At 46.3% G+C, this 72,089-nt stretch overlaps 1 protein-coding gene across 1 annotated transcript; it reads right to left on the bottom strand.

Moving 5' to 3' along the window:
- Positions 1-1,982: 1,982 nt before the first annotated feature.
- On the bottom strand, positions 1,983-34,343 carry APCDD1 (APC down-regulated 1). The gene is made up of 5 exons (XM_053571819.1): positions 34,144-34,343; positions 21,693-21,876; positions 18,286-18,817; positions 5,926-6,247; positions 1,983-3,900 (listed from the first exon to the last, which is right to left on the bottom strand). The coding sequence occupies exons 1-5, from the start codon at positions 34,199-34,201 to the stop codon at positions 3,452-3,454; spliced, it is 1,545 nt and encodes a 514-aa protein (XP_053427794.1). The 5' UTR covers positions 34,202-34,343; the 3' UTR covers positions 1,983-3,451.
- Between the last annotated feature and the right edge of the window lie 37,746 nt (positions 34,344-72,089).

The raw sequence follows: 72,089 nt of genomic DNA on the forward strand, positions 1-72,089 counted from the left end.
TAGAGACCAAACAGAACCTCTGGAAACCACAGCCTCTTTCTTGGAAGGAGAGGCCACAGTCAGACATTGCAGCCTTATTTCAAGAGCAGTAGTGCATGGAGCCCAGCAGATGTGTGTCTGTGCCCAGTGTCACACCTCTCGTGGAAATCTCCTTGGTTTCAGATAGTTTCACTTGACTGAGTGTGACTGTACTAAATGTGACTTGTCAATCTGATTGTGTCTCAGCCAACGAAGTTGGAGGCCACATTTCAGTGATTGTTTTTCAAAAATAGTGTTATTTCTGCCTACTGAAATGAGGGACATGGGATGGTGATCAGAGATGGATTCCCCTGTAAGCCAGGAACACTCCTGGATCATGATAAAGACTGAAGAATCCAGTTTTTTTTAGGACAGGTCATCATCATTCTCTTACTGGTAAGAAAAGAATGCTTATGCATTCTCTAATAAATCTAGAACACCAGCGGGAAACATTTATCCAGTGTCTTCATTTGTTCTTGACATAGAGGTATCCATGGGAAAGACGTCTGGGGTCACAGAAGCTCTGACGGCCAGCAGGCTGCAGATGTCTGCGCGGGGTTGGGGAGGTCTGTGAGTGGTCACTCTCCCACCTCTCCCACCCCCACCGGCAGTAGCTTCACCCTGGGCTCTTGGGCATCTTCCTGAGGACAGTGTCCTATGACCCCTAATGAGGCGCTACCTGTCAGCTTCTGTACCCCACTGCCACGATCCTAGCATGTCAAAAAGGGACATTGTGATGTTTGTGTGCACTATGTGAACATCACCTTTGTTTTCAGGACATATTTAAAGAGTTGGCCGAGTACAGAATGGCTCTTTTGTTATCATTAAAGCTTTCCCTTCACCCAGAAACCAGAGCCTTCCAGTCCATTGTTGCCACAGGTTCCAGTGAGACCCTGCAGGGCCACCAGCCCCCCTGAAAGGCACTTCTGAGTGGCCCTTGGGCTGCCACTGGACTGGCCTGCTGCCGTGAACCATTAGGACACTGCCACCTGCTGGTCAGAGGCCTGGGCTACAGCTCTCCCACACGCCCATGGACTTGGCATGTCTGAACCAACTGACCTTTTGTTCTGTACCAGGTAGAGTTGAGTGTCCAGGAATTGCCTGCCCCTTGAGCCCAGCATCAACTTGGATTTTATGGAGTGTGAAGTCTGATTACACCCAAAGTTTTTTGTTGTCCAATGAACAATTCTTTGAGCTGAACCTTGTTAGCATGCCACCTATAGGAGAGGGCGCAAGTCCCTGCAGCCCTGTAGTCCAGGGTGTTCCCTTCACCACTCACCACCCTGTCCAGGCCTGATTTTCCATGTAGAACCACTGCCTCTAACTTAGCAGGAGATGCGTCAGCCCCGGACTGCCTATGATGAAGTATTTTAAGCTTGTTATGGAATATTCTAGGGCCAATCATACCTTCCTAAGAGACAGCATCTTGAGCTAAAACTTCTGCTCCCCCAAACCTGCATGACTCTTAGAGATCAGCCACTGTCTCTTCAAGGTGACAGGAAGTCACGTAACATGGAGATCACTGTGGGGCCTGGAGGCATTTCGTTTTAGAGATCTTTGTGTTAACAACCAAGATAAGATGTAATGTATGTTTGCGACATGGAGACGGGCATTCACCGAAGTGTGCCATGACTGGTGAATAAATTACATGGGTCCTTCTCTGTAATGATTTATATTACATCAGAAAGTGATATGACCATGCCACAGCACCTTAAGACGTATGTACATATATATACAATGTGTATGAGTTAGTACCTATATACTTGGGTATATGCCTGCACGTTTGTGTGTAACATACTTTTTAAAAAGTGTGAATAGCTAAGTCTTGGTGAGTGGCTGAGAACCGGTTCATGGTTAAGTATCTGAGGTGTTCCCCAGCAGTGAATATGGTTTTTACATGATTTCATTATGCCCCTTAAAGGGAACACTGGCGTTAAACAGATCCACAGATAAAATGTCTTTTGTGAGAGCATTCTGACATCTTTGTTTATTCAGACATTAAGTTAGCATTTGCGTCTTGAATGCGCCTCCTCAGTAAGCACTTCTTAAAACAGAACCTGAATAGAAAGCGCTCTGAGAGCTCCGTGTCTCCTCATGACCTACCAGCACCAAGGGGGCAGCATTTCAGAAAGTTAATTCTTACATGCGAGGATGACTCCTACCCTCAACCACCGTTTGCATTTTTGCTTTTAGTCCCATCTGGGCTTATAGGCGCTCACCGTTTCCCTCCATTGGTCCCTTTTAGCAATGACACTTGGTGTGAGATGGTACCATTAGCCGTACTCCAAAAGAATGAGCTTCCAACCTCCAAGATGGAAGCAGACCTGCGAAGGGTGACCCTGAAACTCACCGAGGGCACACAGCCAAGTCACCGGAGGAGGGACACTGAGACCAGCCAGCATGTCCAGTGACAAGCTGGACTCACACAGAGCGGCACTGCACAGCACAGACCGACCCACGGCCTCGCCAGCAGCCGTGTCTGTCTGCGTGTGTGCTCCTGCGTGTGGGTGGAAGGCAGCTCTTTCTGCCCACCCCCAGTGACACTCAGGGCTCATGTCCCCTTCTAAAACGAAACTGCAATGAATGGGCACCTGTGCTGTTGGTCATGTGGCATCCCACACCGGGTACCTGCTCCTGTGTGGCTGGCGACAGGGGTGCTTTTGCTGTTCCCCGGGTCCCCTGTGAGGAGAGGGCCGGGAAGCTGCATGCTTTCCCCACTACCACAAACCACACTTCTGCCACGTCCACAACACTTCTTCTTTCACTGAGGTAAGCCACCTGCTGGAAAAACAGCCTAAATTACTTTGAAACCTTAATTACTGACACTGTTCTCACTGGGCCTTTCTGAAATGCCAGCTTTGATTCCCTTCGGTTTTGCATACAGACTGTGAAAGTGGTTTCGCCGTGTGTCTTTGTGTGTACACATCTACACCCATCTTTTCTTTATTAATAAGAGGTGTCTGGGTCACGGTCCCAGATCAACTCTGCATTAAATTCCAGCATCTACAACTCAGAAAGGAAAGCAGTTTCAAAGGAGGACAAGACGCAACCCACAGTGAGAGCTGTGGCTTGATATTTGCCTCTCCTAAATTCAACTCAGAAATACAATAATTAGGAGGCAGAAATAAGAAGCCCTCACTCTCGTCCCTGCTACCAAATAGGCTGGCCCGAGACGCTGCTGTCTTAAAGTGCAATTACTGTTGTGAAGTCGTTCAGGGACTCGGGATCAGGCTGGATGGAGTTCAAAGCAGAAACTTCAAACACTGTGGCTGTTCATGACTGAGGCGGTGGGGAGGGAGGGAGAGGAGAAAAGGAAAGAAGGCTCTCGGGCATTCAAGTGCATCAAAAGAATAAATGTCCTTTTCTTCTGGTAAAGAAGGTCTATAAGTTGTAAGGAATTCTGGCTTGTAAAAATATAACTTTCTAAAAACTCCTATCTGAGGATGTCCCAGTATGGTAGAGTCCAAAAGCAGGTCAGCACAGCCAGTGGCAGGGCCTGGCCATCGTGCACGGGGGCCCGGCCATACAGGCGGCTTCCGCTGTCTTCCGAGAGGTCCTCGGCTCTGGGTGAAGAGGAGGCACACTGGACGAGGGGCATCTGGTAGGACGTGGCCCTCTTCTCTGGCCTGTCGGGGCTGGACCCGTCGCTGGGCCTCTGGCCGTTGAAGAGCAGGTAGCGCCCCCGGGCGTCCTGTTCCATTTTGAAGATCTCATATTCTGTGTGAGGTAGTTTGATCCCCAGGGCCACGCAGCCATTGGTGTGGGTCACATCCTGCTGGACGCCCACCTGCCAGGAGCCCTCGGCCCCACACTCATTCCCATTGAAGACATTGAGCAGTGAGGCTGTGGCCGCATCCATGGGGGTGACCTTCATGTGATTCACTGTGAAAGAGAGAGGACACTCCCTGACTGGGGGACCAAGGAATAGGACACTCCCTGACTGGGAGACCAAAGAATAGGACACTCCCTGACTGGGGGACCAGGAGAGAGGACACTCCCTGACTGAGGGACCAGGAGAGAGGACACTCCCTGACTGAGGGGCCAGGAGAGAGGACACTCCCTGACTGGGAGACCAAGGAATAGGACACTCCCTGACTGAGGGACCAGGAGAGAGGACACTCCCTGACTGAGGGACCAGGAGAGAGGACACTCCCTGATTGAGGGGCCAGGAGAGAGGACACTCCCTGACTGGGGGACCAGGAGAGAGGACACTCCCTGACTGGGGGACCAGGAGAGAGGACACTCCCTGACTGGGGGACCAGGAGAGAGGACACTCCCTGACTGGGGGACCAGGAGAGAGGACACTCCCTGACTGGGGGGCCAGGAGAGAGGACACTCCCTGACTGAGGGGCCAGGAGAGAGGACACTCCCTGACTGAGGGACCAGGAGAGAGGACACTCCCTGACTGGGGGACCAGGAGAGAGGACACTCCCTGACTGGGGGACCAGGAGAGAGGACACTCCCTGACTGGGGGACCAGGAGAGAGGACACTCCCTGACTGAGGGGCCAGGAGAGAGGCCATTCACTGACTGAGGGACCAGGGGAGAGGCCATTCCATGACTGGGTGACCAGGAGAGAGGACACTCCCTGACAGAGAGGCCAGTGTGGGGTACAGAACCCCACCTGGCAAATGCAAGCCTCACTCCATCTCCACAAGGCTTTCTTCTTTTCAAAAAACAATCCCATCAAAAAACTTCCAAAAAACAGACCCACACACCTGGCCACAGTGTCTCTGGAACATTTTCAGTCACCCCAAGCTCTGTAGGCTGATGCGCTGGTGTATAAAGAGCAAGCCCAGCCTGCAGGGCACCATGCTGGTGAGTGTGGGATAAACTACAGCAGGGTGCTCCCAAGGAGCTGCACTGGTGACAGTGACAGTTTGAGATTAAAAAACATTTTCAGCAGAGGCTAGAATTTTGCTTTTATGAAAAGGTTCTGAGGTTTCTAAGTGTTTCAGTGTCACACACCTAATCTCATACACATTGATACAATGTGTATCAGAATGAGATAAAAATGGGCATTTAAAATGAGTTAGGATGAAGAAAAATATGATGAAATTAAATAAAAGTCCAGAGGCTTGTAGAAATTGCTTTTGAAGGTCTTCCCAGGGGACCATATTCCAAGTCTAACATGATTAGCTCTGGGGTGGAAGTGGCTACGATTGTTAAGCTTATCAAAGGCCAGTGTTTCTGAATGAACCTTCCTTCCTAAAAGGAGGGTCACAGTGCTCTAGGACTTAACTGGGTTGACAGAAATACTTCATGGTAAGCAGACCAAATGGTGGAATGCTGTCCCAGAGGAGTCACCAGGATCTAGGTCATCCTTTATTTATTTGGCTTGACAGGGCTGATGCCATATTACAAAGATGCTCACACTTAAAAAACAAAAAACAACAACAACAAAAAAATCTAAAAATGGAGCCACAAGACTCCTCTTGCTGGTAGCCTAGTGCAGCTAATCCCTTCCCTCCTTGTTCAGGAGATAAGCACACAGCCCAAACCTTCTTCCCAAAGAAGCTCCCACGTTTACGTCTGCAATCACCTCTTAAGTGTGGGGCAAGCTCAGGGCTGGACACGACAGTTCCCAACCTCAGAGGTGTCACTAACACCTCTTCTCATTTACTCCCCAAGAAAGCACTGGTTTCCTGGCAGTAACCTGACAACTGCCTGCTGTGTGGAGAGGGGAGCGGCTCCTCCAGCACCTGGCCTGCCACTGAGGCTGTTCACCCTGGCACCAGTAGGGAAGATCTCAGAGGGTGTGTGGACTGCCTCCAGGCAGGAATGACTCTGCTGTTTCTTCCCCAGCATCTCAAGCAGGAAAGGGGGCCTTTCCCTCAGGCTCTGCCTGCACCAGAAGATCATAGAACCACTCACTGGCCCTTACTGGGATTTGAGGTGGGAATCTTACCTTTGAACACAAACTCTGTGCCTCCCATGACCCTGGAGGACAGCACACCACGGCTGTAGCGGCCACGGGCATAGATGGTGAAGGTGGGGTGCTTGCAGACAGGGTCTGAGTAGTGGTAGTAGTGCCCCTCCCAGGTGTTGTTGTTGTCGTGGAAGATGAAATGGCGGGTGAGGAAGAGGACCTCAGGGCGCACTTCGCAGCGCTGGCTCACCCACTCACCATGCAGGCCAATGGTCAGGTCGGCCTTGGGGGGCAGGATGGGCGGGTGTTGCTCATCTGACCGGTAGATGATCCGACAGGCTATGCAGGTGTGGTCGTGGTGCTGCAACAGAGAGACCCGCACACTCAGAGACCCGCGTCCTTCCCCCAGAGCTCTGTGCACGTGCTTCCCTTTACAAGAGGGTCTCACTGAGCTGGGGCTGAGCAAGGCACCAAGGCACCAGGGCCACTGTCACTTATATAACCTCAACACTCCAGAGGCAGCTGGAGCCTTGCCTGGGTGAACAGAGCAGAACATGCATGTGCACCCTCACACCTGCACACTCAGTTCACTCACATGTGCTCACAGTGGACGCCCCCGTGCACACTCACACACGCTCACAGCACACTCATGTGTTCACTCCCAGTGCACACTTGCATGCTCACTTAAAGTGGCTAAAACAGTAAAATTTTATGTTACGTATGTTTTACCACAACTAAATACGTTTTAATTTAAAATATTATGGGACAGAGGTGAAAAAAGACCAGCACTCTAATGGCTGAGGATGAGAGGGAGTTGTCCAGTAAAGGCAGGGGCCTTTCAAAGCAGTGGGTGAAGCTGGAGGCCCAAAGCCCCGCGAGCCAGGGCCGTGAGCAGTGCCCACACCCACATACCTGCCACCTGCTGCGGCTGCTGCCTCCAGCTTTGGAAGTTTTCTGGTCTCTCAATTTGCTTCTTGCTTTTCCAGCCTTAAGCAACGTACTGAATGCAAGCTAGCTACAGCTCTGTCTTGGAGGACTGTTTGTCTTGGTGGGCCTTCTGTAACATGACAGGCAGGGGACGAGGGTAGTCCAGGTTTGTGGCATAGAAAGGTCTCCAGTGATGGAGTGTTAGAGACAGGGGCCTCATCCATGCTTTTTGCTTGGAGGGCTTTGGGCTGTTACAAGAAGCCTACTCTGGAAGTTGGGTGCTGGGTGTTGACCACTTCCCATTGCCTCGCTGTCAGACTGAGGTCACAGCAAGCCAGGGCTGCTGCACTCTGCACTTGGGGCGCCTCTCTGCTACTCTCCTACTGCACGGGGAAGGGGGCTGTGAAGCTCACAGGGCTAGCAGAACACTGGGCACTAGAAGCATACGTCCATCTCATGAGGCTGGAATGGGAAAACAGAGGAGCGCAGTTCAGCATATGGGGCCACCTCACCCCCAGCCCATGCCTCCCTGTGCAGGTGCAGACCCACTCCTGCTCTGTGGCTGTAGGGCGGCCGCTGTCTGGAGAGGCATTTACTTGTCGTCCAACACTTGCTTCCTGAGGTCAGAGACCTCAAGCAGCAGGGTCTTCATGTTTCCAGTCCTCTCTGGATGTGATTTTGTTGTGGCTGGTGTTTGGCTGGACATGAGGCCTTCTTGGGAATGAGGGCAGGGAGGAGGAGCCGTGGGCTTTCCAGCTGCCCTCCCGCCACCCTCCTCCAAGACCTAACTTGTACGGCTGATGTGCTCATCAGGTAAGCTTGAAGTTGTGATGAGAGAGTGCTTCCTCTGATAATATGGTTTGTGGATTGTAGACGATGGGATAAAATGGCCACAGCGGTGAGACGAGGCCAAGTTCTCAGTGTCCTGGCTACTAGGGGTGCATTTTCTGGTCTCTGTTTTCCTATCGAGGGCTCTGGGGCACACAGAGAAAGTGCCCTACAGCTGTGCCCAGCAGCAATCGGCCCCTGTGATCCTTAGGGGACCCGGAGAGGGGACAGTGCCTGCATGAGGTCGGGCCCATGCTTGACCTCGACACGGACAGAGATGGCCCCGGCTAGGTTCTAAGGGCCACGGGCCAGTTCCCAGCCACTTCACAGTTGGTGACCTTGGGCAATTTGTTCATTTTTATTCAACTCCCTCATTTATACAGTGGTGGTCATTATACTTGTCTAACTGCTGCAAGAAATGCAAGGTGGCTCCCCCTCAGGTACAGACAATCTGTGTGCCACAGACATGCCACTGTCTTCTCAGTGCACATTGAGGGTCAGTGACACACAAATGGAGCTAAAAGCTTCCCTGAGTTGAGTAGCTTTGCCATTATGTTTCCTTAGTAAATTACTAGGGGGCAAAGGTTCTAAAATTTCCACCCTAAAGGGTGGTTCTGATATTTGAAATCCAGAATGGAAGGTGAAAATGGTGGAACAGGCCCAACCCCGGGTTCCTACACACGGCGAGCAAAACCCCCAAGTGCCAGGACCGTCATCACAGAAATTGTCATCACAGAAATCCTGCCGATCCACTGCCTGTTCACAAAGGCACAGAGGCCTCACAGGAGCCACCAGCCTTCACCACAGTCAGCAGCACATCTGCAAGAGCCCAACATGGGGGCTGGGGGCAGAAAGGCTGTTAGGAGCTCCGTCGAGGCAGGAGACAGAGCCACGCGGTCTCCAAACTGCTCCATTTGTAACACATTGCTGCGGTGACACGCTGCTCTGGTGACATGCTGCTAATGGTGGTGACACACTGCCACCACCCTCGAAGGCCTGAGATGGGCGGCCCCATTGACTTACACTGATCTCAACCCGCTTCCTGCCACTCCCCACAACTGGGTTTGCTATCTGTAATTTGGGAGTTTAAAAACATCAACTGTGATTCCTTCATGTCTGGCCATTCTGAGGTGACAGTGTCAAACACCAGTACTGATTCAGGAAGCTGCTTAGATGGGGGCCAAGAAGAAGGGAAATGAGTCAAATCTAGCAAGAGATGCTACTGGGATGTCCCCAGGAGCAACCTCTGTACAGCTCAGACAAGGAAGAGACAGGAGGGGAGGTGGGCACAGCGTCACCAGGCGCTCCACAGCAGTGGCATACTGAGGGGACAGTGCTGGGTGCCCGTTCCAACTGTGCTTCCTGAGAACAACTGGGCTGGGGCCTGAGCTCTAGTACGAGGACATGGTGGAACTTGGCCCCTCCAGGTGAGTGACAGCACTGGGCTGAAGTATTTCTGCGTGACAACAGAGAAGAGGTTCTGGGGGAAGAGGCTTGTTTTCCATCGGTTGGGCCTGTTGGCATCGAGGGTGGGTGCAGGCAGCGGGAGGATCCTAGTTTTCAGGTATTGGTCTTGCCAAATTCTGAAACTAGTTACTTTTGTTTTATTGTGGTAAGAAATACAGAACACGGAGTTTGCCATCTCAACCAGTTTTAAGTGGCTTCCCACTGCTGTGGAACCATCACCACCACCACCCGCTGCCCCAGGACCCCTTCATATTCCTCCACTGTAACTCTGTACAGCCCCCAGGCCCAGCCCCTGGCATGCACCATCCTACTGGCTTCCTGGATGACCTCTGAGGAGTGGAAGAGCAGGCAGCGTGTACCGTTAGCCCTTATTTCACTCAGCATAAGCTCCTCAAGCGTCACGCATGTCAACATTTCCATCCTTTCAAAGGCTGAACAACATTGTGTTGTGCGCACACGTCACATTCTGTTTACAGGTTTGCTCTCAATAGACACTTATGTTGCTTCCATCTTTCCACTACTGTGGATAATGCTGCTATCACCAGGGGTATACGCCTGTCTGTTCCAGTCCCTGCTTTTAATTCTTTTGGATATATATCCAGAAATGGAACAGCTGTGTCATATAAGAATCTTACGTTTAATATTTTGAGGGACCACCAGTGTCTGCAGTGGCTGCAGAATTTTACATTCCTACCAGCAATGCACAGGGATTCCGATTTTTCCACATCCTCACCAACACCTGGTATTTTCTGGTTTTTATTGTTTTCTTTTCTTTTTTGTAATAGCCATCCTAACAGGTAACTTGGCATCCCACTGTGGTTTTGATTTTCCAATGATTAATGATGCTGAACAACTTTTCATCTTCCTGCTGATCATTTGAAAATCCAAGCCCTTCGCCTGGGAGCTTTCAAATCATTTTGCTTCTGTTGTTGACTAGCTACTTTTTGAAACAACTCTTCAGCTGTCATTAAAGCTAAAAACAAAGATGTCACATGCGGGGGTAGTATTTTGGCCTTTGTGGATACTGTCAACAAGCTAACAGGTTTAGCCAGGGTTGTATGAGGAGACACCTATTTTGTAGACAGGTTTTTTTAAAAAAATCATTTGTGCTCCTAATTCTCAAACTCTTTGGCTTGAATCAAAATTATAAGTACAAAGAGGGAAGTAGAAATTAAAGGCTCTATGTTGTATTTTTAAGATGCCTTCTCTTTTCTAAGATGCTCTTCTTAACTAGTATCCTTCCAAGATGAATAAGTGGGAAGAGCATAGAATAAGACAGATAGTCTTATTAAAACACAGAGTGATTTGGACTCCACCGTATCACTTGCTTTATAAAATCGCTCTCTCTTCAGATCTGTGCTCTGATACATGATTCTCTCTTGAGACTCGTCCTCCCCCTGGCTCACCAACTTGGCACCCTTTCCCTGAATCTCAGAAAGGGCTATTTAAAGTCAAGAGTTTCTGTACACAGATAGCTTGAAGGTTAAAGCAGAGGGACCAGAGAATGTTTCCTTGTTACTATTCTTTATACTCACTATAAAAAGCTTTAATTCAGAAGTAGGGGGCGAATAAAGATCCCTGTACATTTAGACTCAGAAAAGAAAAAAACAATCAAACTTATCCTATAAACAAACAAACAAAACCCCTTACATAGTATAAGTGAGCAGCGTTTTGGACAAGAAGTGGGGTTTTGCCTGCTCTGCCCTCTGATTCCTGCCCATCTCCCTGGTAGCAAGGTCAATAACTACGGCTGCACTTGCAGGACGCTGGAGTCTGGGGCTGTAGTCCATTGTTTCCTGAAGCTTTACTTTGTCCCCCAAGATACCATGGGGACATTTTACAGATGCAACCAAGATGTGAGGAGAGGAAATCACTCAGCTCAGAGAACTTACAAACAAAGGTAGAATCAGGACCCCGATTTGGCCTCAGGGCTACTGAGTGCTACTTCCTGCCCTGGGCTGCCCCTTGGGGGGTGGAGGGCGGGGGGGGGGGGGGTCCTGTAAAGAACAAACAGTCCCCTATCAAGGACTCCACCCTAGGAAAAGGTCTTCTCCCTTGAGACTGATGGGGATTCTCCAGGCTTTCTCCTGTTCCCCGCCAATATTTATTTCTGGAAAGCTGGTTCATCAACAACATTTGCTGACAGTATCCACTTGTTTTCGCCGTCTTCCCAGAATGGAAGAAAGGACTTGACGGGATCCTCGTTCACAGTAGGCTGGATACAGCACACATCTTCAGAAGCAGCATTAGGGCTAACAGGTTTTGTTCAAGGAGGAGGAGAACTGGGAATAGATGATGGAAACAAAACACCATGAAGGTTTCTGGAAAGAGACTTACTGTGGCTAACGGCCCTGGTCAAAAGCTTTCTTGGAAAGTACAGTTTTCCACGAGTTTGATCGTGTCTCTGCTGTGGATAATCCTGTAGGCACAGCCTTCTCAGGGCCTACCCACGGCTGGCAGGTTCTCTGACGCCAAGACCACAGAGTCCAGGGAGAGCTGAGCATGCGGCAGATGTGACGAGGTCCTCATGGACACGCAGACTACACAAAGCTGTCACTGCACACCAAGGAGCCAGCATCCGTCACACGTGACCAGTGTTCACATGCTGGGGAGGGACCGCACAGTGCTTCTCTGCTCTTGGATTCTAGGAGCTTATGGACTCGGCTCATTTTGGTCCCTTCAAGGGAACTTGGGTGATTCCACTTTCAGAAAGCATGAGGGGGAACTGCTGTGGCCACCCACACTATGTCCCTTTAACTGTAGCTTTAGGTACAGGCTGCCCATGCTGGCTGTCTTTCCTGTGGGAATGGACTGAATGTTTGTGAACATTCACAACCCTTATGGGAGGGAATTAGAAGTCTGGGCCTTTGGGAGGTGACTAGGCATGAAGGTGGAGCCCTCACAAGTGGGATTAGTGCCCTTATCAAAGAGATCTGAGTGCTTGGTGGCTCCCTCCCCACCACAAGGGGACACAATGGAATCAGAGTCTACAGTCTAGAAGAGGCCCTGATAGCAATGCACCACACTGGTGCCCTGAGCTGGGCTTCCAGCCTCTGTGAGCATAAGAAACAAGCACCTGTTGTTTCTGAGTCCCAACGTCTATGGTGCTTCGTGACACCACCCTGCATGGACTGCAACACCAGCTCCCAACAAGTAGCACCGTGCCGAGCTGCAGAATGTGGGTTCGGTGCAGTCAGCCACCCTGTCAGGAGGTGAACAGAGCACAGGGCACTCGGAGGGACTCCGAGAGCCTCAGGGAGACACCGCACAGCAACCCACAGCCAGTTACAGACACCCAGGAAGGGGCCTGCGCCTCGAGAAAGGTTCACTGCTGGTTCCCGCATGTGGAGTTGGCTGCCGAAGCTCAGAGAAGCAAATCACAGCCAGACACTCTTCTGCGTCCTGCCTGTGTCAGAAGGGCCTTTGGTGAGTCCCCTGGAGCAATATTATACCTCTAGAAATGCCTTTCTAAGAAATTTAGAATCTAAGAAATGAGCTGGCAAAGGCCTTTCCTGTTTTAGGAAACATCCGTGATGATACAAAGATCATTGTGCTTCTACCTTGCCCAGATGCACGCATGTTACAGACACAATGGCTGGGTAAAAAAGACCGTAAGAAGCTGGTTCTTTAGGACAAATGACGTTAAGAATGGCTGCCAAAGAGAATTTTTATTTATCTTTACTTGGTGGATTACTTCTTCCACTCCTACGCATTTTGATTGATTTAAATATTTAAAGTACACTACTTCTAATTAAGTCTGCTATAAACCCAGTGCCCCCACCCCCACCCCAGTCTGGTCTGATCCATCCTCCTTCCCTCTCCCTGCAGGGAGCCGACACTCCCCCTCCTGTGATAAGGACTTATAAAGCACACTTTGTAAGAGGCTGATTTCCTGCTTTTGCAGGCTTTGGTTGCATCCTCTCGACTTTCTTGCCTTTTAAGGGATGAAATGTTTACCACTTTGATTGTCCCTGACAACAAATATTTCCTGGTCTACCAGCTCCTTAAATAAAGCAACCTTGCATGCTGTTTATCTGCTAGAATACTCTGGAGTCAAGAAACATCACAAGCTGTTTCTGCAATAAAAGTGTATGCCAGCAGCTGTGTGGGCCCACAATCGCCAAGCCTTGGCCCCAGTAAAATGTCCACCAAAGCAAAGCTTCCAGGCTGAGAGCCTCACCAGCTCCATTTTGTCCACAGGAATCACAACATTTGTTGGCTCTGAGTGAACACCTGGGCTCTGGGGCACGGCCACAGTTGGCTTCCTGCAGCAGGGCTAAAAAGTCCACTGTCCAAGGCCATTCGACTCACTGTCCCTCTGGTGTCACAGCTATGGGGAAGTCCCCTGGTTAACACACACCCAAGGCTCTCAAAACTGAATGCAGCACACAGCTCAGAGCTCCCATGGATCTGAAGAGACAACGTGCACCAGATTCTCTTCTCTCGCCGTGCTCGGCTCCCCTCACAGCCTGCCACTTCTCTTCCCATGTGCAGCTCCCCTGCTGAACATGTGCTAGGACCGAATAGTTAAGATACTCGGCTTGGGGAGAGCTGTCTGGTTTTCAGACAGCCCCTCTGATTTACAACCCTGTGGTTAAATCAATGCAGGATTTTGGAGAAAAACCAATTCCATTTGCTTACAAGTCCAATCCCAAGGCTTTGGCGTTTCTAACAACCCTGGCGATTATTTGCTTTTAATAACCATTTGATTCCATCCCTGAGAGAAGGAACCTGGCTGCCACCCCTCCCATTGCACATTTCTAAGGAATCTAGGCAGAGGGGAAGGGCTGCCTTGATGTTAAACTCCACTCAGGCAAAGCATCTTCTTTCAGGGTTATTTTAAACTGTCTGGATTTTTTTTTTTTTTTAATGAAGAGTAGCCAATAGCATCTTAAAAGAACCCTCGCAGCACACCTGAATCTTTTCAAACATGACTTAATTGCCAGAGGACTCTGAACCTCACAGCAAAGCTGCATAAAGCTTAAAAAATAAGCTGACTTATAGTTTCTATTTTTATATGGTGTCCTGTTTCTAGAGGGGCTGAGGCTCAGGGTTTCAGACTCAATTTAGCATTTAGACTAATTTTCAGGCAGGTCTCTGTGGACCAGCAATTAGGCAAAGCAGTGAGTTCAAAGGAGGTGGTTCCAAGCCTCCCTTTGGCTCCCCCAGCCCGTGTCCCCCTCCTGACCAGGCAGCCACCACCAGCTCAGACAACTGCTGCCACTGAGCCCTTGTGGGCACACAGTGCCCAGCGTCTGGAAAGACATCATGGCCAACTTCCTTTATTCCTTCTTTAGCTGTCCTGGGGAAGGATCTAAAAACTTCCTGAAGACTCCACTGTGCAGTGCAGGCCAAGAGGTACAAGCGAGGGAAGAGAAGAATGGGCCCTTTCAGCTCCTGGAACTGCACGGCCTTCGACTGACCCCCCCAGCCATCCCGAGGGGCAGCGGGGCCCGGCTCTGGAAGCCTGGGTCCTCCTCCCATCTGGACCACCACCTCCATCTGTGGCCACAGCATCCCTCTGAGCCTCAGAGTCCTAGCCAGCAATTTTTTTTTTTAATTAAATTTTGTGTGGTGATTGTGTTAGGTGATACAAGATCACAGCACCAAACGTGAGAGATACAAAAAGTGAACGGTCTATACAGTTCCCTTCCTCATAGGCCATCAGGAAGTACCTTCCAGAAATATCTGCGTCCTTTGTAAGCTCATCGTCTCCTTCTTTATGAGTTTTAGACAAACAGGATCGCATTATTCCTTCTCCCCCGCCCCACTTAACAGTATGTCCTGAATAATATCCAAGGTTCTGAGGTTCTTCACACCCTGAATAGTTCTGCAATCAGGAAATCAAGCCTAGACTTTAAAGAGTCTACTTCTTAAGAATATGGGTAAATGTTCCTACCACTGCCTTTGCAGAGTAGGGAGGAGAAATGGGAGGAAATTTTTATGGCAAGACACCATAAAACACGTCCTGTCGTTGGGTTGTTGGCCTCAATTCCTCTGCTCTGCCAGCCATTGGCCCAGATGGGCAACTTGCTATAGGTTAGAGGAGCCAGGAGCTTTGGCATGGGCCCTTTTCCAGATGCCATACAGCACTCTGAACATGAACCCCACTGATCCTTATATTTTTCCCATTTTATAGAAAAAATAAATAAAACAAAGGCTCCAAAAGATCAGAGACCTACCAACGCTGCACAGCTGATGACAGGAAAGGAACTGGATTCCAGGATTGGTTATTATTTCCAAAGCCCATGTTCTTGCCAATTTATCCAAACGGTATTAAAAAAAAAATTCTGAAAAGGTCAGCTTTACAACTGCCATCCGTAATTCCCACGCCCGTATTTAATGTAACTGTCATTTTCAAGACAGTTTTCCTCCAGGAGCCACAGACAGGGTCTGTTTAAGACAGAGGGACACTGATGGAATGAAAAATCCCTCCTTTCAGCCTCAAGGGTGAGAAAGAGAGAGAGAGCTGCAAACCTTGGGGATGTTGCTCTGCCCTGTTAAACTGCACAGAGGCAGGTAAGGAAAGAAAGGTGGCTGTGGTCAATCCCTCTGCCAGGACCGAAACAGCTTAAGGATCAAAAAGCAGGCGGAGCCAGAACCTGCATGAGTGCCAAGAACCAGCCTGGGGTCAGGCATGGAGCCACCTGCCTCCTTGGGCACAGTGCAGCCCCCAGCCTCCCCTCTGCACACTGCCTGGCCTCCCTCCCAGCCTCCCCTCTGCACACTTCCTGGCCTCCCTCCCAGCCTCCCCTCTGCACACTTCCTGGCCTCCCTCCCAGCCTCCCCTCCGCACACTGCCTGGCCTCCCTCCCAGCCTCCCATTCACACACTGCCTGGCCTCCCTCACCGCCTCCCCTCCCCACACTGCCTGGCCTCCCCTCCGCACACTGCCTGGCCTCCCTCCCGGCCTCCCCTCCCCACACTGCCTGGCCTCCCTCCCGGCCTCCCCTCCGCACACTGCCTGGCCTCCCTCCCGGCCTCCCCTCCCCACACTGCCTGGCCTCCCTCCCGGCCTCCCCTCCGCACACTGCCTGGCCTCCCTCCCGGCCTCCCCTCCCCACACTTCCTGGCCTCCCTCCCAGCCTCCCCTCCGCACACTGTCTGGCCTCCCTCACCGCCTCCCCTCCCCACACTGCCTGGTCTCCCTCCCAGCCTCCCCTCCCCACACTGCCTGGCCTCCCTTCCAGCCTCCCCTCTGGTGCTGTGCTGCTCATAAGTGACTCTGCTGGAGGGTGAGCAGGGGACAGAAAGGCTCTGCCTGCTTAGCAGATCTTCATAAAGGTTTGGGGTGGGACACTTTGGCGAAGGTGAGGTTTCTAGATTATCCTTTTCTTTATTCATGACATCTGAACATATCTCTTGTTTCTGGAGATCTTCAACTTGGCAGGACTGTACTCAAGAGAATGCCAAGTGCAGGTGCGAAAATCCCCTCTCCCCTGCTCAAAACCAGAGATTCCAAGGCAAGTGCTCTGTGGCTCCAGTGCTCGGCGCTGCCTCTGGGTAGAGCTACCAACTAGAAACATCACTGGAAGCCCAGGACTCCCACCTTTTCATTTCCCCAAAGACCCACTGAGCCTGGCCCAGAAACCGCTCCCCCACCCAGGTGTCGCCCCAGGACATGCCTTTGTTGGAGACTCAACAAGGGGCAAAGGTGTGGGCCTCGTTCCGAGTTGCCCTCTGGGACCCCAACAGCTGCCACAGTGTTGGGGCAGTTGCCCCTCCCTCCCTGGCCTGAGTCCTCGTGACCTTCTCCGTGCACCTGAAACTTAGGAGATGGTAAAGCAGGAGCCTGACTCCCACTCTGTGTGGGAACAGAGCCCGGCTGGCATCCTGGGCCCCACCAACAAGCTGTCTGAACACAGCAGCAGAGCAGGGAGTGCAGGACCAAGGACCCCGGTGCCCACGGCTGCCGCTCACACCCGAGACACACCCCTGACGAGGTGCAGCCAGAGGAACAGCCCCCGCCAGGTGGGCTCCCTCAGCAGACAGTTCTGGCAGGGGCTACTTTCACCACATAGACGCTCAGAACAGCACCCACTAAGAAGGGTGACAATGGACAGTGAGCAGCCTTGGGCACAGGAGGGACCCTGTGATATCTCAGAGGAAAGGAACAGAGAAGCAACCCGACAAAGTCAAATGGGACTCTGCAGACAGAGGGCCTCTGCTCCAGAGTTCCATGCAGCCATCAGCACAGCTGGGAGGCCTCCCTGCCTGACCACCCACCGCAGACAGGGCTGCCTGCCTTGTGCCCCGGAAGGACCAGAAGCTCTCACTGTCCCCACTGCCTGCCCAGCTTCACAGGCCTCTGTGGTGGAGAAGACGTGGTGACTGTGTTACATGTGGACACATACTCTGAACTCGGGGGAAGGAAATGCCTTGCAAATTCCACATATAATTACTGGGATATTACTCAAGAAGAAAAATTATAAGGTTTAAAAGTTTACTGCCCTCCTCAGTCCCCGATCACAGTGACTTTACATCTCTCTCAGTAAAGTGGAAAGAATGTGGGTCTGGAGCAGAAAGCTTCTGGCTCGTGGGCAGGCGCTGAAACTCACTCAGTGTGTGATCTGGGTAGAAGAGGTGACCCCTCAGACCCAGCTGCCTCCCTTGCCTAAGACAGCTCAAACCGCATCTGCCTCCCTGGCCTAAGACGGCCCAAACCGCCTCTTCCTCCCTCCACAGGGCGCTGGGAAGACGGAACGTGGCGGCCCAGGTGGACGGTCTCCGTGGCATCTAACACCCCTGCAAACCCCTTCTCCTCTCTGTCCCGCCACACCTCCTCCAGAGCTGGGGTCCCTGCAATTGTTCCTTCTCTTTTCTGAGTGCGGCTATGATGTCTCCACATTTCCTTCATGTTTTCCTCTTAGAATCACAGAGGACATTCTAGGATGTGAAGGCCAGAAGGGGCCTCAGGTATAGGAAAACAGGAGGCGCATGTCACAAAGCTGGTGGGTGGCAGACCCAGCTCTCTTGCGGCTATGTACGTGTCCGCCACCAAGCCTTCCACATCTCCTCCCACCCTGCAGCAGCCCTATCTCCGCCTGGCCATCAGGGACACAGAATGCTTCCTTTCACAGGTCCGCATGGCCCCCTGTGACACACTTTTATGAAGAGCCACCCATTTTACCAAAAAGGAGAAGGCAGGGCTCTGAGGGCAGTCAGCAGAACAGGTACCTTGGCATTCTGCAGCGGGGGCTGGTAGCTGGACGGCCGGTAGAACGTCCTCTGGGAGGCATCGGTGTGGATGTCGCCGAGGAAGAGCTCCTCCACCAGGTGGTCTGGGCTGTGCTGTGGGTGCTGCTTCTCCACCCGGATGAGCTGCAGCTCGTGCATGGCAAAGCTCACGGCTGTGGTGCACTCACAGCCGTTCTCCTCCCGCCACAGGTCATAGGCCACATCCTGCACCCAGGGGCCCCCGGCTCCCAGGAAGCCCGGGCAGGTGCGGTTCACCAGATGGCTGAGCTTCTCGGCTGCTGCCTCTGTGTGGCCGATGACCTGGACATTGTGCAGCTGGTAGTCAGCTTCAGTGCCCCCTCGGATGATCCAGGAGGCCTGGCGGAGGCGGATCTTGCCCCGGATGATGAGCGTGTAGGTGGGGTCTGTGCACCGGTTGCTGCCATAGTAAAACTGGTAGGCCTTGAATGTGTTATTGTGGTAGAATCTGTAAGATCTTGTGATGAACTCTGGGCCTGACCTTACTTCACAGCTGAAGACAAAGGGAAGGAAAGACTTTTTTAAGCCAAACATATGAGGAAGAGATTTATTATAGTGTTACGAAACTATAGAGTAATCTGACTATGGGCCAGGCACTGTTTTGGCTCTTACAGACACCAAGACATGGAATCCACAACTTGGGAGTTAGGTATTAGTATCACCCCCACATTACAGGTGGGGAAACAGAGGCACAAGATTAAAGAATACATAACCAGCAAGAATCAGACCCAGTGCAGGAGTCCAAGCAGTCCAGCTCCACTTCTGCGCATCGCTCACACCAGAAAGTCTTCCATTCATTTCACAAACAGGCCGGGAGAGGAGACACCGGCTGCCCTCAACGCCACCTGTGGGCCTAACTTACACAGACATTTCTTTCTCCCTAGGCGAGGAAGAAGAGTGCAGTGCTGGCCTATATAAGAAGTTCCCTTACAGAAAGCTCAGGAGGAGCAGGACCCTAAACCAGTTTGTGGACCTTGTCTAGAAGAGGCAGCCACACACGTATGTCGTACGTCACCCTGGATTGCCCCATTTCCCTGGGGCAAATGGAACCTGCCCTCTTATCCATTCAGAATTAATTTTCCCTCTAGCAGAAAAAAAAAAAAAGGTAATTAAGTGAAAGCAAAGCTAGTCCAATAACGGAAATAAGGGTTCCTTTTGTTTGTGCTGGTTGGCAGTGTTGTTCTAGATCAGTGGTTCTCAACCTTCCTGATGCCGCGAACCTTTAATACAGTTCCTCATGTTATGGTGACCCCCAACCATAACATTATTTTCGTTGCTACTTCATGAAAAGGAAAAGGGTGGGAAAGAAGAAAGGCCAATAACATCCTATGGATATAAGTACTTGGAGCACCCGTAATTATAGAAAAAGGAGAGGAAGGCTGAGTGCAGTGGCTCACGCCTGTAATCCTAGCACTTTGGGAGGCTGAGGCAGGAGGATTGCTTGAGCTAAGGAGTCTGACACCAGCCTGAGTAAGAATAAGACACCCATCTCTACTAAAAAAATAAATAGAAAAACTAGCTCAGCATTGTGGTGGCACCTGTAGTCCCAGCTGTTCATGAGGCTGAGGCAAGAAGATCACTTGAGCTCAGGAGTTTGAGGTTGCTGTGAGCTATGACACCACAGCACTCCACCCAGGGTGACAGAGTGAGACTCTGTTAAAAAAAAAAAAAAAAGAGAAAACACCTCAGATTTCTCCCCCAAGGCAAGAGAAGTTTAGCATAAGCAGTGATTCATGTCAGCTGAGGTTTACAAAAGAAGATCCCATATTTTTAATTTTTTATCTAAACATCGACAATCTGTTTCTTGGGCCTCCCATCCCCAAATCACTTTTTCTCCCATTCCTTTGCTATAGAGCAGCACGAGTGCCCCTTCATAAAACCGGACCAGGTTTTAAGTGTGGCCCCTGCTGAAATGCCTTCTACGACTTGAAGCAGGACCGGTCTGCAAGCTGCCCTCAGGGCTGTGGCCCTTCCCTGCAGCTCCTCTGGCTGCTCCCCACTGCTTTACTGGACCCCGGCCATAGGGCTTCCAATGCCCACCCTCCAATCCAGCCAGCCTCTTGGCATCTGCTGGTTCTGTAGACACAGAGCTCTTCCTACAGCCTCTGCACAGCTAGTAATGTCTCAGCTCAAGGGTCCACTTCTTTAGTAGACTTTCTGGACCCCACCCTGATCCTAAAATAGGGCCTCCTGACATTCTCCTTTAGCATCTGTCGCCCCACCCACCCTTTCATAGCACTATGTGTATTTACTTCTAAGATCTCTGAAGCTACGGACCATTCCTATTTTGTTAACTGCTATCTATTCACACACACACACACACACACACACACACACACACACACACAATCTTTAGAACAATCTTGGGACAAAGTAGGCACTCAATGAATATTTGTTGAATAAAATGATAAAAATAACTTTACAGCACATAACATTAAGATTGTTTATACAAATTATCATGCAGTTATTTTGAGAGACCCCATTTTTTAGAAAAATTTCCAGTTTTTCTTTTTTTTTTTTTATTGTTGGGGATTCATTGAGGGTACAATAAGCCAGGTTACACTGATTGCAATTGTTAGGTAAAGTCCCTCTTGCAATCATGTCTTGCCCCCATAAAGTGTGACAGTTTTTCATTGCATTATAAAATCACTTCTTTCTCTTCTTCATACTCATTTGATCCCTCCCCAAGGTACCTGGAGGCTGCTATCCATATCCCAGGAATAGTGGACAGGGAGAAGTGATCAGATCCCAGAGTTAGTCTTGTGAATTCTCAACAATTTAATGGATAAGAAAAAAAAAAAAAATCAACAGATCTGCCTCTAGACTATTTTTAAAAGCTCTAATGGAAGATAAGCCCGAGCTCAAACTAGGATAAATCTCAGCTTCACAGCATGGAAAAGAATCCAAGAACTACTCCCTGGCTAGTAGAGGTAGCTTTTAACTTACTCTTAGAACCCTGAAGCCATATATTAAATTACCAGAATATGGCTAGAATATTTAGCCCATAAGAAGCTTGCAAGTCATGTTTCAGCATTGGTGAAACACAGACTCTTAATTTCACTTGCTAATGGTTTCTTTTTATACACAAGTGGTCCCACAGAGCTCAGTAAACAAGGATCTATTCACTCCTGCCGTGTGGTGAGCAGAGGTACAATATCATCTCTGCCCCAGCCTCAGATTTCTACAATACTCAGCTCTGTTTCTTAATTAACCATAATTTCAAAGAGTGGTTTGGTTCTTAGTCAGCCGACACCTAAATCGCTGTAGATGATATGAAGTCTCTATGCATCTGGAACCCAAAGGAAGGGTCTTCCATGCAAGTGCGCTCTCTGGCCCCTCTGGGATCCCACCTGCCTTGCTGCTCTTACCCAGTGGAGACCCAGTGGCCCTCGATTGTAGGCGGCATCTGCACAGTGATCCGTGCACCATTGTGGAGATGTCTGAGCATGTGATAGCACTGCGACTCCTTGAAAGCCCTCCAGGCACTTTTCTCTAAGGATCTAGGATGCGATCGGCTGTCTGGATGAAGGAGGGCAGAACCCTCTCCCAGCCCTAAAAAAGAAAAGCAAGAAGTTAGCCCCAAAGAAGAACCAGCAGCAGATGTGGATCAAGCCACACCATGGCCTCTGCAGCAGGGCGTGGCTGCAGGTGGGAGGCGCTCACTTACTGTCCCAGGTCTTAGCAGTGTGCATGCTCTTACAGGGTACACACTTCAAAGTAGGAACTGTCTTTGGAGACCATTTCCCTGGTGAGAAAACGAAAGTCTTTGAAATAAGGAACATAGCTTGCTTTAGGTCACGTGGCTAGTTCCTGGCTCAAATGGAACAGCGAAGATTATGCATCCAAAAGAGTGCTTGTGTGGCGTAGACAGGTGAACAGAACAGACACTGTAGGAGAAAGAAATGGACACAGACATGTTCCGGAGTCAAAAAAGAGGAGGAGGAGGAGGTGGAGTTGAAGGGAGGAGAAGGGAGCGTTGAGAAAGTGGACACCATGAGGGTGTACACGCACAAGGACACATTTAGGTGAGGAAAGCAAAGATCAAGGAGACCAGCCTTGGGGAAAATATAGCCTGGACAGCAGTTGAAAGAAAAAGGCCCAGGGAACAGCTCAGAAGACTCCCAGCTAGGATTTTCTCCCTGGATTGACTCCCATCTGCTCACACCAAGTCAGGCGTCTTCTAGTTCTCTTAGTCTCCAAACGGGCTCGACAGGGCTGCTCACCAGGCTGTGCACCATATACCCTCCGATATTTCCCTCCTACAGTGGGGAACACTTGGCCCTCCCTGCCAATTATCTCCCAAGTCCAGCTGCTCATCCCTACAAAGCCAGACACATGCGAAATATACAATATGAAGTTGTAATTAAGAATAGTTGTAAGAGGATTGCATATTTTTATTTCCCAGGGGTAAAAGAATACTAGCACTAAGTTTATCTTCAGTTCGAGTAGCTTAGGATGGCCAAAATCTACCAGCCTAAGGTTCAGAATAAAGCAATAAAAACAAATGGAGTTTCCTCTGAAAGCCGACTATCTCCTTTGAGATTCACTCCTGAAATGATAAACAAATCCACAGGCTTGTATGATGGACCATCCACACCTTCAATCAGCACCATTATTAACAAAAAGGACACGAGTTAGACAAATGCACGAAATTTTAAAAAAATGCACCTGTTAGAATATTATTTATGAAAAGGGAATCAATTACACATTTTGTAATGACCCCCCCCCACAAATAACTTCACACAGAAGACACCCTTTATGAGATCATTTGAAAATGAAAAGTTAGATCCAGAATATACAAACTTATCACAACGTGACAGCAATCTACCTGGATGAACTCAGACTTGTAGGTGGATGACATTCGAGTATCTTTAAAATATCTAGATATTTGTCATCATGCGGCCAAAATATTCAGAGAATTGAACTAATTTTTCATGAAAAGTCGTGGCATTGAGAACACAGAAGTTTTCATGTCTGAGCTCTTCAGCATTTTACAATAAAATGCTGGCTTCAGGATAGAACAACACCTTCTGGTTGTTTCTGCAGATTATACGTGCAATGAAGGTCAACGAGGCGGAGATACGGATGTTATTCCACCAACTGCAAACTATGGAAAGAGATTCTAGACCCAGAGGACTGATGCATGTGTGCATTAAATGCAACCTCACCATTAGCCATGTCCACTGATTCTGGCCCAGGCTAGGATGAGGGAAACTCTAAACATGAAAAATCTGCCTGGAGGTGTCATTATTAATGCCCTCTTCCTGCGGCCTCAATTTTCATGAGAAGGGATCTCCTCTGGAGTGGCCCCCTGGGAAATCCTCCCCACCCCCAACCTCCCCACCCCCAACATACCAGTGTAGCAGTGTGAGTTATGAAGGCAGTAGTGAGAATGCTTAACTCTCATTTTTCTCTTTCTCCTTCCAAAATCAGCCTATTTACAAAATACATGCATTCTACTCCGCCCCCCTCATGCAGTCAGGGCCCAGCCCCTCAGCTCTTCCATTGTGGCTCAGGGCCAGGTGGAAAGTCCAACACATTCAGGGTGACCTCGAAGCAAGTCTATCATGGACACACTGTGTCTTCTGGTCAAGAATCACTGTTCTAATGTTTTAATCCCCATTTGCCTGACACGGGTGGTGGTGTCTCAGGTGGTTCTCAGTTAGAGGAGGGAAGAGGGGAGCTCTTCACTGCACCTCCGCCAACCCCAATAGTTGTAATTATCTTGATTACTGTAAGCATTTCCTTAACGACCCTGATAAGCAATCAAGGAATGAAACACAGGGTAACCTGCTACTGTCTGGTGGGTCAATAGGGTGACCAATTATGGCTAACTTAAAATAGACTTTAATTAAAGCTACAGGTATTCAAAGTTGGGAGGAGATTCTGCTTTAAATATGGCCGTAAGCATGTAGTAAGGAAGCCATCGTCCCACCATCCACCAAGCTGTGTTCTAAAACTTGATTTGTAAGCCTTTTTTTTTGAGACAGAGTCTCACTATGTGCCCTCCGTCGAGTGCTACAGTGTCACAGCTCACAGCAACCTCAAACTCTTGGGCTTAAGCGATTCTCTTGCCTCAGCCTCCCAAGTAGCTGGGACTACAGGTGCCTGCCACAGAGCCCAGCTATTTTGTTTGTTTGTTTGTTATTGTTGTCATTGTAAGACTGGGCCGGGATTGAACCCACCAGCCCTGGTGCATGCGCCCAGTGACCTAACCACTGAGCTATGGGTGCCGAGCCTTGATTTGTAAACCTTTTATATCTGCTAATGTTTTCCCATAAAGATAACCAAAGCCAGGAGTGTAGTGGATGTGGGTGAAACCCCAAGAGCTGGCTTGTTTGGGTTTGAAACTGCATCTGTCACCGGAAGGATTTCATCAAATTTGACATCAACGATTCCTTAGATGTGACATGATTTCATCATCAGTGACAAGACAGTTGCATTTAAATGGTGATGAAATGCCTTAGCAACAGTCCTGAGATATCTGGGAATTGTTCACATCAGCCTTAGATGGCTTTGATTTTTTTTTTTTTAATTCTATTCAAGAACAGCTGGTCATTTCTCTTGCCTTCCACGGTGCTGCACCATGTGGGGCAAGTCATCTGTTGCTCTGCACACAGCTCAGGAACAAAGCACAAACACAGCCTCATCTTCCTGCAGTTCTCTTCCTTTCCAAGTAACTGAGTGGTGCCGTGTGAGAAAATACGGCATTGAAGTTGTTCTTCCAATGACAAACCTTTGCTTCATGAACGTCAAGTTAACACTTCACTGCTCTGCTACAGGATCTGTCTAATTTTCACAGTGACTTTCCTTTTCAGTGCTGAGAATAGCTCAGCACTGAGTTAGGGGGAAGAAACCAAGCATGCTGACTCCAAAGTTTTACTCTCTTGACTTTCAAAACCAGATTATTTGCAACTAAACTCAAGATACAAGTACCAAGGATGCATATAAAGGAAATGACGTGAAAACAGGAGCATCTGTGTCCAGGGTCACACCGGCAAAGGCTGTGTTTCCTTTCACGACTCCTGCCTGCAGGTCACTAGGAACCAGAACCCCCGGGAACCAAGCAGGGTACACCACGGAAAAGATCTCAGAAACAGTGGGTAACCTGCAATCGATGAAACACACTATTAGCCTCAACTACGATGAACGACCTACAGGTCGGTCTCAGTTCAGCCAGGGGCCTTTTCACACAAGGTTTGTTGTCATATTTGAATAAGGCTTTTACAGCACCCTGGAACCGTCCCTTCTAACTAACAGAACAGTTAAAGTAACGGAAAACGTCATCCAGAGCAGGCTCACTACGAGCTCCGGGGAGGACACGAGGGCTCCCACAAAACTGAATGAGGATCCTCGATGGAAAGGAGAGAGGTGCCCAAGCACCAGGCTCTATGGTGGTCAGGTTTCACTCAGTTTAACAAAGACCTATTAACTATTACTCTGTACATTTCAGGAGCCAGAAGCATAAAGACAAAGATTTCTTGAGCTTGAGGCTCTCAGGTCTTATCTGCCTGGATATCAGAGAATAGACACACAGATGAGGAACAGAGTCCTGGGAAGGAAGCTGGAGGTCCAGAGGCAGAAGGGGGGTGGCCAGCCTCCGTGTGGGTCACTCACAAGACCACAGTCGCACAGGCCAGGTGTCTGCAGTTATACCTTGTCATCAGTAGGGGAAGAAATAAAATCCAAGAATCACAGATTTGCAAGTCTTTGGAAAGCAGGAAAAAATTAACATTAAATTGGTTAGGCTTTCTAGAGACAAATTTCCGCTTTGCTATTGCTCTGATGTGACAGCAGGCAAAGCTCAGCAACCTGGCAAGGCTAATGCCGGTGCAGCAAGGGCACCACGTGGTCACCGACGCAGAATGCTACAGCTGTCTGAGGACAGGGTGGTTTAGGGCCCACTCTAGAGTGGTATTACTGTGTATTTTAAGGATGGAAAAAAATGGGGTTGACATTTATTCCCTTTTAATCTTTTCCCTTCAAAGTACACATCATGTTGATCACTCCTAGGGCGCAAAATTAAATTAGTTAAGTAAAAAGGAATAGCTGTAAGGCAGGAGAAACCATCTCACAGGCCTTCGGTCAGCCATGGCGAGGAGCCGCCAATGTTTACTTGGCTCTCACTTGGCTCGTCTTGATGTGGTGAATGTGGATGGCCTTCTTGAGAGGCCTACTTCTGTTCAACGGCTGGGAATAAAAAGTCGTTTGCTGCAGGAGAGGCCAAGCATAAAAATTATTCCTTACACTTCAAGGATCACCTCTGGTGTCGGGATCCCCATGTTCACTGCATTACCTGGAGTATGCAAGCTCCAAGTTTGGGACCTGGCTAGCACGTCATTCACTCAAACTATCAGCATGCTTAGAAGAGGAAGGCGCTGCTTTAGGCACACGACACGCTGTGCCTCCAGGACTCTCAGTGGGGTGAGAGCCACATGGGCTTATAGAGGGACTTCACCCAAGGGGAAGGGCCTGCTCTCCTCCCAGGGAAGTGCGCAGAAAGGCGTCTATGTCTTGAGATGGAACAGAAGTAGTGCAGGCAGAGCATGCAGCACAAACACCAGAGGCAAGAGTGAGAGGTGTGTCTAGGAGGAACCGGACACAGTGGGAGAGGACACAGGGTGGCCCAGCATGCGCTCAGAGGGAGGGGCCAAGATCAGGAGCACCCCACACAGGTGTCCTGTTCAGTGGGGACCGCCTGGGAAAGGTGCAGAGACGCCACAGAAACTTTCTGTGCAGTGTTAACGGCGTGACAAGAATTCCATTTCAGAAAGATTGCTTTTCCCTTTTTTGGAGGGATATGGGAGATAAACTGGAAGGAGGATGATCAATTATGAGGTTACTGCAAGGGTTCAGTCAGATTATTTTTTGACTGAATAAAGGAGAAAGAGAAGAGAAGGGAACTGCTTTCAACAGATCGCAGTAAATGTCTTCTGTAGTCTTAGAGAAGGTGACTGAACATCTTTTGCACCTTGGAGAGGGGAAGACCAAGAAGTTATATTTTAATAAAGAAAGAAAGAGAGGAAAGAGGAAGAGGAGGGAGGGAAGGAAGCAAAAAAGCCAACTGTCCTTATTCAGCACTATATCTGAAAAGGAACGTTTATGAAATATTTGCATATCCTACTTTGTCTTAAATTGCATAAATCCTGCAAAACTCAAGGATGACAGCTAACAATAATAATCCCCGTGAGTGTAACCTATTATTTACAGTCATCAATGCACTTATATGTAATGATAATCTTTATAATCTCCCACGTAGTTGGATTATTTGTATAATTACAAGTGTTACTTAATCACAAAATGTGCTTGTTGAAACTTCTATATGTATCAAATGCAGACGACGCTATGATCTTTCTTGGATGATTCAGGCTCATAAAGTGGTTCAAGGCCATCATTAGGAACATTAGTACCTGTAGAACGGTGCTGTAGATAGGGAGGTTTGGGAAAGAACAGGTGACAAAACTGGGCAGGCCAGGAAAAGTTTTTCCCCCTTCCTTTACTTATAAAAGAAGACATACATCCTGTGTGTGAGTGGAGACAAGTGACATCAGCATTTTGATTAACCAGCGATTCCAGATGTTTTTATTCATTGAGGGGTTCCCGTTCACTAAGATTTTGTTGAAAATGAATCCAGGGCAAAGAGCATCTCAAAAGAAAAAACAGCTATCAAGTAAAAAAACGACTATGAGTTTTTCATCTTCGGGGTGGCTCTGGGTAAGTTATCTCCTACGTGCCTCCTGTATTATTCTCCTGTATAAACTAAAAATGATAATAATGATTGCTGATGTTTGTATAGCACATGACAATCGCTTCATGTACACATGTGTACGATGTCGTCGGAGCAAATTCCAGAGACGGGACAGGTAGAGGCACTCTGCCGTGCACACGTGAGCAGGCAGCCCACAACATCAACGAAATTGGAAGCTCTTTATGCACTGCCAGAGGCATTCCAAGTAAGGAGGTTATCAAAATGACTTCACTATAAAAAGGTCTCATACATCACGCATCCTTTGGCCTGGGCCCAGATACAATTATTATGGCAAAGGGGTAGTTTCTTTTGAGTGGATGTCACAGAAAAAAGTAGGCTCTGGAACACAACTGCTCACCTGTTAGAAACAAATCAAGTCTTATGGACTCTAGGGGTACGATTTTATAATTACCATTTCCAGAGCACTAAGGGAGCCCTCGGCTTTGGAGGGCTTATTCATATGTGTGTGCAATGCCCCTATTGATTTACTCTCATAAAGTAAATTATTCCACAACACTAATCCTACATGACTGTACAGTGATCTTAACTGCAATCATAATCATAATAGTTGAGAGAGTGTTGAGAGAGTGAAAATTCCAAATGATATCAAATTTAAAAAAGGAAAGAGCTCCCTCAATGAAAGAAGTACAGGGTCAACCGTTAATACTGAGCTTCACACCCTAAATCAAAGGCCCCCACGTCCAGGTTAACTGTTCACATCTCTTGACCTTACCAGATTACACGGACAGATGCCGCCCTCAGCACAGTTTGATGGGAAAATATAGAGTACTTCTGCCACAGTCACCCACTGGGGTTCTCAGCAAGTCAAGCCACGGACAGAACCTCTGACCCACGTGGGAGAGTGCGGAGGGCAAAGCCTGCTGGCCTTCTGAAAGTCAGCACGCACTCATTCAGCAGACGGTTGCCTGACGTGGGTTCCCTTCCCTCTTAGGTACGGGCCACTGTTGACACATGAAGTAAAAGTAAAACAGGACAGCATAGTCCATGTCCAAGTCTTTGAGTTTTCAATACTGTTTTAAAAATCTGAATCATCTGGAGAGAGAACATGACAGTTTCTCACCTGCCTATCCATACTGGCTGGGAAATCAAAAGTTCCAAAATTCACATAATAAAATGTAAAACCACTGGGAAGGAAACAATAATTTTCAAGCACACTTTGAGCTAAATTAATCTTTGAGCAGGTTGATCTCTATAAGAAAAAATCCTTAATTTGGAAGAGGCTACGTATAACAAAATATTACTAATGGCTGTCTCTGGGTAGAAGGTTTTCAATGATTCTTTTCTTGTTCATTTTGCATGTTTTTGTACTTAATATAATGTGCCCTGTACACTTTGATAATCAGAGTGAGAAAAGTGTTCTCAAGTTAGAACTGGTGTGATACATAAAATGGGACTGATTAGATTAAATGCAGGTAATTACTTAGCCATGAAATTGCCCTGCCCAATTAAATAAGCAGTCATTCCTATAAATGTGTGCTTTGAAGTAGATAAACCCCAACAGAACTTGCCATCTTTCAAAATAGAGCATGTATGTATCACTGACAGTATTGGATTTTACTACCATTTTGGTACCCATGCTTACCAAGTTCTGGTTTTTATTTCCTTTTTTTTTTTTTTTTGCAGTAAACAAAAGCTAAGAGAATGGCTTTTACCATTTTTTTTAAACCTTCATGTCTAAAAGAATTTTCCATTTATGAGAAATATAATGAAGTCGAGATTTCAAATTTCTGGCTCCATTTGACTTTAGTTGAAAACAAGTTACTTTTCTCTGTCATCTCCTTAGGCCATGCTCCCTGGCTGGACACTGAGTCTGAATCAAAGGAGGCCAAGTTTGCCTGCGGGGTCTACAGCTGATTGCTGCCGCAGTTTGTCTGTGTGCGCTTGCGCCTGGCTCGCCCACGTGGGATTCCCAGCAGGGAAAACAGTACCATCCACCTCAGTGTGCCATTCTCTCTTAGCTCCATCCCTAACATTTGGCACATAGTAGGCCCCCGTAAATGAACTTAATGAAAAAATGACTGGCTGAATGAATGAAGCCGGAAAACGCGTACAGAATAGAATATTCTTAATAATTTTAGGGTAACACCATATCCTTTCTCTAACCTAGACATCACACGACTTTCCAGAATAATAATTTTACTCCCAAAGTGGAGAGAACTAAATAATGACACACAAACTCGACACGGCTTGAGAAGTCCTACTTGGAGGATAATAGCAGATGTTTTTTTCCTGCTGTATTCTCTGTGATGGTTTCAACTCCGAGTGAAGAGTCTATTGACGACATGTCTTCAAAATACAATTGCTAACATATCATTTTCTATTTCTAGTCTGAAATGTTTTATGCTTCACTTTGATTGATTATATCAAGTTGTCATCAGTCTGTCCCTAAATAGTACTTTGTAATTACATAGTCATATCACCCACCTATATTTAGTTCTTTTCTCATTTAGGGGGAAAAAGAATAAACATGGCTATTATAAAACTCCTTAGCCACATGTTTGAGGCAAGTCAATTTATTTAACAAGAGAATATTTAACATCTGTCTAAGCCAAGACCCTTGCCCCTGTTGTGTATAGATGAGTCATGTTTCTTTTTAAGATTTAATTTTCTTCCTATGACTAAGTAGGAAAAAAAGTGCAGGAAAGACAATGTTTTCTTGGTTACAAAAACTGTCTTTGGCAAAATGGTATTTCAAAGATTTCTATTTTACCCTAAATGTTTTCTCACATTTTGCCACTTAAACTCTCATTCAATAATCTATACAGTTTTTAGATGCTTAGACTTAGAATAAGCTCGAATGAAAGTGAAGAGCTGAAAGAGACTTTACATCTCAGAAAAGTCAATGAATTCTGCAAAAGTAAACTGCATTTGGAAATACAATGTCTCCCCCAACACCAGTTCTAAAACTTAAAATCAAACGCTTCCATTAGCAAAGAGAATTAGCACTTTGCTGTGCATTAAAGCCCCACTTATTCTGGATACCTCATGCTAATCTGTGTTTTTGGAGCTGAATGATTTTTAGAATTTGACATCTGAAACTCGTGGCTTTTATCTAAGCAAAGAAAACAGTGATAATGGACATCTTCCAGCTGCATACCTCTGTGACATTCAATAGGCTTTATTTGGATTAAGAAATGCAATTGTTTTCAGAATTTGAAGGGGAAAGAGAAGTAAAACGGACATGTGTACTTTTATGCCATCGAATTCTGAACGTGGGTCTCTACATTTACAGTCTTAAAAAAAATAGCAAAAATAAACAACAGCAGTCTTGCCACAGCCTAATTTACTCAGATAGGATTTAGGGGTGATTTATAACTTGCGATGAATTGAAATGGAAGTAGCCAAAAAACTGCACAGAGACTGGATGCCAAACACAATAGTACCCACAGCATCCCCACACAGGCTGCACTGTTTCATCTTACTAACCTGACTGTCTGATCTAACAAAACTCTGCAAGTGCTATCTGAGACTAACCGTATTAAAGTTTACTGAGGGAACGTTCATAACCATAGAACATAAGGTTTTACCTACTAAATTGCTACCGTAAATTGACAAATGATATTACATGGTTAGCAAATAAAATGCCTACTTCGCAGGAGGAAATAAAACAAAAAAAATCAATACATTCTAAGAAGATCTCAGGCAATATCTCTCAAATTTATAACTTTATATTTAAATATATGTATATATAAATTTATATTAAATATATAATCCAGCTCCATCTGGATTATATATTTAATTTAACTCTGTTAATACAGAGTTAAATGCCTGAAAACCCCTGTCACAGAAGACCAACTCACCAAACCATTCTTTTAGGTTTGATTAATTCTGCTTTGCTGTTAAAACTACTTTAATCAAGGAAAAGTCACTGCGGGCAGGGTGGGGAGGAAAGAAAATATCCAATCCTTTCCTAGTGCTTTACATTACCTACTTAATTATGACAAACCTTTCTTCAACATTGAGGATTTATAACTCAAATAACTACTCCCTCTGTTTATTTTCTGCACTAAAGTCCAACACTCCCTACCTAAGCAGATTTTTCAGCAACGTTAGTGGTAATAATTTGCTGATTTATTTTGAAATTAGATTAACTTTTTATATTTTTATCCATGTCATCCAATTAAACTGTGCAAACCTCCTTTTTAGTCTTGCATTCTCTTCATATACGCACATGCACACATACACACAGGCATGTACACACACATGCCAGCACACACATGATCTGGCTCTACCCACTGTGTTCCCATTTATAGCTCTGACTACCTTCCTAGTTATTCCTGGGCTCCCCATATCCCTTCCAGGACCAGAGCTCTGGGTAGCCCCTTACCCAGATCCCAGGGAGTTACCCCAGACTCCAGGCTCAAATTTGGGAGACTTATGGCTACACTAGACCCTCAGTGAGAATGTACTTGGGCTATTCTTACCTGCCAATTATTATTATCCCAGCTTGGACAGGCAGATAGGAGGTATAATTACAACCCCTGCCTCTCAAGTAAGGGAGAAGATGTTCTGAGTTGCGTCAGGTTTATCTTTGTGGAAAGTTTTTATAGTTTAAAAGGTAACGATTTTACACACACACAAATGTGTTTATGCCATTCAGGTAATTTTTTAAAGTCATTTGCCCATATTACCTTTTTCTTCACAGATGCTACAATTTCTTAAAAAGGGACAATTTTCCCTGTTTCATCTCTCTCTTTTTTCTTGTGTGTGTGGCAGCTGCTGTTTGATCTGTTCATTCGCTCTGATTTGTTTCATGTTTCAGCCAAAGATTAAAACTGCTCTGTAATTCTAAGCAGATGGGCCTGGGAGTCCAACCCTGTAATTATACCTTCTCTCTTTTGCCCTCGAACTGCAAGTCTTCCATCCTGACTTTTAAAATTCTAGGATCCCTGGGGCTCAGAGCACACCTTGGCAACTGGGCAGTTCTGGCCCCACCAGATAAGTTCACAAGGAGGCCCGTGGAGCTATGGGAGGCGCCCACCTCGGGCAAGACTACAAAGAAAACAGCCTCACTGAAGTTTGTGGGTTAAAATCTCTTCCCTTCCCTTGATCCTCTGGGGGGTCCGCAGTCAGATTTTCAGGCCTGGCTACAATGCACTTGGAAGCTAGAGTCAGCTGCAGCTTTGGGATGGCTGTGGTGGTGTTGAAGAAGGTCGGCCTGAGGTCACTCTATTGAACATCAGGTGCCTGGCCAGTAGGGACAGTTTGCTCAGGACACCTGAATCATCATAATGTGCTCTGCCATGGCCTATCATGATTAGCAACCCTGATCTGCCATGAAATCTGCTTTGTCCACCCTAAGGCAATTCTGTCTCATTCTTCTCCGGGCAATTCCTGGAACCCTTTCAAAGTGCCAATGTTCCCTAGCTAAAGGTTCACTAGAACTCCTGAGAAAATGGGGCCCAGGAAGCCCGGAAAATAAGGCGTCAAGTTCTGGTGAACCTTAGCAGACTGGTTTTAATGACATCTTAGCTCCTAGGAATCCCCTATTTCTTGAAGCCCCACCCAGAGAACATAACAGTCCACCCAGGAGAAAACCCCACACCACCCTCCTAACTGGGAGCCCGGGTATGTGCACACAACAAACTCGCGTCTCCCCTTAACAGTTTCTCTTCTCTGTCTTGTAAAGCCTGGACCACGTTGAGGGCCCCTGCTGCACTCTTTGACACTCTGGAGGTGGAGCCGCCAAGCACGCGATTCATGACAGTCTGTATACAGAGTTTCAAAATCCAACAACGTGGGTGAAAAAGTTCCCCCTCGGGTTTAATGCAATGGGTTCTAGAGATAAAAGGTGCTTGCGTGGGAGAGCTTCGCACCCTTCCAGAAAGCACAGTCAAGGGCAGCGCTGAGGGAAAGGGGCCCCGAGCCCAGGAAGCTGGTCAGTGTCCGGCTCTCCCCGGGCTGCGCAGGCGGGCGTGGGGCTCTCCTCGGACCCGCCGAGGGGACAGGGTAGACCTGGCCGAGATCAATCCGACTCCCTGGGAGGTTCCGCGGCTCCCCCAGGACTCGGGGCTCGCAGCGAGCCGCCCATCCCCGCCCCCGGAACTCACCATGAAGCAGGAGGGCCGGGAACAGGTATCTGAGCAGGAAGAGGCGCGGACAGGACATCTCCAGTGCTCCTCGGAGCCCTTCGCTCGCCGGTCTCCGATCGCTCCCGGGAAGCTCGGCGGCGCTGCGACCGCGCCCTGCCCTCCCGCCCCGTCCGGGCCCCGGTGAGTGCTCGGCCACAGCCCGCGTGCGGCCGGGCCAGGCCCAGCTTCAGGCGGCCGCGGCGCGCCCCATGCCCGGCGGGCGCGGCGCGGGGCTGCCGGGCGCGCGCTCCCTGGGCGCCGTCGGGCAGCTGTGGGCGCCCGGTCCCCGTCCGCGTCCCGGCCTCGCCGCGTCCCGCCCCGCGTCCCGCTCTGGCCGCCGCGCGCGCCGCTCCGAGCTGCAGTGGCCGCCACCGCCGCCGCAGCTGCAGCGTCTCTTCATATTTCCAGAGCGCCGCCGGCGGGGCGGCCGGGCCGGGACGGAGGAGGAGCCGGGGGAGGGGTCGGCCGGGAGGCGACGCCGCGCCACCGCCCCCTGGCCGCCGCCGCTGGGGGTTGGGGCGCGCAGACTTGAAAGCGCCCGTCGGGCGGCGCCGCCCCTGCTGCTCCCTCCCTCGGCCCGACCCCTCCCCCGCCTTCTCGTCCCCCTTCGGGTCCCCGCCTCCCGGGCTCCGCCTACTCCGTCCCCCGTGCTCCCCACCTCCCTCCCGGGCCCCTCTCGCCTCCCTGCGGCTCGGCGCGGCCCCCTCCTCCGCGCGCTCCGAGCCAGCGTCCTCCCGATCCAGGGGCTCTACCCGCGGTGCCGCGCCCGCCGGCGAGGAGCGAGTGTGCGCCCTCCTCGCCTCTGCCCCAGGCAGCCCCGGACCCTTCCTTTCTCCTGCAGGGCTTGGGGTCCCTACTTGTGAAAGGTGTTAGAAAGGGGGCGAGGGGCTGCAAGGTTGGTGGGCCCCAGTGTGCCCGCGAAGGCTGGCGAGTGTGCTGGCGCGCGCGGCGGAGGAAGTTCTGGGAAGCTGCCTGGGATGAGGATGCTGCCGCGCTGGGCTCCCTCGTGCGGGCGGCGCGCGTCTTCCGCACAGACCCCGCCGCGGGCTGGTGCTGGGCTCCTCCGGGGCTGGGCGCGGGCCCCAACCTGTGAGGGGCACGGGGTAGGCTGTGGGAGCCATTTCACTTTCTCCTTCCCCTTCGAGGAGGCAAATGACTTGCTTAAACATGGGAGAAATCGCAGAGAAACTTCCCTGTCGCTAGGAATGTGCACTCAGGCCCCTTCTTTGAGCCCTCTTCTGTCCCACAGCGAATCTAATAACCGTCATCACTCTGATGGTGTTTGTGTTATGTTCTCGTGGAGGAGGGCAGGGGTCATTCAACGTTACACTGGCCTTTAAGACCCAAAGTCGGGACAGCTTCCACTCAGGTCCTTAATTCTCCGGGGCCCCGGAAGGAAGCCGCCAGGCGCTATCTGATTTTCCTGGGAGGTCCCTGCTCCGGCACAGGCCCTGCTTGGGACCTGTCTCCTAATCTAAATGTCACCGCCTCCTCACACTGGGATTAAGAGCAGACAGGAGACCAGGTAGAGTCTAGAGAACATTTCTTGACTCAACTCTTTCATTAGAAACAAACAAAAAACTCTTAAAACAAATGCCTGACTTCCCAAGAGAGTTTTCCGCCTTCCGCCGCTTTGAACAATGCAATAATTCAGTTCTTTATGTGTTAGTCTTTCAAAACTAGTTGGATCTTAGCAACTAGTGTATTAATAAAATAGATGAGAAGGCATTTGACCATTTCCACTTTTTCTTTCTCCCCCCCGCCCCCCCGGGAAACCCACGTGTGTCTTGATGATACTGTTTGATGTTTTTATTTTTATCACTGTCATTATCATCTTTCCATCATTAATGTGGGGGATCATAACGTGCACCAGCTGCCTAACTCATGAGGATGTTGTGAGGATTAATGTGCCACTGTACGCAGAGGCAGGTAAGGAAAGAAAGGTGGCTATTGACCAATCCCTCCGCCAGGACCCAAACAGCTTAAGGATCAAAAAGCAGGCGGAACCAGAACCTGAGTGAGTGCCAAGAACCAGCCTGGGGTCAGGTATGGAGCCTTGGGCACAGTGTAGCCTCCCATCCTCCCCTCTGCACACTGCCTGGCCTCCCTCACCGCCTCCCCTCTGCACAATGCCTGGCCTCCAACTCCTGAGACCTCTTGCATGTTTACTAAGGCGATTTCCCACAAACACTGTTGATTCTAACTTGTCTTTAATTCAGAACCAATCCTTTATTTTCCCTTAGGAACTCTAAATCATGAACAAATTTTTCTGGGATATCCTGTGCTGGGCACAGCAGAGCTGCAGTGATCACCATGCTTTTCTTCAAATGGTGTCTTTATTTCTAGTGAGCATAGAGAATAGAACAGCTCAGTTTCACTGTTGGTCAGCGCAAAGACCAATGTTCCAGGGAAGCTGAGCCATGATTTAGTGTTCTAACACAGCCCGTATAAAAAAATTGATCCATCATGCAAGTCATGTGGAATTTCTGAGATTCTAGGACTCTTGGTTCTCAAAGAAAATGATAGTTTTACGAAGGGTCAGAGTAATTAAAATACGAATTCCAAAACATCCTCAGCTGTGAATATGGTCAAAAGCGTTTTATAACCTCTGCATCTTCAGGGGCTGGAAAATGCCAGCAGGAATAGACTTTTCTTAAAACTTGTGGGGTATCAGTGCCCAGCCTGCGTTGTCACAGAAAATCCCTGCAGACTGGAAGCACCTGAAGGCCAGGAGTGGCTGAGTCATCTCTGTACCCTCTCTCAGCACCTAAACCTGCATTTCCAGTATTTGTCCACAGCAGGAGTTTGACAAGTGGTAAAAACAGAGAATTTCAAAAAGCCTACTCAGCTTCCTCAGAGGCAAAGATAATAAAATTATTCTGAGGAGTCCTTTGAAAGGGGTATACTACAGAGTTAACATCTTTAAAACATGTTAACTGAAACAAGCTCTATTTTGAAAATGAAATATAGTCTAGATGTATCTCTGAGCAGCACACTCTTCTGAGCTTAAAAAATTAAATGTTATAGTCCATTTTATACTCCTGGCACTTACCAGAAAAAACCAACAAAATGCTATGAGCTCAGCCGTCATTCATTCATTCACCGATAAATTGACCAAATGCTGAGTATCAAATAACATTTTATGAGGTCCCTACTTTCCATGAGGCCCCTACTTTAATCATTAGGAGAGAAAAAACATGGATCCTGAAACACAAGGTGAAAGTGGAGGATGCCCTGAGATAACCTGAGTTTAGACCTGGCCCCTAGCTTGTATGTCTGGAGAAATTCTGACCTCAAGGGGCTGCAGTTTCATGCTGGCCCTGAATCCTCTGCCGTGGCCCAAGGCTTTCTGCCCACCCATTGCTGATTCCACCTCATCGAGTTGAAGCACATAGACTCAGCATTTCTTGCGTCTGCATGTACTGAACGTTTTGAAATTGCTCAACCCTTCCTCAATTCCAAGAGGCAAGAAAGGAGGTCTGGCCTGAATGTTGACAGCGCAAGTCTATGGTTTGTCCCCTTCTATGGTCTTTGGAGCATCTGCAGACACTCCATGTGATGGAGACTGTGCTTGGCCCAGCTGTCCTCACTGGAGGGGACTTTTTGTGGCCACAGCTGTGTGGCCATCCCTTCTGACGTGAGGTCTGCCAACTGGTCAGTGTTGGCCTCTTATACCAGAGAATCCTTCCCATACTCACCGGCCCCATGGTTCCGTCTGAAACTAGGAACCATTTAAAAATAGGAATAGATAAGTGTGATTGGGATGTAGCTTAACCAGCCATTCAGCCTTTGCCACAAGTGTTTTTTGGGGGACTATTGAGAAGAATGGGGGCCCTTACCACTGGGAGAAAGTGTGAGCCCCCTCAGGACCAGGAGCCCTTGGCAGCATTTTTGTCTGTGTCTTCATGTGACTTTCAGAATACTCTTTCTAGCAGTACTGATTGCTTCATATGTCTAATTGCTTTATCTGTCCAACTAAATTATTTGACTCTTTGAAACCAGGAAGAAAATTGGGTATTATGTTAGTGTCTCCTCCCCTTGTCCCTTCACAAGTGCTTCTATAATGGGCATTTGTTGGACTGGCGAATGAGGCAGGATAAGACCATCGAAAAAGAGTCGTTATGAGGTCAACAGCACCCAAAGCCTCTGTGGCACACAACTACAGAAACAGGAAGATACAAAACCTCTGGTATTCTATCTGAGCACACTCTGTGTTGTTATGGGACACGTAGCATCGTGCAAACGTGTGGCAAGTGAGAGGTGGCGTAACAGCCAAGCACCACTGGGCCAGGCTTCCCAGCAGCTGTATGTCTCCAGGGAAGTTGCTGGACCTGGCTGTGCCCTGCTTTCCCTGTCTCTAAGATGGGTATAATAGTATCTGCATGTGGTTAAGCTCTCCATGAGTATAACCTAATAAATAACCCACTGGCCGTAGTAAGTTTAGACCAGACCATCCATTCTTAGCAAAACTGCCTTCAAGAAAGTGAAAATTGGTTCCTGGTTGGAGGGACGAGGTGACCAAACATAGATATTACCATGATTGGTGGTTTTCCAAAGGGACACTGTACTTAAACAGTTATGAAAGATATCTGGGGTACCTACAATCTAATGGGGGAAGGAAATGAGAAAAAAATGTTTAAAAAGGATCCTCAGGGAAGGGCCATAATGAAAAAAGCTTGCAGTACTGGTTGCCTGTAGAAGAAGAATAAATTGCATAATTTGTCCTATTATAATTAATCATGCATCAAACACTTTAATAGCTTTGTTTCTTTAATTCCCTGAATATGTTTTCATTATATGAAACCAAATATGTTTTACTTCCCCTGACCATCTGGAGTGGCAGTCTACCATCTGATTACCTCATCATGACATCACTTTCAGTATTGTTTATCTTTGATTTAGACAGTTTAGCTATTCCTAGTCACTCTTTGCAGATGGGAAAACCGAGGCCAAAGAGATTGGGTAGTTTGCCTAAGACTCACAAATTTATAGAGTGGAATAATTAAGTTTTCCAGTGCTTGGTAAGGTGCTATTTTCAGCTCTAAGGTAGTACCTAATAATGATAATGATAATAATCTTTTACATCTCAAAAGTGAAAAATTGATTTAGATATGTTCTAAGATAGTCAAGCTAAAGTGGGAAGGTTGGAATGATATACAGGCTATTTGGACACTTACTGGAGTTGATATCTGGATGCTTGCTGCTACCATTTACTGATTTACATGTGAAATAACCCAAACGTTTAGCGTTTAGAACTGATTTTTGCAATCAATAAAATAGGCAGGTGGACCAGCTCATCACTAAAATGCTGCCCACTGCTGTGAGTTTCTGAGCTTTTCACTATTCGGACTGGATCGGTCCTTTTAGAATGTGCAAGTCTGTGTGATTGTGTTTTGGGTTGTGCATTCAGAAAGAGGAACATTATAGAATGCCCACATGCAGTCACGTTTTGTCTATTTGAACCTTAGGTTTCTCTAAAGCAGAGTTGAGCATAAACAAAACAATCTGCCAGGACACCAAATTTGACGTCACAAAGTCCATGTGATGCTTAACATCCATAATTGTGTAACACTTTGAACCTCACCAAACCCTTTTAAATATATGGTCTCTCGATCTGCACACAATTTTGTGAGGGCCAGAGGACAGCAGAGGCTATTCTGACACGAAGACATGAACTTGATGTTCAGAGAGGTGCACAGGGTCTCTGCAGGCGCTGAGAATGTGGACTCTGCTGTGCCGGAGCTATAGGTTCTAACTTACAATCTGTCTTAGCTTCAGCTACAGAACTTGGTGACTCTGCTGCATTTGTCCTTGTGCAGAGAACACAGGGGGAAACTTTCTTAGACACAAGCAGTGAAAATGCACCAAGTCGAGAATAAATTAACCCTATTAACTTCAGAACATCTTGCATGTTTGTGTAACTCTTTTCTCACAGCTTATCTCTATATTTTTCGTAGCCTTTTTTCCCAATGTCTGAATTTGTAACCACTCATGGACTCTGATTTCAGGGGTGTCCAAACCTTGGTCCACAGGCCTCACATGGCCCAGGACGGCTATGAACGTGGCCCAACACAAAGTCATAGATTTACTTAAAATATTATAAGAATTTTTGGTAATTTTTTTGGTGGAATTCAACTGGGCAGTTCTTGGGCATGAGCTTGGTAGGCTCTCACTATTTGTACACATGCGTGGCTTCCAGCGCAGCAGCTGAACTAACACCATGAGACATTGCATGTCCTTGTGGTGATTAACTATAATAATTCACCCTACCATTGCTGTGTAAGGTATTTAATGTTTTTTTTTCTTTTTTCAGTTTTTTGCCGGGTCCGGGCTTGAACCCTATGGCCAGATACTTTATGAACAAAGAAAATCCCTTTAATATATTTTTTTACTGCCTCATGTAAATCTCTTGATTTAGTTGTATCTTTTAATGACACTATAGAAGCCATTTCTTTGGTGACATTATGGTCCTCATCAATACCTCTGATAACAATGGCAAGCTGAGTCATATTTATAGCATCAGTGTTGTTATCCATCACCAAAGCATAAAATTCAAAAATTATGCACGGATTTTTTTTTTCCCGCTTAACATCTTTCATTAGTGTTTGTGTATTTAATGTGTGGCCCAAGACAACTCTCCTTCTTCCAACATGGCCCAGAGAAGCCAAAAGGTTGGACACTCCAGGATTAGATGAAACGAAATGTTGTATTGCAAAAGACCCATTGATTCAAGTGCAATGCAGCAAATAGAATGGTGAATTGTTCTGGAAAAGAGACAAGGACATCCAAAAGTGAGTCAAGGGTACCAACCAGTTTGTGGAAAAAGAAGTTAACATGAGGTTGAAATTATATGGAAGGAACCACAGGGCCGGTGAGTTGGGAAGGATTCTCTGGCTTAAGAGAGAGTGGGTATGGGAAGGATTCTCTGGGCATAAGAGGCCAACACTGACCAATTAGCAGATCTCACATCAGAAGGGATGGCCACACAGCTGTGGCCACAAAAAGTCCCCTCCAGTGAGGACGGCTGGGCGGAGCACAGTCTCCATCACATGGAGTGTCTGCAGATGCTCCAGAGACCACAGGAGGGGCCAAACCATAGGCTCGTGCTGTCAGCATTCAGGCCAGACCTCCTTTCTTGCCTCTTGGAATTGAAGAAGGGTGGAGCAATTTCAGTACATGCAGACACAAGAAATGCCGAGTCTATGCTTCAACTCCATGAGGTGGAGTCTCTGCAATGGGTGGGCAGAGAGCCTTGGGTCATGGCATCTCCGGATCACACAAGCTAGGAGCCAGGTCTAAACCCCGGGTCATCTCAGGGCATCCTCCACTTCCACCTTGTGTTTCAAGATCCATGATTTTTCTCTCATAATGATTAACGTCATGGAAAGTAGGCACCTCATGAAGTGGTACATTTGTTGAATTAATCGTAGGCTGAATTTCCTCTTAAATCTGTATTCCACATCACTACTTCTGTCCTCCATTACATCACTTGCACCTTCACTGCCTCGGGAGCTATGTTATGCTTTTCTGTTCTAATCTCCAAGTGAATTTCTACTTCACTGAAAGCTCCTGGTTTACAATCACCTGTGATTTCTCAGCACTGTCAACGAGGTGATCCAACCTTGTCTGTGGTACACGTGGACTTGTTTTGTGTTTAGTCTCCCTTGTGTCCCTCTGTGCAGGACGGCCTTTGTGGTTTTGTGAGGGTTAGCCATAGGGGGAGACACTCCAGAAAATCCACTCATGGTACAGAGCAGGCCTGGGTGGTCTGGGGAAGAGTTGGGCGAGCAGAGACGTCGGAGGCCACATTCCGATATATGTCCTGCCATCCCTTTCCAGATTTCCAGACCCCTCTGCTCAGTCTTCTAACACTGTGTAGCTGGATGTGCTGACCTTGCTAAGACTTTGCAGTTCTCTGAGAACCTGGGGGCAGGGATAGCAGCTGGTTCATGCTTTATGAAAGTGAGGCTAAGCCATTTTCAACCCAAGCTGAACGTAGCATTGTCACCAGGTCCATGGAAGCCACTGTGACAAATCTGACACTGTTAGAGTTGGGATGGCTTGCTGTAAAGCTATTTAGAGAGGGTTGATGCGGCATATTGTACTGAATTTGGTAGATCAGGTTTAACATCTTGACCAGCAGCCTGCACAAAACTTTGCAGGGAAGACCCGCCCCTTTCTCCTTCCACACACCCCCATCCCCGCCCTGCATTGAACCCAAGGTTTGGTGCAGGTATGAGCCCTGCAGCTGGAATGGATGGGCCACAAACCACTATTCCGTCAGAAGGAGTTACTCTATCTACCACTGGGGACATATCCACACAGGTACTGTCCATTGTCCAGCTCCAAGACATTTCTTTTTGTTGTTGTTTTTTTTTGAGACAGAGTCTCACTTTGTCCCCCTGATTAGAGTGCTGTGACATCATAGCTCACAGCAACATCAAACTCCTGCCCGCAAGTGATCCTCTTACCTCAGCTTCCCAAGTAGCTGGAACTACAGGCTCCCGCCACAATGCCCAGCTACAGCTTCAAGACTTTTAAAGCCCTAACTTGGGTTAATAAATGATGCTTACATTGATGCTCCAGACTACCTGCTGTGGCCAAGTACAAAGAGATTAAGTTGATGGTTCAGAACATCTATGACCAGAGACTCCTACATAAGCAAACATAGAAATCATATTGTAGCTAAGTAATTTGTAAAAAAATATTGGCTCCTTCCAACAAGCTAAAGAACAGAGAAAATCTAAGAATAAGAGACAGTAAGGAAAAACATATCACATAGCAAGCTTATAAAGCCATCATATTTGGAGAGCCAAACAGCAAGAAAGACATCTCAAACCTTTAAGTTCAGCAAGACTTTGTTGAGAACCAAGTCTTATTTCCCCTCTTATACATGTGTGTTTTTGAAAATTAAAATCTCTATGGTAACAAATTTAGTCATACGTGTGTGGAAACTACTGGAAAATTTCCCCTAAGAATCTACTAAATTATAGCGAAGAGCTTTCCGAATACTTGTGATAAGAATAGAAAGAATCATAATGATAAACACAAGAATCTATTTTCACTTTTTCAACAACCAGGGAGGCAGCATTGTCTGTGCTTAGGAGCACAGGCCTTAGGGTCTGTGTGAGCCCTGCTGCAACCCGAGGGTCCAGTGATGAGAGCTGCTTCTTACAGCTGCTGGCGTATCTGGGAAGCAACTTATCCACAGCACTTAGCAACTGTCAACGATGGGGCCTCCTTCATTGCAGAACTCTAGGAGCCTAGAGGAGTGGCTGAGGGGCTGCAGCTCGGATTTCCTCCTCTTAAATTCCCCCGTATTCTGTGCCACTTGTTATCACTATTATTTGGAACATAACCAGTGTCTTCCATGTCTACTTCAGGTCGTTCATTCATTCAATAAATATTTACTTAGCGTCCACTGTGTTTCAGATGCTGTGCACATAAGTGCAGCATTATTCTCACCAGGAAAACGTGAGAAGAGCTTTAGGATTCCATCAAGGATTCTCAATGACAAATGTTTCCTGGCTTCTCTGCCCCCTGGCACTGCCCTGGGCTGTGCTCTGCTTGCTGTTTGGATAAGTCTTCTCTCTCCTGGCTTCCCTCTTAGCCCAATCCTCCCAGAGATGCAGAATGTTCTCTGCCTTTCTTCCTTAACAAAACAAGATAATTTCAGAAGCTCATTCATGCTAAAATATAAATAATTCGTAAGTCCTAACGCATTAGCCTTTATCTGAGTTCTTTTATATAACCTGCACATGAAGCCTGGAGGCAGATCCCAGCACTCAGCTGGGACAACCATCCCAACCCCAGCGCCCCACCACCACTTGGCTTTGCTGTGTTTATCTTGAGCCCCTGGGGGAGCCAGATTTCTCTCTCATTTATGTTTAAGCTCTAGTCATTTTATTTACTAGTTTTAAGCTGGGGGTGGAGTGTTATCTGTTGGTTTTGTTCTAACTTGTGACTATTATCTAGTTCTATACTGTTTTCCTCCTTATGAGATACAGCTCCAGTATGTCAGAACCAGGTTGCAAAACTCTTCCCTTTTCCAAGTGAAAGTAAAGAGAAGGAGTGGGACTTATCTACAATTAATCACCTACTAGTTGGATTTTTAGGACTGTTTGCCTCTCACCAATGTTTTCATCCCCATTCTCCTTTGGCCAGTCACTATATGTTCTGGAAGATGTTACTGCAAAAGACATCACGCGTAGGGTGGGAACGAAAGACTTTACTACTTTTCCATCCACGCTCGGCTCTGATCTCCCTATCTCTCACTTCTCCATCACCAGAGAGCTGGGGATCTATGATTCCTAGTGCCTGTCCCCTGCATTCAAACTGCTGGCAGTGGTCCCGTTGTTAAATATGCTGATGATCCAGGAACTGTGAAATAGGAAGACACTAAAGACACCTGGAAGTGACCCATTGTGTCATGAAGGTTTGACAAGCTCTGGATGGATCTCAAAATGGGTCAAAGACCCCAGGAGGTGCTGGTGGTTTGGGGCTGGGTGGGGTAAGGGATGACTAGCCCAAGACCCAAGGAAATCACACCGTGTATTTCTGTATTACCTAAGGTAGAGGTAATACTCGTCTGTCTTTACATTTGAGACTTTGATCTCAACAATGTCAGCCATAAACTTATTTATAGCTCACTGTAAAAATTACTGTGCTTGGCTTAAATAAATAAACAAGTCAGAGGCTAGCAGACGCCCAGTGACGGCTACTGCGGAAGAGGTTTGCCTTCCTCGCAGATGGAAGCAGAGGAGCGGTCTTACCCGACCTCAAAAGTGCTTTTCCAACCTTCTATTCTATTTGGATACAGAAATTCTTTGAAGTTAAAATAAGTAGAAATAAAAGGACAGAAAACAGTAAACCTAAAAAACATTTCTCTGGACTGTAGTAACTCTCTCGAGTGTTTAAAAAGAGATAGGAAATGCAAAGAAAAATTTCTTTGGGTCCTATTGAGAGGCAAACTGTCTATGCTTATTTGAAATTTCCCCTTGGTTTATTTTCTTCTTTCCAAGCAGAACACCTTCATCTAGTAATATGAAGATGTGACATCTTCAGCCTTTTAAATTAATTTAATCCCAAGTGCAGGTAGAAGTTGTTACAACGTGGCACAAAAGAAGAACTGGAATGATTTGCTTTCATTTTCTTTCTGGGTGTGCGGTTTTATTTACAGTTCATGAAATGACTAAAAGATGGCATGAATTTATACTTAGCAAAAAAGATAATAATAGTATTAAACAGCATTGTATCTTATTACCCACGTGCTATTCAGGCAGCTGGTAAACAAGTGGTGTGTGTGTGCATATGTGCGTGGGTGTGTATGAGCATGCCCGCGTGGTGCCTACCTCATGCATTTAAAAAATACACACAGTAACATGCATAAACTGGAGAAAAAGCAGAACTGGGCAAAGTTAATATTGCCAGCCAATATTGCAAGAAAATGGCAAGAAGAAAACTATGGAACCCAGAACCAACTCCTTTGTGTGTGAAGGGGAGCTGGTGTCACTTGGTTACACAATGTGGCTTTGTAAAACTAAAACAAACCATCTGTTCACAAAGGCCCAGCACAGGGAGGCATCACTGGGTCTGTGTGGAGAGAGCATTCAGTGCACTGATTTTCTATTGTCTCAACTCTCTGATGGCTTCTGCCAGCCTCAAGACATTCCACAAAAGAGATGTTTAATTAGGTGGCACCAACATGGTTGAAACCTGCAGGGCCACAACAGAGGGCAGCTGATCAGAGGTTCAGAAGAGTATTCCACGTGTTCGGTACTGCGGACCACCAGACCCTGTCATCAGAGATGGGGTCTTTGGCCTGTAAGGCACCAGCTGCAGCAGGCTCCCAGCAGAGAATGTGCAGACCTCCATGTGGTGGGGAGCAATGTCTACCCTATTACTCGAGGCTCTGCAATGGGCAGTATTTTAGGCATCTTTTTGTCAGAGACACTGAAGCTCACCATTGCATACATTACAACCTGGCTGTCTATGGGCAGCAGAGGTTTGGATATCTAGATTGAAACCTGCTCTGTGTTACAATGAACTCCTTCTGAGTAAAAGGTGAGACGGGGGTGGGGGGAAGGTGGAGTCAGAAATGAGCTGCTGATCTGCTGCCAACCAGTAGGATTGGGGGGTCTCAGTGGATCGGAGCTGGGTGTTAGCATCAGAGAGGCCTCTGCTGACGTTGTCACTGTGCTGGCTCCATGTGCATGGAGCTGCCATGGCTCTCTCCACAGCTGGGGCAGAAGCAGCGGTGGTCTCCATGTAGAAGGTGTCTGGGAGTGTACACAAGGAAGACCCACTGGGCATGAAGGCAATGTGTGGGTTGTGACTGTGGAGGCAGAGGTCACTGGATGCAGAGGGGTCAGCGGAGAGGACTGGCTCCAAATCTCCAGCACCTTGGCACCATGGTCACCAGTAGGGCTGAGCAGCACTCACAGTCGTCCTCATGGGCTCTGGCCTGGCCTGACTCCCAAGCCTGTGTGCTGATGATGGTTGGAGAAGCTCCTCTTGTCCCTCTCCAGAGCTCAGAAACTTCTCCTTTTAGTCAAGCCGCTCTGAGAATGGTCACAGGGTATCATCAGAGCTTTCCCTAGCCCCTGCCCCCTCTGCAGGGAGAGGACAGAGCTAGCTACTGCTCTCTGAGGGTGTCACTGGCCCCAGTGCCTCTCTGGTTTTGCCTCTTGCCAGACAGCAGGTTGGAGACTGGAGGACAGAACCACAGGGTACATAGAGAACCCAAGGTGGTGCGTGTGCACCTTCCACCTCCTAGGGAAGGAAGTATCAGAATTTCTATTGATTGTCCTTAGACTAAAAATAGGAAAAACTGTAGATGGCCTTTATCGATTTAAGAAATGACCCATCTAAGCCTATTTTCTTAAGTATTCTGATTATGAAAGGATGCTGGATATTACCAAAAGCTTTTTCTGCATCAGTTGAGAGAATCATATGGTCTTTGTTTTTTATTTTATTTATGTGATGGATTATATTTATAGATTAAGGTGTGTTGAATCAACCTTGTAACCCTGGGATAAAACCAACTTGATCATGTTATATAATTTTTTTGATATATTGTTGAATTCTGTTTACTGGGTTCTTATTGAATATTTTTGCCTTGACATTCATTAATGATATTGGTCTATAGTTTTCTTTCTTTGTTGGGTCTTTTCCTGGTTTGGGGATCAAGGTGATATTTGCTTCATAGAATGTGTTGGGCAGTATTCCTTCTTTTTCTTTGTTTTGGAAAAGGTTATGGTAATATAGAGGCCATCTACAGCCAATATCATATTGAATGGAGTAAAACTGAAAACATTTCCACTCAGATCTGGAACTAGACAAGGATGTCCATTGTACTGGTATTCAACATAATAATGAAAGTCTTAGCCATGTCAATCAGGCAAGAGAAGGTGATCAAGGATATCTAAATGGGACCAGAAGAGATCAAACTCTCCCTCTTCATGGATGACATTATTTTATACCTGGAAAACCCCAGAAACTCAACTACAAAACTTTTAGAAGTGATCAAGGAATACAAAATATAAAATCAGAATACAAAGTCAATACTTACAAGTCAGTAGCTTTTATACATACCAACAATAGTCAAGCTGAAAATATAGTCAAGGACTCTATTCCTTTTATAGTAGTGCCAAAGAAGATGAAATGTCTGGGAATTTACCTAACATACAACATGAAAGATATCCATAAAGAGAATTATGAAACTCTGTGAAAAGAAATAGCTGAAGATGTTAACAAATGGAAAAACATACCATGCTCATGGCTGGGAAGAATCAACATTGTTAAAATGTCCATACTACCCAAAGCAATTTACAGATTTAATGCAATCCCTATCAAAGCACTGCTGTCTTACTTTAAAGAGCTTGAAAAAATAGTTTTTAATTTTATATGGAATCAGAAAAAACCTTGAATAACCAATACATTACTCAGAAATAAAAACAAATCAGGAGGAATCACACTACCAGACTTCAGGCTATACTATAAATCTATAGTGGTCAAAATAGCATGGTACTGGCACAAAACAGAGAGGTAGATTTATGGAACAGAATAGAGAACCAAGAGATGAACCCAGCTACTTAGAATCATTTGATCTTTGATAAGCCAATTAAAAACATTCACTGGGGGAAAGACTCCCTATTTAACAAATGGTGCTAGGTGAATTGGCTGGTAACCTGTAGAAGACTGAAACTGGACCCTTACCTTTCAACATTAACAAAAATTGATTCTCAGTGGATAAAAGATTTAAACTAAAGACAAGAAACTATAAAAATATGAGAAGAGAGTGCAGGGAAAATGTTTAAAGAAATTGGCCTAGGAAAATGTATTATGTGGTGGTCCCCCTTGGCAATTGAAGCAACACCAAAAATATATTACTGGGATCTGATCAAACTAAGAAGCTTCCGCATGGCCAGGAGCACAGTGAATAAAGCAGTCAGCCTTCAGAATGGGAGATAATGTTTGCGGGTTATGTTTTCAACAAAAGTCTGATAACTAGAATCCACAGAGAACTCAAACTAATCAGTAAGAAAAGAACAAATAACCCCATTTTTTTGTGGGCAAGAGACTTGAACAGAAACTTCTCTGAAGAAGACAAGTGCATGGCCTACAAACACATGAAAAAATGTTCATCAACTTTAATCATCAGAGAAATGCAAATCAAAACTACTTTGAGATATCATCTAACTCCAGTAAGATTAGCCCACATCACATAATCTCAAAACTTCAGATGTTGGCGTGGATGCAGAGAGAAGGGAACACTTCTACACTGCTGGTGGGAATGCAAGCTAATACGGCGTTTTTGGAAGGAAGTTTGGAGAACACTCAAGGAACTAAAAGTAGACCTACTGTTCGATCCTGTGGCTCCTCTACTAGGTATATACCCAGATGATCAAAAATCATTTTACAACAAAGACTTTTGCACCAGAATGTTTATTGCAGCCCAGTTCATAATAGCTAAGTCATGGAAGAAGCCCAAGTGCCCAGTGACCCAGGAATGGATTAACAAATTGTGGTGTATGTACACCATGGAATACTATGCAGCCATAAAAAGATGGAGACTTTACATCTTCTATGTTTACCTGGATGGAGCTGGAACATATTTTTCTTAGTAAAGTATCTCGAGAATGGAAGAGAAAGTATCCAATGTACTCTGTACTATTATGAAACCAATATATAATCACCTGCACATTCATACAAATGATAAAACACAACTATAGCCCAGAAAGAAAGAGGGGAGAGGAGAGGGGGAGAGGAGGGGGGGACAAGCAGGAGGAGGGAGGGTATTTGGGGGGACCTCACCTAATGTGCACAACGCAATGGTACATTTCAAAACTATTAAGAGTAGAGTAGAAATGTCTTTGCACAACAAATAGGTAAGTGAGGTGAAGGTTATGTTAATCAGTGTGATGTAAGCATTCCATATTGAATATCAAATCAGCATGTTGTACCCCATAAATGTATGCAGTTATGATTTAATTAAAAAAAGAAAAAAGAAAAAATATTTAAAAAATAAAATTATTAACAGTTAAAAAATTTAGAAAACCTGAAGTTTTCCCAATTTTGAATCCACAGGCTGGCCCAGCACCCTCATTTCATCTGTGTGCCAGAAAGTTTCCAGTTTCACATCAAACCCCGGATCTTGGACTGGACCTCTGGTGCCCTCCCTCCACGCTCCTTCCCTGCCCATGGCAGGTGGCCCGTCATGGGCCTAGCGTGCCGCCACTGGCTCCTTTACCAAGAGCTTTAAATGCAAAATACTCACAATACTGTAATTAGTAATGAAATTTTGAGTTAATGTGAGATTTACTGCTATCTTGTGGCAAACTTCTTAGAAGAGCTGTCTTAGATCCAAATAAGTAGTATATTATTTCTTATGAGTAAAAGGCAACATGTTTCAGAAATTCTGGCCTTTTCTATATCAATAACATTAAATCACCGGGAAGCTACCTAGCAGGGTTTTTTACGGGTAGGGGAGTGCTATCACCCCTATTATTTTGAAGATGCTTCAAAAATAAGTTAGAAGAACAAGGGTAATAAGGAAGGATGGAGGATAATAAGGAGGGAGGGAGGGAGGGAGAGAGGGATGGAGGAGGAGGCTTTCAAAAGCAACCCTGTAGTGAAAAAAATGAAAGTAGATGTTTGCAATTATTTCAATCATTATATGACTTTATTACTAAAATAATACTAAAACTTCATATATGGGCCCCTAAAAAACTTGAAAAGAAAATTTTCTATAATGTCAAAATGGTGGATACCAAGCCAGGAGCATGGGTAGGTGGCACAGAAAACAGTGTGTGAAGTCCCAAGGCAACCAAGAAGAGGACTTCAGCAGCACTAACAAAATTAAGGTTTTTTTTCCAGCTAATGAGTTTTGTTTGGAATATTGTTCCACAGGTAGTGATGTGTGGCTGATATTAATGACATGCAACTAATTACCTAAGATTCCTTCAGTATTTCATGAAGTGGAGCTAGCCCAAGATAGTGGCTTCCTCACTGCAAACCAAATTACCACAGGCCAAAATGGGACCTGCCTAGGACCATCAATTCAAACCCGACTACAGCAGAACCTCAGGAAGATATGAGAGCAAATTTATTTCCATCACAAAATAAATTATTGTCTTTGCAAAAAAAAAAAGAAAGAAAATTTTCTATAACGTCCAGTTTAATGTCCAAACCTTCTGATGTTTGCAAGAATCAGAACAATACGAAATTTGATTGACATAAGGCAATGCAAACATTTTAGGACAAAATTTCTGTGGAAACGCTGATAAAATTGGTGGATGGGATTGAAAAAGAAGTGTCATGATTTAGGACCTTTAGCCAATAGAGTTTCTTCCATCTGGAGCCACCACAGTCAGACAGGCTGAACTCAGAGCCAGACACTGAAACCACTTCATCATCCACAATGGGCTAAAGCAAGATTTTTTCAAAGATTTTTTAAAGAAGTATAGTCAGTTATAAAGCAATGAGGGTTTTATAGTATTAATAATATTTAAGATATTGTTTGGTTAATCTTTACCTTATTCTTTTTAAAATCATGGTCTTTACATATGTTTTGTTAAGGACATAGTAGCTTGATGCTCTTTTTTGTTCCTTTTAAACCAATAGGGTTATATGATCAAAAATATGAAGAGACTTTTATAAAATTTGGAGAAATTGTATTCCTTCCTACAGGTGAGACAAATAAAAGATGATCTTCACTCCATTGGTTAGAAAGTACTTAAATTAAAAACTCAAGGAGATTACTGAAATGTGCTAATTTCATGTCTCAAATAAGAATTAAGGACAGAATTAGAGTATTCACCCAAGAAACTGTATAATTTTGTATATTTGTACATATATTGGTTATGAGATTTTTTTTTTTTTTGAGACAGAGTCTCACTTTGTTGTCCTCAGTAGAGTGCTGAGGTATCACAGCTCACAGCAACCTCCAGCTCGTGGGCTTAGGCAATTCTCTTGCCTCAGCCTCCAGAGTAGCTGGGACTACAGACACCCACCACAATGCCCAGCTATTTTTGTTGTTGTTGTTGCAGTTTGTCCGGGGCCAGGTTTGAACCTGCCACCCTTGGTATAGGGGGCCGGCGCCCTACTCATTGAGCCACAGGCACTGCCCTGGTTATGAGATTTTAAATATTACCTTAATAAGCAAGGGTCAAAAATAGCTGCTAACATGCCCTAAGACGTATGAATGGATTAACAAAACATGCTAATGCCATTCAGTCATAAAAAGATGGAGATTTTGTTTTTTGATCACAAGAAACGGACCTTTTATTTTTTAATTTACAATTTTCTTCCACATTACTATGAGGGCACAAATGATTAGGTCACAATGTTTGGATTTGTTAGCTAAGTTGCCTGTTGTGGTCGAGTCTCCCTCCCAGGAGGTGTGCCAGGCACCTTTCCATTGTGCCCATTAGGTGGGAACACACCAATCCCCCTCCCTCCTCTTCCGCCTCCCGACTTGAATTAAATTGAGTTTTTCTCTTGTGTAGGTATTAGTTCACCACTGGCTTCATGTTAGTATCGAGCATATGGCTACTTGCTTTTCCATTATTGTGATAGGAAAGAGAATGTTCTAAAATGGAGATTTTGTATCTTTTGTAACAACCTGGATGGATCTGGAGAACAATCTCCTAAGTATCATAGGAATGGAAAAGCAGACATCACGAGTACTCAGTACTAAATTGAAATTCATAGATTAGCAACTAGAGGCTCACATAGAGAAAGACTCGATTAAATTCAAGTAGGTGAGAAGGCGTGGGGTAAATTACCCCCCAGTGGTTACAAAGCAAGGATGGTATATAGCACACTTCTTGGGTGGAGAACACAACTACACCTTGGGCTTTAACCTTACAAATGCAGACTATGTGACCTAATCATATGTACCCTCAAATCAATCTGAAATAAAAAACAAAACAAACAGCTGGTAGCAATAGATGAAAAATTATCATGCAGACATTGTAGGTCAATTGAGTATAACAACCTGTTTAATTTCCATTTATCTCGGAGGATATTTTTAGCCTTTAATGTTGATATGCTTTAAATAATTGTTTTATTAAATAATGTCAGAGCTTTTTTTAAAGGGAGCTTTAATAAATGATATGCTCTAAAGTGGGACTTCAGGAACGATTTATGCCACGTTAACTTTATCACAAAGATATGTACGTTTGTATGTTCAGTGAATCTACTTAATTTAGCTCCTTATGATTAATATTTTAGATGATTTTAATTACAAATCCTATGGAGATAGTAATAGAGAAGCATTATGTTTTCAGTCTATAATCTGCTTACTTTTGACCCACCAAAATATTGTCACTTCCAACTAGTTTCTCATTAGTCACCACCCCAACACTTGCACGCAACTTTCACTTTACATCTCTGTTAACATAGCCAGCCTGGATTACCCTGACATATTTGCTTTGTTCAAATATTAACACAAGCTAAGTTTAAAAGACAATATAATACAATATATTATTAACACCTATTAGGAATTGGCAACAGTTACAGAACACATACCAACACGTTCCATCTATCAAACATCTGTAATGGACCAATCCCAGTTTCAAATAAATAAACAAATGACTAAGTGAAAATGATCAATTGAGCCATCATAAATACAGAAAATTTTCCCTATTACCTACATTACAGGTAAGTATATGACTTCACGTGAGTTAGTTTTGTGTCTATTCAGCAAAATGGGATAGCTAAGCTATGTCGACAATATGCTCTATGAAAGATACCCAGATAGAATGAATTCCAAACAAAAATTCTAACTTTGTTAAGAATGGTTTTAAGATACTTTTAAAAGAGAATTGTCCAAGTCAGGGCCTTAAAAAACATTTACTTAATTTTAATGCCTGAATCCTTCAGAAATCTAAAGCCCTGGCCTAGGCTTTGCTTCCCAGGAACTTGGGGAAGTTTCACCCTAACTGCTTCCAGGTGTCTTGTCCCCACTGTCCTGTTCCTCCTGACGAGCGCTTGTCTGAGGGAGGGAATAGTCCCTTTGAATCAGAATCTGTTTTTTAAGTATTTAGGGCATGAAACTAGACTATTAAAAGTTGGACATTTGATGTGGTCAAAATCCATCTCCTCTTCTTATGCATTTGATGAATGTCAATTAGTTGTTTAAGGTTTTCTCCTAATGATTTACATTAAGAAATCTTCCCAATTGTATGTTCTTTCAAGACAATAATACCATACCAAAAATAAATCTGGAATGCCATATGTGTTCTGTTTTTTTTTTCTTTTTTATTAGTTTCACTGACTTTTAACATGTCAAGTAAAAATGCCAGGGGAAAATCCAGTTAAATTATATTCACATGAACAATTACAAGCTGCCTCAGAAGGCAGAACTATTTGTTTGACCACAACATATAAATATCAATATCAATACACACATATGTGTATACACATGCGTGCAATGAGATCTGTATCTTCAGACAACAAATGGCCATCAGACACTTTGAAGATTAAGTCTATTTTAAAAACCCAAAAGAAAGAAAAAACCTATAAAGGAGCAGAAAGGAGCAGAAAGCTTTGAAACATGTCTGTAAACCATGTGAAATGCATTTAGGGTTTTCAAAGTGAATCGAAGGCTTTCAATTTCACCAGAAGTAAATTGCTGTCATTATTAATAGCAGACATGTGGTAGTGTTTTTAATTGAGACCAAAAGTGTGGGTTCTTCCTACAACAAAGACAGTGCAAACTCAGAGGCTGTGAAATACTCAGGAGTGACTTTGAGTTCCTCAGAGGTTTTGTTTCATTTTTTTCTTTGTAAATGCCTAAAAGTTCAGTGTACAGCCTTCGAGTTTAAAACATAGTTTGAAAAGGGGTGACAATCCTTAGAGCAGGAAAAACATGTCTTATCATTCGAATATTAAATGAAAGTAGCCAAGATTTGTGGTTTTTAATGAGAATTAGGAAAAAATTATCCATGCAGATACTTCGGGGAAGCATCTAAACACCTGTTCCTTTTCATTTCTTAACATTCTGTCCCCTGGGATCACATGGTTTGGCTTAGGAGACGAAATATAATTTAATAAGTATGTTCCTTTAACAAAAGGGCTAATACAACTGCCAAAGATTTATAAAAATAGACTGATATTACCTGGAAAGCAAGAGGAAAGTGGCAACACTGCGAAGGACTTACAGTTAGATAGGGGAGACAGACACATAAGCCAATAACTGTGAGCTCGTGGGATGAGTCCAATCATAAAAATAGGCGCGAGGCCCATGGTGTGGAAACAAGGGACCCGGCAAGCATGCCTTGGGGAGGAAGCTTTGCTCAGGGAAGGTTTGCTGGAGCAGTGGTTCTCACACTAGAGCGTGTATCAGAATTCCCTGGGGGGCTGCTTAGACACGGACCTCTAGGCCCTGGCCCCAGAGTCTCTGATTCAGTATATTTTTAGCAATTACCCAGGGGACGCTGAGACTGTTGGTCAGGAGCCCACCTTGGAGAACCACTGTCCCAGAGGAGGTGATGTTTGGCTGGGTTTTGTAGGACCATTGCAGGCTCACCCAGGGAAGCTGAGGACATAGAGCCTCGGGGAACTGTCAGTAACCCTCAGGACTATGGAGAGGGGCCCAGGTATGCCAAGGGCCGAAAGGTTTCCCAGGTCACAGGATTGAAACCAGAACAGTCCTGGGGAAACTGGAACAGTTGGTCACCTGGGAATAGCGAGAGGATGAGCCCAGGCAGGTGACCATCATTCATCCCCCGTTGTTCTATGCCAAGGCAAGGACATCAATTTTCACCAGAAAGCCACATGGAACCATCAAAGGACCTTAAGCAGGGGAGAATTATGAGAAAGTTTAAGTTTGGGGAAAGTCGCTTTGAAAGTAGTATGGATGATGGATTAGAACAGGGTGAGACTCAGGGAGGAAGCCCCTGGGTGGCCCTGGTGGGGGCCCGCGTGACCTAGGGCAGGAGTTTGGGGTGGAGCAGGGCTGAAGAGAGAAAGAAGCAGAGTCCTGCGGACCAGCCCATTAGAGAATCTGGACATCAACACATGACTGGGAGGCATGTGGTCTGCAGCTAAGAGAACCGTGCTAACAGCACCACTTTACAGATGAGGAAACTGAGGCCCCAAAAGTCTGCATGACCGGCCCAGGCCACGCTGTCACCAGTGGGAGGAGCTGAGCGTGGCTGAGCCTCTATGTAGAAAGCACGTGTCTTGCCTGTTCACTCGTTGGTCACGTTTCTGTCGACAGGGACAGTGTTACCAGAGTGACAGGAAGCTCTTCTCAGCAGCTGTGCTCCGAGCCTCTCTTTAGTCCCTGACATCATTCATGGGGAGCGTCTTGCCTCTTTTCGGAGGAACACCAATCATTACATTTCATGCTGCTTTTTTATTCGCAGTGTGACCCTGAGCACGCCTGTTGTTGCTATCCTGTGTTCCAAGTTTTGCAGGAGCGAAGCACACGCATACTTGGCCTTCGGCAGTCTTTGGGTGTATGCGAAAGTGACTAATACTGGTTTTTAAATGAATTTCTATTGCTTCGTGTTAATCCCTTCTCCTGCGTTGGCTCCCCTGTGTCATGGTGCTGCCAAACCGTCTTTGTGGGCTTGTTGACATAGTGGGAGTGTTCCAAGCCTGCTTGAGGAGCACTGTCTACTAAACATCGTTGCTAATTGGAAATAAAGCCTGAGTTTCAGGGTGTGTCAGCCGGCTTAGCAGGGGCTGGTACAATCTCTACACCACTGCTGCGCAGACAGGGCCAGCAGGCTGTGTGCCTCTGGGCTGAGGCAAGCCAGGTTGACTTTCTGAAGTGGGTGGGGGTCCTGACAGTGTGCTCAGAGTGTCCTGCTCAGATACAACCGCTCACCCTGATCCAAAGGAGCCCAGACTCTTGCTACCTGAATGTAACTTTTCTGTCACTTCTTTGGTATCGTTGCTTCAGCTTACTACGAGAGGCGTGTCCTGCAGTTTCAACAGGGTCCAGACCAGCTGGATACAGAGGACAGTGTGAAGATGTCAAGTTGACTTTAGGGGCTCACCCTCACTCTGTCTCACATATACTTTCCCCTCTCCCAGTGGAGACTCAGAGATCTGCGGCCCCCAGGCTGCTGCCCCTCATGCGGGTCAGCCCCCCTCAGGTCATGCCTGGTATTTCCGCCTTATCGGTGTACTCAGGTAAGCCTGCCGTGTGAGCCAGGGCCTCCCAAAGAGGAGTCTAGCCAATATCCCTCGTACAGAGGACCTCTCCTAAGTGAGCCCAACTGAACTTTACCCTTCCATCATAGCTTCCCTGGGTTTTTAATGGACTTTGGTTCTCAAACTGACCTTCTATGCTCTGCTCAGTCTTTGGGTCTCTTGTTTGCTGTTCCTCAGCCAGTTTTGCTTTTGCTCACCATCTTTCTTCCTTCCATCCTCACCCTCCCTGTGTCCCAGGCCTCCAGCCACGAGTTTCCGCACTCAGTTCTGAGGGTGCCAGCACATCTCCAGCAGCCTCTACTCTTGTCTTTCAGCCACCAGCAGGCTGGCAGGGACCTGTTCTGTGAATTCATGTTGATGTAACCATACCCGATCATTTGGAGAAACAATCATTTTAAATGGACTGAAGTCTTCTTGTGTGTTTCACAAGGTCAGGAAGTGGCTTCTTTCTTTTAGATCCATCCTGTGTTCATGGAAGATCTTTAAAAATGAGCGTTGAGGTTACAACCCTCTGCTTCCCCATTCTCACTCCTGAGACACGTTATTTTCCTTTGTTCTTTTTGAAAAAGAAAGATTCGTAATTTTTCAATATAAAAAATTAAGAAATGCAGGAAGATACAGAGAAGAAAGGAAAAAAAAATTACCCCCAACTCCATCACAAAGAACTAAGTGTCATTTGAATTATGTGAACACATTTCTAGCCATCTTTCTGAGAGAGGATACCTGGAAAAAGTGAGGTCTAAGAGAACAGAGGTCTCTCAAGGAGACCCCAAGGACAACACCTGTGGGGTCCTCCCTGTGGTGACTCAGCTCTTAGGAATTTGTAGAAACTTAATTTCCTGGGACCTGGAAACTAACACCTGCTTCCACTTCTATAAAAGCCCACGGTTCTGTAAAAGCCGGAGTCCTTGATCGATGAGAAAGGTACCCGGGCGGCGCCTGTGGCTCAGTCGGTAAGGTGCCGGCCCCATATACCGAGGGTGGCGGGTTCAAACCCAGCCCCGGCTGAACTGCAACCAAAAAATAGCCGGGCGTTGTGGCGGGCGCCTGTAGTCCCAGCTACTCGGGAGGCTGAGGCAAGAGAATCGCTTAAGCTCAGGAGTTGGAGGTTGCTGTGAGCTGTGTGAGGCCACGGCACTCTACCGAGGGCCATAAAGTGAGACTCTGTCTCTACAAAAAAAAAAAAAAAAAAAAAAAAAAGAGAAAGGTACCCCTGGGCTGGAACGTTTTGACTGAGGATAAAAAGGAAGAAGACCGAGCCAGCAGGGAGAGCAGCCATTTCGAACTCTGCTGTGCGTTGCTCCGCTGGCAAATAAAGCCCTTCCTTTTTCACACATGATACTTGGGTGTTCTTTCTCTCCACTGGATCTCGTCTTCCTGCGGCATTTCCATGAATATATACAAACAAATGCATCAACACACAATGTCATCTTATAGCCCTGGGATCAGGTTGTACATTCTATTTTTAAGTACAAATAATAAAATACATTTTTTCTTAAGTAGAAAATTATGTAAAAACAAAGGGATTTCAAGACTTCAGATCAATGTTTTGTTTTTTTTTTTTGCCATTAGAGATTTTTTTTCCTCAAGAGATCCTTCTATGATTATTGAAAAAGATCAGGAAAATGATCAACGGTAAGCGTCATTGGCAGGTTTAAAATGCATTTTAATATTAGATAGGATAGAGTCTGTCCTGCCGTGAAAAGTGAGACGTTTGAATGCTTTTACTCTGCCTTCTGACTCCTCTCATGCTTTATTGTAATTTTTTCCTAGTAAGTTTTATAACATTTATATTTCATTTTGTAACCATAGGTTGTTTAGCCCTGGTTCTATTTTGTAAATATTTCCTTATTTACCATTCATTCTTTTTCTGTGGCTATTTTACTCCACGATTCTTATTTTGATTTATCACTTGGTTGGCTTGAAAGGAAATGCTTGAAAGGAAAACTTGGCTGAACATCAAATTCCTGGACCACTTTCCCTTAGAACCTTGTAAACATGGCTCAACTATCTTCTGGTACGAAATACTAGACCTCAGTTTCTCTCTATAGCTTTGCTTGGCTTGATTTCATCAACAGGTAGTTTTTCAAGAAGGGCTCAAGGGTGCTGTATTTCTTTAGTGCTTTCATGTTGGGGAGGTTGTACTTGAACGACATCTTGGTTGGGTATGACATTCTTAGATCAGCAGTCCTTCCCTTACGATATTGCTGCAATGTATTTTGGCTGTGAATACTGCTGTGGACAAATCTGAGGCCAGCCAGCTAGGCCCCAGGAGTTCCACCATTTGGATGACTGAAGAATTCTTGATTTTTCCCTTGAAGGTTAATAATAACACCAGGATAAGATTTTATATTCATTATTTTTATATCCATTTTTGGGGAAACGTACCTCTATGATCTGAAAGCCTCTTCTTCCATCATTTTGGGAAAATATTTTTCCTTTTAAGCCATTATTTCATATTAGACACTGATTTCTGGCCTTAACTGTATATTTTGATTGTTGCTGTTTCTAATCTATTTACTGGTTCTGTAATGGTATTATGTTGGTGCTCAATTTATTTCCTGAGGCCTACAGTTCACCTCAGTCTGTGTTTTTTGCCTAGGATTTCACGGTGTTCTCTGTAATGTTAGGTTAGTGGTTTATGTGCAGAAAGGATTATTTATGAGTTATTTGGCTTAGTTTGCATGTTTGGCTGATTACTTATAAATCTTAAAATCTAATTTTAAGAGGTCAAGTTTAACCCATAAATATTATTGTTCTATTTATAAATATAAATTTGGTATGAATAATCTTATAATTTTGAATTACTTGAGCCCCATATTTATTTTTTAAAAGTCTCATATACTTGTGTATTTCCATATCCAACAAAGAGGAGCAGTTCAACCTTCTCAAGTTGACTGAGATTTCCTGGACCCAAAATTCTAGGCATCTGTGTATTTGCTTATCAATCAAGTATCTAAGATATCCCAGGAAGCAGGAACTGGAGGGGCTACAGACTGCGGCATGATTCTCTCCATGTAAGGAAGTCGGAGGCATCTGTGCAGGCTGTGCCCTGAACAAGGGTGACTGTAAGAGGCACTACGGGGGCTCAAACCCAGCCTGCACGCTGCCAAGACGGAGCTCCCGCAAGGGCATGTGTCAGAGTGGGAAAAGGATATTTGTACTAGTTGTTCTGTCCAAAGAGGCTGCTTTTATCTAACTGGAACAACCAGAAAGTCATCTTTTTATTCACCAACTTATTCTCCTGGAGCTGAGGCCTATTTCTAGTTTGTACAAAAACACGTTACAGCGTTCAAATGCTCCAAACCGTGGATGGCTGTGCCCAACCCCTCGGATAATCAGGAAGGTTTTCTCTTACAAACTCCCATCATGTGCTCTCCCTTCACGCCCCTCTTCCATCTGTCCAGGTGCCAGTCTCCAAGGTGGGCAGGTGGGAGCCTGCTGTGTGCCTCCTGCCGCCAGCTGATTCTGTGACCTGACAGATTCTGGCAACCTCTCTATGCCTTGTTGGATTTGGCATTATTTAAAAAAAAATTATTTTTATTATTTTAAATCTCATCCTCATTATAGTCAATTATTAACACATGTATTTTAATTTTTATAGGATGTTTTTCCTTTTCGTAAGTTATGTTCATCTTCCTTGACTTTCTTCCTCACTGGGCTCATTTTCTTGAGTTATGTTCATCTTCCTTGACTTTCTTCCTCACTGGGCTCATGTCGTAGAGTGCTTTTTTCTGCCTTCCTCTCTTTCTTTCTCAATTTTTTTTTTTTTTTTTTTGGTTTTTGGCCGGGGCTGGGTTTGAACCCACCACCTCTGGCATATGGGGCCGGCGCCCTACCCCTTGAGCCACAGGAGCCGCCCTCTCAATTTTTTTTTATTCTCTTTTTTCCTTATTATTTTGTTGCAGATTTGCATACTGGCTAAGAGAAGGGGTATTTTCTTTCTGAATAAATAGAATTCATTTTATATTTTTTGGAGCCGTTTTAATTTTATGGAAAATAACAGAGTTAAAAGTACAGAGTTCCCAGAAAGCCCCTCACAGCCCTCTTCACCACAGAGCTCCCTTATTTTTAACATGTCCTATTAAAACATGTGCGGTACATTTGTAACAGCTGAGGAGTCCACAACTCTTTAGCTTTCACAAGACTGATTTCTAGGCAAAGCTGAGCCACAGAGGGACCTCTCCCTTTTCACCCATTTGGAACACTCGTGGTGTTGTGACTACCTCTGGCCCAGTTATTGCAATGTGTCTACAACAGTCAGGAAAATAATTCTCTGACACCCTGACTTCAAAAAGCATCTTGCTGCCTCTTATGGAAATGAAAGCAGAGACTTGGACACCCGGGTCCCAAAGGTGTCCCAAGCAGGAGAAGGACTGGGTCGGAGGCGTGAGCTGCTCCCCCAGGGAGTTTCTGGAGCAGAGCCTGCGGCAGGTTGTGCATCTTGGTCTTCCTTACACTGGTGGCTTCCTCACCCCCACCCTCTATTCTCTTCTGAGTGTGCCCAGCATGTGGTGGAAAGGCAGGCGTTCCACCCTTAGGTCACACTCTGCCCTTCCTGGGAAGCAGCCTTGTCTGTTGCTTGTCTTCACTTATACATCCATCCATCCATTCATCTAACAAAAATTGTAACGTTCACTGGCTTATCCTCTCAGTCAGAACGAAGGGAAATGCTGAGATGCACGACGGGGGATTATAATCCTCGTTGTGAGCTAAGATGGCTCAGATGGTGCCCGCCAGTGGGGTTGCTTGCAGTGGGCATCTCAGGCCCCTGTGAGCAGGGGCTGGGGATGTCTGGGCGTGCGGGGCTGGCAAGTGCCCAGACACTCTTCTGTTGCAGTTTCCCACTCTGCAAAATACAAGGTTCTGCATCCCCATGTTCTTAACTGAACAAGAAATTGTACCTAATAAAGTTAGTCCACCTGTTAGATCTATAAAAACGAAGTGTTTCCCAGGTTTGAGACAAGGATGAGCTGAAACCTTCAGAAATGCCATCATACAGCAAGGAGGCAAACGGCAGTGGCTCCAAATGCCCGTAGATTTTACCACACGTTTATAAATGCAGATTTTAAGCTGTTGCTTGTTAGGTCTCTGCTTAAAAAGAGTACTTTGCCCTCAAACCTCCTTTTCAGCCCAAATTCTAAAAACACAAGAGATCAGAAGAAACATTTCAGGTTAATGATTTGGTTAATAGCCGGGGCCTGACGTGGCAGCACGCGTTGGACAACATCACAGCTCAGCCAGGGTTCGGGTAGGGGTTGGGACAAAGGATGGAAAATCAAAACGAGCAGCGTGGCGTGAGCTGAGCATGGAAACCAGCACAGCTACAGTCTCCCAAAGACACCCAGCTGAAACAGCTCGGCAAACTTGCTTAGTGATTAAATGCACACTGCTCCTAAGGTGTGCTATCTCTGCTGGAACATTTATGAATTCTGAACGTGCATGTTCATTTGTGGCTTTACCATTCAAGAGCATGTCCCTTCTAGCCCATGTGGCTGTCTCTGTGGGTCCTGGTGAGTTTCCTAATCTGCAGTAGATTAGAGATCAGAGAGGAGTCCAGGGCCCCACAGCCCCCACTTTACCCTGAGAATGTTGTATCTAACACCGAGCTTCAAAATTGCCTAAAATTTGACCTCCACATTCACCTTCTAGAAGCAAAAGAAGTAAATTCAGCACTTTTATTTCATTGCTTAGGATAACTTATCATGCACTGCATTTGGCAAGATCAAAAGTAAAACCTTATGGGGATGACCAGTGTCCCCAGATTTCTCTCTCTTCTCTTGCTGTCTCTCTCTCTCTCCCCGCCACTTCTCTCCCTCTCTTCCTCTTCCAGAAAACGTTCATTAAGGACTGCGTATTGGACACATGCCTGCACTATGCACCCAATTTGAAAGAGGGCCCTGAGGAGATTTAAAGAAAGATCAGCTTCTTTAGAGAAGGTTCTATGTCTATTGCCTAGTGATATATGGGATGGTTGGCTCCTTTTTTTTGTTGATTAATTTCAGTTCTCTGTAGATCCTAGTTATCAAGAAGGCAGTAGATGGCCTAATACATAATGAGAGGTAGGAGAATGAGGGGGCTGAGAAAGGGGAGGCTGGAGAGGGTTGGGGGGTCACAGTGTATGGTGCAACTCTTGGGGGTGGGACACAATTATAAGAGAGACTTTACCTAACAAATGCAATCAGTGTAACCCAATTCTTTGTACATCAACGAATCCCAAACAATTAAAAAAAAAAATAAACTAAGATCAGGTGATTTTCCTCCTCCTCAAGGCCGGTTTTAGAGTTTGCAGAGCTCTGGCCCAGGTAACCCCATAGGTATGTATCCCCGAGTGATGTGGAGTATTAGTAGAAGGTGGGCCAGGGTGTAGGGCCAAAGCACAGGGCCCCTCAAGGAAGGGAGCCCAGGGTAGGGTTCCCCCTTGCCAGGCTAAGAAAGGGTGTTGCTGCTTCTCACCCTATACACACCAGAAGACAACACTGGGAGTCCTGGGGGCATCATGGAGACATACTGAGGTAAACTGGCTGAGCCCAGTGTCTACATGCTGAGGGGTGTATGCTCTGGGAGCCCCCCTACATGGGAAGCCATACTGCAGACTCCTCTGGCCAGGGGCCAACTCAGAATGCTTCCCCTCAGAATGCTTGGCCCTCAGAATTGAGGACCGAGGGCTGTTAATTCTACAAGGCTACTGTGTGAGAAGAACAAATTAGAGCTATCGTTATGCTTATAATTCTGAGGAAGACACAATATGTAGATTAATTCAAGAAAAAACATAAAGGCAAAGGAATTTTTATGTAATAATAAAATGTAATTGTTTTTAATGACTCAATTCCAAAACTATAAAGAAAGCAAGCCAACACTAAGAGGTTAATAACGTTAACATTGGTACAGAGACAACCCAACTGCTAGACTTTGCATCTGTGTGTGAGAGAGAGGCCAGGAGCTTGGAGACCAGTAGGCCTGGGGCCGATTCCTGAGTCCTCCTCCCACTTGCTGGGTGACTTGAAACAATTCACCTACATTGTTTGGTTTTGGTTTCCCCACCTTAAAATAAGAATAATATTAACACATCTCATAAAGGGCCGTTTCCAAGATCAAATGAGATAATGTACAAAAAGTGCAGTGTAAAACGCCAAGTGCCAGATGGATATTAGTTAATTCTTGCTTAACCACAAAGAAGATTTCCTCCTTGGCACTCAGAGGCCTCAGCACAGTGTGGAATTCTGCCGCTGCTTATTTCTGGCCACATTCTCCTGCCTACCCAGGATGGGGTACCCAAAGATATCCCTGGAACCAGTGATAGGTTAAGCCTGGCGATGAAATTAATACTGATTTCAGATGGGTCCGATGTAACGACAAGAGTCCATGAAATGGAAGAAGGAGACAGAAGAGTCTGAGTAAGTACACAGGGAAGAAAGGGCAGAGCGTGGAGAAGAGAAGCTTCTAGAATGGTGATTTTCAACTGGTGTGTCGGGAGAGGATCTTAGGTGTGCCATGAAAAATTTTAAAGATCATAAATTATTTTTGAACCAAGCTCAAAACACAGTAAATATATTCTTTTTTTTCTACTTTTTTTTTTTAATTGGTCAACATCATTTAAGTGTGTCATGGAAGTTTAACTACAGGTTCAAATGTGCCTTGAGATAAAAAAAAAAAAAGGTCGAAAAACACTGATCTAGAAGCTTGAACAGGGCAGGGATGGAGATTCTCTCCTGGAGATTCCAGGAGGGAGAGCAACCTTACTCACACCTTGATTGCAGCCCAGTGAGACTCTGACCTCCAGAATTGTCAGATAATAAATCATGTTGTTCACATCACTAAGTTGGTGGCCATTTGTCACAGCAGCAATAGAACACATATACTTGATGCCTGGTGTCAAATTAGCTACAGCAATAGCAAGCAGAGCTCGTTTCAACCACAATAGGGACGTGAGATGAAGGCAGCACCTCTTTCCCTAGCAGGAATTCCCAGTGTTCCCCACTGGCAGTCTCCCAGGCCTGGACTTCCAGCTCTGTTCAGACCCTGAGGATCCTATCTGCCCCTTGACTCCTGGTCAAATGTCTCCTCCTCCAACAAGCCTTCCCTGTAGCTGGGCTCCGTGTTCCTTGCTGCAGGTTTCCTCACTACTTTGCTCGTCTCAATACACTTTTGTTTCTAGACTGTGTTTAATATCTGCAGGTGTACCTTCTCTGACAGACTGTAAGTCCTGCAAGGGAAAGGAGAACTTTTTTGTTATTGCTGTACAGATTGTAACTCAGAGCTTTGAACTTTGCAAAGTCTGATTGTGGAGTCGCATGAATTCAATTAAAAGGACACGTTTCACAATAAGCAACTATATTCATCAGGGCTCTCCAACAGGGTAATACACAAGACGAGGAATTGGCTCCACGGTGATCCGGCTGAGAAGCCCCCCACTGTGCTGTCCGCAGGCTGGAGACCTGGGAAACCCCCGGGCATAATTCACTGGAGCCAAACTCTGGAGAACCAGGGGTTCCCAAGGGCCGGAGGTGTCAGGAGGAGACATCCCAGCTCAAGCTGGGAGGCGGGAAGAGAAAACGGGCGGATTCCTCCCTCCTCTGCGGTTTTCTGTGTTGGGCCCTAGAGGACCAGAGGCCACCACTCCACATGGCGGAGGGCCTGCTCTTTACCCAGTCCCCTGTCCGAATTCTCAGCTTGATGCCAGATTTTTCTTCTCCTGGCTGGGTTCTTGGTCTTGGAAATTGAAGAATGAATTCAGGGACCACAGGCAAGCAAGAGCCATAGATAGATAGCTTATTAGAAATCAGAAAAGCTTCTGTCACACCGGGACAGGTGCCCAGCCGTTGCCCTTGCAGGTCAGCTGGGTGTGGCCTTCACACCTTGCCTGCCGCCGGCAACAGCTGACTGGATCCGTCAAACCTACGCTGATTGGTTTCTTCAAACCCCAGCGCACTGGCCTCTGCTCATTGGCCCTTCATTTGTGCTAGTGCGGCTTTTCCGCCCAATCCCCTGGAGGAAGTCCTTTCCCTAGCATTGTCCTGCCTAGCAACAGCCAGTGACCAGTGGCTTCACAGTCGCCCGAAAGGTGTCGCTCCTACTTCTGCTCCGCGCTGTTTCCTGGTCCCTGTTTAAAGCTTTCTAAGGCCTATGAAGTTCATAGAGAAAGACCCTGGCAGGCTTACCGGAAATCCTGTGCAGCCTGGGCCCTGGCCTTGTAGTCATAGTAACCTAAAGGTAACCATCCAGCTGCAGGGACAGCCTGGGGAGGCAGAGAGGCTGCCACCCCGGGGGAGGTTGGGAGGCTTGTCTTGTCCCGCCCCGTCCCTGCCCTCTTTGCCATCAGGGACAATCCTGCGGCACTTGGGGCCTCTTTATGCCACGCTGCTTACCGTCCCTCTCATTCTTCGCCCCACTTTCGTTACCATCTTATCATTTTTTCCCTGGAATATACGTTATCATCATTATTGTTTTAGCGTGAAATCCAACCCAGTGCTACCTCTCTCTTCATATTTCCATTTCCGACCACGTTTGTACTTCATGAACGACAAGCTCTGCACTCCGTAAAGCATTTTGTCACCCACGGCAGAACAGCACAGCGCTGGGCTCCAAGTCAGAAGGCGTGCAAAAGGCAAAAGTGACAGACAGCACTTTTAGGATTTCTTCCATTCTAAGGTTCTCTAAACCTAAAACCTGCGGGAAAAGAGTTGGAAAGAGTGGGTCAGTGCAATGAGAAAGCTGCCGATTTTCAGTGAAATCTGCCTCCCTGTGACTACGAGAAAGAAAGTCATCTCAGACATGTGACATGGTCCTGTGGTCAGCAGCGCCTGAGGTATACAGCACAGGGGCTGGGGTTGGGACAAGGGTGTGGCGGGGGTGGGGGACTGTGGCCAGTGGAGAGATGCACATTTCTTCTAGTCTTAACCTAGACAAGTGCTGTTTTATGTATAAGAGGTGACACAGCTGACCGCCAAGAAGAGAAAGGCCCCTGACCTCTGGTGTGCCATGGTAGGGAACCTGGTCACTTCTTAGGAAAATGCTATTGGTGGGGACCCATTCAGCAGAGCTTCAAAGCCAGCAACTTTCCAAGCACACAGCTGTGGATGACAAAGCCCCTTTTAATTCACCAAGACCTGCAGTAGGAATTGCATTTGCACCCTGACCCAACCCTCATGCATGTACACAACTGAATGAAGTCAGTCCAGAACAATCCTGACCCTCACTCTATACCATGTTCCCCTCTCCTGTCCTATCTTTCCAAAGGCTGGCCCTGGATATAGTCCTATGGCTCCAGGAATCCCTCTAGGCTCCAGTGTTTTGCCATCCTTTTGTCCCATTGCCTCTGACCTGGATTTCCCCTTTGTGCCTGGCTTCCTCAGTTCTACCTCTCATTTGGAAAGACTGCCTAGCTTTTGGTTTGGTTTCTACATAAGATGTTTTCTCTTGCCTGGTTCCCTTGTCTCCAAGCATCATATCCCAGGGGCAAGTCCTATCTGAGTTGCTACACCCAACTGTGGCATGCAGGTCCCAGCTCAGGTGCAGCGCCCCAGGTTCTTACCATGTGGGTGGAAGGCCCAGACAGGTAGTGCCGTGGCTCATGGCTGAAGTCCCTCCTTCCTGAGTCAGCAGGAGCAAGCTCGATGGCCCTGAGCATGATGGCTCATTCTCTGGACCCTGGGAGGGTGCAGTGGCCAAAGATAAAGGTGTAAAGACCCCTCTGAATGGCCCAGGTGAGCTGGCTACCTGTGCCGTCTGGACCCAGTTCCTCCTATTCCTTACTCTGGGGCTCCCGTGCTGCCTGGCAGTCATGGTTCACTTTTCCACTGAGCGTGTTTTGCTTCCCAGCTGCTTGTAATTTTTATACTGTTAAGTATACTGTGTGAAAAGTTCTACAGGTATGTAGGTAGGTCTTTCACAGCTCAGGACACACTTGCTGAATAAACTTCATTATCAGTCCTCCTGGGTCCAGGGTACGTTTCATTGTAAGCCTCCCACCAAGAGCAGACAAGTGGGGCAGGCCATGTCGACTTTCTTCCCTTCAACCCATGTTCATAAAAGGAAAAAATACCATATGCATTGGTTTAAATTCCTTCTTCGAGTATGTAAAACATCCCCATTTGAGTTCTAGGGCTTACCTTGTATTAAGAACTAATGAGTATATTAATCCCAGTGAGTATCTAGCCTTTCAATTTTGGCCTTGGATTTCTGTTTTGGGGTTGCTTTCTCCAGAAATGTCTTTCCTCTGTGTATATGACCTTAAAGTGGTGATCAGGTTATTGTCTTAGACAAAAATGTGAGAAAACACAGCACTTTGCCACGTAACAAGACCTCTGGGGCACAATGCTCTCTGCATCTGTGACACACAGCCTGGCTAAGGCCTCTGCCTTCAGGAGTGCCACACAACTCTGGGTGGCCTTCAGAATGGTGACTGATCATGCTTGGGTAAGGAAAGGGTGTTATATATGCTGGGTCAGTGATTGGACCCTGTCTGTGGATGGCTGATTGCTGAGAACTATTCACATTTCAAAGGCTGCAAAGGACGATGCTGGAGCTAATGAAATCTCCCATTCTCCAAGGTGATTAGCAGCCAGCTCTGGAGCTCCAGCAGTCGTTCAGGGAGGAGCTGGAATTCTGGCTCCATCCTGGTTCTGCATGAGCTGTTGGACCCTGAGCAATACACAACTTCTGAGCTGTGTGTTCCCCCTTTGCAAAGAAAGAAGAGAAAGATCAGAATCAGTGTTTCCAAACTGCAGGTTACAGACCATCTGAGGGTTGTGAAGTCAGTTTAGTGAGTCAGGGCCAGCAGAATAGAACAGAACAGAAAATCCAGGAGAATGTTCTGTGTAGTAATACCTTGGGTAAAAACATTCATGTCATTACATATTGAATGAATACTGGGTTATGATATAAAATGCAATTTTTACTGTGAGCCTTAGTGAGGGAAAAGGTTTAATAAACCTCTGAGCTAGATTGAAAACTCTGGGTTTCCTTCCAGTGCTGATTACATGTGTAATAATAATTAAAGATCTGAAAAATTACTTCCTCCTTATTTATCACTTATGGGCCCAAAGTAAAGGTTGGGTCTCAAAAGCTACACAGTGACATAGGGAATGGGATATATTCTTGTCATGGAAGAATGCTTGTTTTTCAAATGTCAAAATAATTGGGTATTCAGCAAGAGACCCTGAGGAATGGTGGGTGGTAAGACCTGTAGGCAAAACACTGTCCTTAGGATTGTATCCTCAGGACGTATTTTCCATGGGTTCAAACTGTCCTTGATACTATGCAATTGATTTTGAAAGTTAAATTCTCACATGTGGCCAAGAAAGCAGCAGCATGCAGATTTCATATTTCTCTAAGGTTGCAAGTAAACAATTGTGCCTGTGTTGAGAGCGTTACTATGTGGGGGAAAATTTGGGAAAATGGCTGTATTACTCTAAATATTTGTTCTTCAAAAAATGAGTGATGGAGGACATGCCTTCTGCTTTCCAGGCAGAGAGAGGAACAATAACAGACAAAAATGGACAGGCACAGGCAGCGGTCAGCGTGATGTTAGGACTGAGAATTGTGTGGTGTGAACAGGGGCTGCTTTAGTGGGAACCATCAAGACTGACCTCTCTGAGGGGTCCACCCTGCGTTGGGACTTGAAAAGATGGGAGAGCAACTATAGGAAGATTATGGCAGATGAGTTACACTTGTGAAAGGGCGCCGCAACCCCTCGCTCTGTCAGTGATGACTGAGTCTGGAGAAGCACTGAGAGCAGCTGGGCAGGCTCCAAGGTCAGAGGATGCTCAGCAGGTCGAAGGAAAAGCAAGGTGACCTATGAGCCAGGACACAGGAAGGAGGAGCCCCCAGGTGGCATGGGGGAGCAGACAAGGCCACAGTGGAGGGGCTGGGGCTCAGTGTGGGGACTTTGAATTGTTTGAGGAATTGCAGGGACAAGCAACAGAGGGACATGAAAAATAAACATGGAGGAAAAGACTTTGGCTGCCAAGAGGAGAAAGGAGTACAGAGAAGCCAAGCTGGGCTCCATGTGCTGGGTCATGTTCCAGTGGAAGAACATGGTGCAGTGACAGGGGCACCACTCCTCTGACCCTCACCTATCAGAAGCCAGAACTCCCCTCTTGGCCAAGGGGAGGACATCCTGCCTGTGTCCTGTGGACATCACTGGAATTCTTCTCCCCAATGTTTGTAATGTTCCCTTTTTGAAGGGAAAGGTGATGCTCCTCCCTTAGAAGAATCCCAACCACCTAGTAATGGAAGAACAACACTTTTGGGGGTGACTTGAGACTGTCCAGTATACCAGATGCTTAGCAAAGGAAAGGCACCATTTCTACCCCCAAGGAAATGTTTGCGTTGGTGCCACGCTCTGCAGAAGGACGGAGGTGTGGGGGGCTCCGGCAGCAGCAACCTGTCCACATAGAGCTGCCAGCCAGTTAGCAGAGCTGCTGACAGAGCTTTCACAGGTAATCTCCAAGAACAAAACAGCCATTTGTACTTCAAATAATTGTGTTAGTACTGTTTCCAAGATGCTTCTGAGTGTTGTTAACTTCAAAGAACCTACTTCCCCTACTTGAAAAATGGGTATTTTAGTATCTGCCAGGCCACAATTCCATGAGGCGTGTTAGCACACAGAATGTTCTGGAAATTTCCGTGTGAAAGATCTCTAGGGGTCAGAACATACTGACATCACCTCTAAAAGAAGCCAGGCTCAGAGAGAAACACCAGCATCCAAAGAGAAGGCCCTGGTATTACGCGCCCCTATCACTGCTTTGTTTTGGCCAGAGTCGTCATAGTGTCACTTCTTGATGGGTGAAAGGGAGAAGAGCCCTGGAAACATGGGAGTGTGACTCTCCCCAGAGTTTGGACAATTGGAGGATCAATATGAAGCTCTGAGCTTGGGAATACCGTGTGTTTTCCCAAGCTGCACACAGGCAACTGCACCCTCACCTCTGCAGAAGACTTACGTGGGAGTCCCATCATTAGTCACAGCAAAACCCAACAACACCACCCTGAGATAAAAGCTCCGGAAAGCTTTCCCTGCTTTTCCTATAGATCAGAATGACAAACGTGATGCAGGATTTCCTGAGGTTCAGACTTGACTGAGATGTTTTCCATTTTAGAGTTTTGTTTACTTGATTTCAACCGCCACCTTCCATGCTAGCCTGGGGCAAAGGGGCACCCATGTGAATGAGAGATACTGAATTTAGCCAAGATCATTAGGCAAGGGTGCCCTTCCCACACAGCAATGCCTTGCAGGCTGGAGGACGGAAAATTATGCGAGGAATGTCCTACCACCAAGTCTGAACACAGAGAGGATGGGATGCTGGCACAGGCTTGCTCAGTCTTGATTTCTGCCTGCAGAGAGCTGCAGGAGGCTGGCAGACTTTCCACTCACAAATGGGAGGGCCAGCCTGCCAGTGGCTTTCCGCCCCTCTGGCCATGTAATGCTGTCTTTGTGGAGGACATGTGTACACAGCGTGCGATTGGGTTCTGCCATGTCAGGTGGTGAGATAGAGAAGGGTAGGACTGGTCATTGCTGGCACGTAGATGGGGCATTGTTAGGGCACAGGGGTGGTGATGGGAGGGATTATAAGCAACCCCTGAGCAAGACAACTGGAGCTTCCATTCAGCTTGCCCTTTATTCCATGGGACGAGATTAGCATCATGCCTTTAGAAGGAGAAACTTGAATGTATCATGGGCAGGTGGAAAATCTGCCTATGGAAGGACCTGGTTGTATGACAGGGACAATAACTTGGCAATGTGGAAACCTGGTAGGGAGTGGGGAGATGAAATTCATTCTGCATCACTCTGAGTAACAGTAACTGGAAGACAAATGGAAATTCTGGAGAAAAGGTTCTGCTCGGTTGAAATCAAGCGTTTTCTGATGACTAGAACAGTGAAAGGAAAGGGAAGGGGGTTATGAGTGAGAACCCTGGAGTTCAAATCACAGGTCTGTGATTAGCCAGCTCTGTGACTGTGGGCAAATTAGACCACTACTCTGAGCTCATTTTCTCCTCTTTGAAATGGGCACGCATGTGTCTGACAACTTCTTACTATCAACTACATACCATGTTGTAAGGATGCCATGCTCTACTCATGAGTGGAAAAGAAAGGGAGGGGAGTTCTTGTCAGTCCCTTCCTAGTGGGAAGAGAGGAAACAGCTAAGTAAAGGATGCATTTCGTAGTGACAAGAACAAGGGGAGCAGCGCTGAGGGCAGTGTGCAGTGGGGCTGTGGCATGTATGTGTGTTGGTAGTAGAGATCCCTACCTCCTA

The sequence above is a fragment of the Nycticebus coucang genome, chromosome 19, assembly GCF_027406575.1.
Source record: "Nycticebus coucang isolate mNycCou1 chromosome 19, mNycCou1.pri, whole genome shotgun sequence".
Classification (NCBI taxonomy): Eukaryota; Metazoa; Chordata; class Mammalia; order Primates; family Lorisidae; genus Nycticebus; species Nycticebus coucang.

What these genes read in the sequence shown, in the direction of transcription:
- APCDD1 (XM_053571819.1), bottom strand. Translation starts at nt 34,201, where the DNA reads ATGTCCTGTCCGCGCCTCTTCCTGCTCAGATACCTGTTCCCGGCCCTC. An exon ending in CCCGGCCCTCCTGCTTCATG is followed by an intron (nt 21,877 to 34,143) that starts GTGAGTTCCGGG and finishes TTTCTTTTTTAG; the next exon opens with GGCTGGGAGAGGGTTCTGCC. An exon ending in CACAGAGTTTGTGTTCAAAG is followed by an intron (nt 3,901 to 5,925) that starts GTAAGATTCCCA and finishes TCTCTTTCACAG; the next exon opens with TGAATCACATGAAGGTCACC.